Below are 72,089 nucleotides of genomic sequence, written 5' to 3' on the forward strand. Positions count from 1 at the left end.
ATTTGGAGTATACACATATTTTTTTTCTCCAATAATAAGCATCCTCTCAACAGGGATCATATCTTGACTCTTCATCTAGTTTTCACCCGCAGTGTGTAGCAGAGTTAAGGGACACATATTTGAGAGATCAATAGTTAATGGATTTATTAATTGATTAAGAGGTACAAACCTTCACTTGGGTTAATGTTGTAATATGATGTCTTAATTCATTTCCTGTGGCTAATAAAGCAAGATCACACACTGGTTAAGTTATCTAGAAGTGTATTTTGGCTCACAGATCTGGTCTGAGTTGGAGGGGCTGCATCTGGAGACGGCTTTCTTGTTGCGAGTCCTTTGATAGTGAAGAACTCACATGGCAAAAGATGGGAGTGTATGAGAGGCCTGGCCCAAACTGGCTTTTACAGAACAGATCAACTTTCAAGATGATTTATTAATTTATTAATCAAATAAAAAATTCAACTGTGAGGGCAGAACCTTAATCACCTCTTATAGGTCCCATGTCTTAATATACCATAATGGGGATTACATTTCAATCTGAGTTTTGGGAGAGAAAGATGGTATTCAAGTTATAACATATGGATATATGGTGACTGATAATTAGATATCTCAAACAACCCTAAACCATGCTTCTTAATTTTAACATGTACCCAATTCAACTGGGGAACTTGTTAAAATGGAGATTTTAATTTTTTTTAGAGTAAGGCCCGAGAATCTCCATGTCTAACAAGCTTCCGGATGCTGCTAGTCTTGCAAGTGGTGTGGATTTCAAATTTTAAGAGGCAGGAATCTTAAAACTAGGTAACCTTATTTGGGCAAGTTCTGACACTGGGCTTGTTTATGAACTGTGAAACTTCCTACAGGGATTTTAGGAATGGAGTGGCTTCACCACGTGAGACTCCTCCCTAAGATTTCACACGCTGTTTTGGGACTAGTTTTGAAGGCAATAGTATGTCTTTGATGCTCTGTGGGTAGACATTAATATTATTTGTCTTTTAGGGAATTTCTGAGGTTTCTGCCAGTTTCTTCCTTGAGCTGCCAAGTATTGAGTTCCACCAGAAAATCTATTAGTAACAGTGGAGTAGATAATGGAACAGTAAATTGAGTCAGAGGACTCTAAAAACAGCACTCTATCAGCATGTAATTTGTTCGAGCCTATGTAGAATGATGTCTTTTCTTGGGAATTTTCAAGTTTGAAATTTGATTGTGGGACAGTTTGTAATATTTTTTGGTTTGCTTTAATATGTCATTGTCCTGTAATGGAAATTTGGATGTTCCGTGGGTCTCAGGAGCCCATAGGAGGAAAGACAGTTCTATGGGTTAGGCTGAAGTCCACTGGCATGATGCTCTCATTACTTTCAACAGGAGCTGGGTCTTCATTTCAAGATTCTGTGGCTCTCAGAGAAGCTTTAGATCACATTTTCTATCATCCTCCATGTGAATGTAGGTTGTTGTTTACACTTCTTCCATCATTCAGCAAAGGGCTCACAGTGGATTCTCCATCCTTATACAACTCCCCACAATATGGCTGCTCTCCTTGGTGTCCACTGCATGCATTGGGGTGGACATCCACCTCTTGGACTGAAACTGCCACCTTTTTTTTTTTTTTTTGGTACCAGTGATTGAACTCAGGGGCACTTGGCCATTGAGCCACATCCCTAGCCCTATTTTTTACTTTATTTAAAGATAGGGTCTCAATGATTTGCTGAGTGTCTTGTCATTGCTGAGGCTGGCTTTGAACTCACGATCCTCCTGTCTCAGCCTCCTGAGCCACAGGGAGAAATTGCCACCCATTAAGGAGCCTCAACCAGGGGACAGTCTAGTGCAACAGAAAAGGGAACAGTCTCTGGAGGCAGAGTATCTTAGCTATGTGATTTTTGACAACTTATTAGCCACTCTATACCTAGTATTTCTTACCTCTAAAATGAGAATCACCAGAATTCTATAATTTCAAAATTGCTGAAAGAATAAGGTAATCCATGTAAGCTCCTAATGCTTCATCTGGCACACAGAAAGTGCTCAATAAAGGCTCACCATGACTCAGTGCTTTTCTGTTTATCACCATGGGCAAGTTTCATTTGTGTTTTACCACAGCACAGCTGAGGTCAGTAAATACAGATTAAGGTGACATGGCTGATGCTCAAAGATAAGAAGGGTGGATCAAAGTCAGGGGGAAGTACAACTGCTATTTAATAAGGGTACTCTCAGTCACAAGAGCCGTGTGTGTGTGTGTGTGTGTGTGTGTGTGTGTGTGTGTGTGTGTCCTTGGGTCCCCATAGGGGGCCTCTGGCCTCCCTAGAGGCCTTTCTATGTCAGAAGGCTCAGAGATGAGGTCGGCCAGCCTGGGTTCATCTCCATGTATGGCATCAGTTCCTCCTCAGGGTGATTGACACAGGAATCTCCACTCCCTTCAAAGAAGAGCTACTCTGCCTTGTCCTGGAACGAAGGCAATGTTCCTTTCTCTTTTCCAATCTTGCTGCACAGGACAACCAAACTCTTCATCAGTTCATACACAATCTCTTTTCAGTTTCACGTAAGAGATAAACTCTCACAATAATAAAAAGTTATCTGATGTTTTTCTCTTGCCCCAGGACTTCTGCAATGAAATTTCTAGAACACGTTTCTTATTTCACTTCTTGCTTAAGCTACTTGTTGCCCTCTGGCACTTAGGAGTCCGAATTCACAATAGCCCAAGAGGCTCTTCAGGAGTCCATCCCTTTCTTCTTGAGATGGACTCTCCTCCCTGGTTTCCTGTGAAAATGCCCACTCTAACTGTTTGCCAAGCTCCAGTTGGATTTCCTCCAATTGGATTTTTCTCTGAAACCTGACTGGCACCAAGGGAGCCAAGCTCCCTCCTCCAGGCCCCATAACACTGCACATTACCCCAGCAGCCCTGTATCTTGTCATGATTGGCTTCCGGTTCTGCCTCCCCCATGAAAAGGAAGCTCTGTGAGAAAAGATGTTTTATCTTATTACCTATAGTACCCAGTTTCTTAAAAGTGTCTGGTGATAGGAGTGGCCAGTGAATGAACTAATATTTATTTTGCATTGTATGGAGTATGTATTCAGTGACTCTGACCCTTAGCAGAGGTTTGTGAGATAAGTACACTATGTATTACTGGAGTCTCCACTTTATATATGAGAACAAGAAGTTCAGAGAGTTGGGTAAACTCATCCGTAGTCACTCTGTCAGCTAAGAGGGGGAAAGGAAATAAATTCAGACTTAGTTCTTTGGAATTTAATGCCAACACCCCCTATTCCTACTTTTCTTGCTTCCTTTGGACAAGAAACTAAAGGGTAAGAACTCAAGGAAGACAAGACATGGGGTTAAGGAAGACATAGGGAAGATGACTCCCAGGTAAAGCTGTTTGGGTATGATATGCCCCAAGCATGGTGCTGACAGATTTCTAGACTTCAGGGAAGATGTTCTTTGATTAAAACAATGAAGATGGGGATGAAGGTGGGAAGGGAGAAACTCCATGATAAATTGTCATGCTTAGCCCGATGACATTAAAACTCTAGCCCCAAGTAGGCTTCTGAGAGCACCCTTCTTTTTCAGATGTCCTCTGGGTTGCTCCAAGTGATGGTGAATACGTTTATAAAAGTCCTAAACTGTTGTTAAAGAGTCGCTTTTTAAAGCTGAAAAGAAAACAAACATGAATTCCTAACAGAGCCGAGAATAAGCCCTGGAGAGAGCGAGGGCAGTGGAAATAGTCACTGAAACGGAGGAGAAGATCACAATGTACCTTGTTTTAAGCCCCATGAGTGCTGTCACCTCACCCACTTGCAAGTCCTGTGGGCAGTCTGAGCTGGGCTGGGGGGAAACAGGGGAGACGCCAGGACGGGAGGCCTCAGAGCTATTTCAGACTGCAGGCCAATATCCACGGAGACCTTGAGTTATGTCATCGAAACTGTCTGGATTTTGGTCCCTTCATGCCAAATGCGGTTTCCAGAAAAAGGATCCGCTGCGTATTTGGAAGCCCATCAACTGAAAGCCGTCTCGTCACTTTACTGCATGATATCTTTTCATTTGTGAAGGGCATATTATTTTGCTTAATTATGGGCTTTGAGGAGATGGCATAGAACAGTGGAAAGAGCATTGTGCTGGAGTCAGAGAGTCCTGGGTCTGAATCATGGCTCTGCCATCCAACAGCTCTGGGGCACTGGCCTGGTGGCCTCTGTGTCCTTGTCCATGAACTTAGAATAACCTTATAATCATTAACTATGTTGTAGGGAAGTTGTTAGGATTAGGTGGTCAATGCATGTCAAGAATTTCGGATTATTTTATGACTTAGATATTTAATGATTAGTAGCCATTACTAACAAACTATCTTTTAACAATAACATTTGACAAGTAAGATCTCACTTGTACTCTGAGTGTATGTCGCAGCAGGTGTAGTCTCCTTTTGATTTCAAGATATTGATTATACTAAATTTCCATTTCCCTTAGCGGTTTAGATATATGAATGCTAACTCATGCTGATTTTCACCACCATAATAATTTATTATTTTTAAATACTTATTGTTCATTTTGGAATCATCTATGCCACGATGAACTTTACTTTTCTTAAGGAAGAATGCATCCAGAAAAAAGAAAACCAGAAGCTTTTACCTCTACCATTTGGTCACCAACTACCTAAGTATTACCTTCCTCATCTGAGGTATGGGGGAAAATATTTGATCTATATCTTTTACAAGGCCTTTGTTTCATTCTCCCTGATACAAAAATCAGGTAAGAGTTTTGTAAATTAAAAAGGAGTTTTTAAATTAAAAAAGAAATGTAAATATAAGATATGATGACTTGTCTCAGCCCCTCTGTGGTAGACAGGAAATCCTTTGTGCTGTGTCCACCTGCCTGATGCTATTGACTGGCTGGTGTCATCTGCCTAGGAGTCACCTTGAGGTGACTTACAGCCTCTTTCCACCACCGGATGGAAGGAGATTGGGCAACTTTATTGAGCAATTAGCTCTTCTGACTCATATTTCTGCAGTACCCATTTTGACCCATGTGCTACTCAGGATGAGCAAGGAATTTCCTCTCTGGGGATGTTTAAGGAATGTTTTATCTTTTTAAAATCTTCTGGTACTGTCTATATTAGTATTCACAGAACAAGTATTGACTGCTACTAGTTTCAGATCTGCTGAGATATACTCTGGGAAGGGTTCAGAATCCACTTCTTTAATGAGATTCTATTCATGGATTCCCATCCCTCCCTACAGACCTAGTTGGGATGGAGAAGTCCAGTTAACACACAATGTGAGTGGCCACAAGTGGCCAAGAGATAGATACCTTTTAGCTGTGTGTCAGCATGTTTTTTGCTTTGCTTTCTGTCTCTGGTTTCTCCTTCAGCTTCCTTTTTTTCCACTTTCTTCTCTTTTACTGCTTTTTCTTGATCAATAGACCTGTCACGGCATACCTAGGCAGAAGCCGTTAGCCTCATGGGAAGTACTCAGAACATAAACAGTTGTGGCCATTTAGTCCAAGTCTGATATTCTCACCCCTTTCCCTGCATTACAATTACCTGGGGAGCTTAATAGATACATGGTGGGAGAGACCCTAGGGTGGCCTGATGGAGTCATTATCTTCAAGGTTGGAGGGAGTAGACCAGATGTTTTAAAAAAGCTTCAGAATGATTCTAATATGCATCCAGGTTGAAGATACTCAGAAAACAAAGAGAACAAAACTACCCTAAAAATAAAATAAGGTTTCTGGCTCAAAGAGCTGCAATCCTGTGGTTTTGCTATACTTGCTTATTTCCTATCCATCAAATAACAAGTGTTTTTTGAGAACCACAGGAAGAAAAAAAGTTGTTCATGCCCATACACATCATCTTGGTGTGTCTCAAAGATAAGGTGAATGACCATGAAACACTCTAAGGTCATATTGGTTGAGAGCCTTCTCTGAGCCATGTGCTGTGTCAAACACTGACCCCACATTATCTCATTTAATCCTCTTAGCAACTCTCAACAAATGGAGAAACAGAGGCACCAAATGATTGCTCAGCCATGGTGTATGACCCGCCCACCATCAGAAGTGAAGCTGAGAGATTTGAATAGTGGAAATTAGATTGCTTTATTTATTATATATAATATATATATATATATATATAATATTTATTATACATAATGTATATATATAATAAATAAATATAATATATTTATTTATTATATATATACATTACAAATATTATTATATATATTATTTATATATTAGAGATTGAACCCATGATACTCTATAATGGAGCTACATCCCCATCCCTTTTTATTTTTTATCTTGAAATAGGCTCTTGCTAACTGGCCTCAAACTTGTGATCCTCCTGCCTCCTGCTCTTCCAAGTTGCTGAGATGGCAGGCATGTGCCACTGTGCCCTTGATCATCTCCATTTTAATCATTATACTATAGACTTTCTACAGTATCAGATAACACAAAATAACAAACAGTTACCAAAACAGTGTTTTTCAATCTTGGCTGTGTGATAGAATCATTGAGAGGGACTTTAAAAAACTTCTTTGCTCAGCATATAGCCTGGAACATTTTCATTCTATGCCTCAAGAATGAGACCCAGGCATTTGAAAATGCCCTGGTAACTAACTCTAATATACAGTGAAGTACTGGATTAGAGGAATGAAGACAATACAGATGAGAGGCATTAGGAAATCTTAACAGGCAAAAGCTTACCTGAACTTGACCTGTTTAAGCAGAATAAAGCCCTCCCCAGTGGAACTCTGATAACTTTACATGATAAAGGGGAACTAGCCCTGACGATGGAATGAAGTTATTAATTGGGTAAACTTAAAATGGAGAATTTGTTTGGATTTCCCAGGCAAGACCCAATAGAATCACAATGGTCTTTAAGAGTGGAAGAAGGTGAGAGAATCAGATGGCAGCCTGAGGGGCACTTGGTCCAATATTTCAGCTCTGAAGATGATGAATGGTCTCAAGGAATGCAGTCAGTCAAGGAGAAGATTGAGACACAGACTCTCTCCCCAGCATCCAGAATGAGCCTAGCCTTGCCAACATCTTGACTGTACCCAGTGAGACCCATTTAGGGCTTCTTATCTCCAGAACTGTAAGAAAATTAATTTGCATTGTTAAAGCCACTGCTCAGGATAATTGGACTTGACAGAAAATTAGTACAGTATCTTAAGAAAAATATAGAATTTTGAGAAATATATGGTAAGAATAGAAAATACCAGTTAGCTACAGATTCAATTTTCTGTTGGAGCATTGTACATAATAATTTGGAGAAGTACACGAGGACCTGGCTGGCTAAGCCAAAAAATATGGTTTAATAAATAATAGAGGCAAATGTGCTAAAGTTTAAGAAAAATAAACCAAAGTGTATTGTGATTATCTATATGGCACACATTTTCGATATCTGCTACACACAAGGTCTGAACAGGTAGACATTTGTATTTATAGTTGTTCCAGGATTCAAACTTGAGCCTTCCGGACTCCAGAACCAGTGACCCATCACAGTTTCCATACTGTGTTTTATCTCTTTGCTAAGATCCTTTGAAAGTTTAGTGGTTTTTCTGAGATTTCTTGAGTGCAAGGCAAGAAAGTGTAATGTCTTTGAGGACCTTAAGATGCAGAGAAAAAAAGGATTCTCCAAAAGCCTCTTAGAGAAACAAATTGCTGCTAATTCCTGGAATGTTTAAAGATTGATCTGATCTTTGTGTGTGAGAAGGACGAAAGCAGGTAAAGATGGAAGCAGGCAGATCAGTCAGGAAGTTAGAATAACAAGTTCCTGGGGCAGAGCCTAATGGAGGCTCTGCCTGACAGTCACCATGGGAATGGAGAGGAGAAAACAAATCCAGGAAACCTTCAGAAGAAAGTCAACCCAAAGAAATTACTTTATTTAAGAATGACAAAGGAAGGCAGAGTCAGGAGGACTGGAGATTTTCAAGTCTGGCAGGATCAAAGTGGGATTGATGGTGCTCCAGACAGAATCTGAAATGCCACAAAAGATATCAAATTGGAGGGGTGGGATGGGGTAGGATGATGTGGTATAATAAAGAATTTGACAGTGGGCAAAACAGAGTTGTGCAAGACCTCGATCCTGGGGTAGGAAGAAAATGCAGAGAACATTAATATAACTTTTCAACATCCACTTTTGGTTCTTGATTGACCTCTCTGGATTCCCCAGTAACTTTGGGCCAGTGTCATGGAATCAAATATCAGGGCTTTTAAAGACAGAACTGAGTTCAAATTCTGTCTCTATTTCGTACTTGCTATGGAATGCTGGGCATGTAACTTATTCTTTAAGGGTGATAGCCCTTTATCTTAAAATGGGAATATTAATGCCTAATTTGTAAAGCTACTAAGAAGATGAACATAAAAAAGGTAAGATCTTGGCAGAGGAGAGACGCTCAATGAACACAATTTTCTGCTGTCCTTTAAGATTAGTTGCAGTTGAAATGGTTCTTTCTGAGAGAGTTTTTCCTTTTATCCAGATTTATCAAAAGGAAGTCAAAGTGATTGATGTGGCTTCACTGAGCATTCAAGGAACTGTCTGACATTGGGGGATATGCTGACTCATTTTCCCAAATGCCAGTGGCTGTTCCAGTTTTGTCTCAAGGAAAGTCTTGTCACAATTGAAAAATTCACCATCTCTTCTCTGGGGAAGGGAGACATCTAGACAGTACTGCTCTCTGAGTACGGGAGCACTGAGAGGCTCTAAGCAGCACCCTGCAATAGCTTATGTGACTTTTCCAGGGAAACCAAGCAAGTCTGGAGGCCAGAGTGAGAGCCAGGCCGATGGACACCTCCTTAGATCTTCAACCGTCCTCTTCTGATTTGCCTCTCTTCCATTTTGTGATGATATGGTTTCAGCTCTGAACCAAATAACTGGCATCATTAACAAGAGGAATGCCCTGATAATTATTGTCCTAAAAGTGATTGCATGAGATGGCTAGACACTACACCCATGTGAATTCACCCTTGGGAAGGAATACATGCTGTAAACATTTGTTTACTATGTAAAATACTAGCTAAGATAGAAATAGATAGGGACCTCTACGTTGGTTCCATAGCTTGGCTATTGTGAATTGAGCTGCTATGAACTTTGATGTGGCTGTGTCATTGTAGTGTGCTGATTTTAAGTTCTTTGGGTAGAAGCCAAGGAGTGGGATAACTGGTTCAAATGGTGGTTCTATTCCAAGTTTTCTAAGGAAACTCCATACTGCTTTCCATAGTGCTTATACCAATTTGCAGTCCACCAGCAATGTGTGAGTGAACATTTTTCCCTCATCAACGATTATTGTTATTTGTATTCTTGATTGCCATTCTGACTGGAGTGAGATGGAATCTCAGTGTAATTTTAATTTGCATTTCTCTAATTGCTAGAGATGTTGAACATTTTTTCATAGATTTTTTTGACCATTCATATTTCTTTTCCTGTTAAATGCCTGTCTAATTCCTTTGCCCATTTATTGATTGGGTTACTTGGTTTTGTGGTGTTAAGTTTTTTTTTTTTAGTTATTTGTATATTCTGGAGCTTAATGTTCTGACTGAGGTTCAGGAGGTGAAATTTCTCCCATTCTATAAGCTCTCTGTTCACATTCTTGATTGTTTACTTTGCTGTGAAGAAGCATCTTAGTTTGATGCCATCCTATTTATTGATTTGTTATAGTTAAAGCTTTGTCCCAGGGTTTCATAAACTGACTTCCAGACCACTCACGTATAATCGAATCAAGCCTTTATTGAAGCACATTGGTGGCGGCTGACCAGAACATAAAGCTGTTCCCCTGATCAGCCCTGAACAATTGCAAGGGCACTCCTTATAAGCCTGAAAACCGCAAAAGGGATGTTCAGGGGGTCTAGCCAATGCAAGCAAGCCGGGTTACAGAAGCGGGACAGTGCAGGCAATCAGAGGGAAGCCTAACCAATCACAGTTAGCCCAGTCACCCCAGTTACAGAAACAGAGTCCCGGTACCCTAGTTACAGAAACAATACCCCAATAGGTAGTTCCGTGTTCTTAAAGGTTTCTATAGCAAAAGGAAAAGAACATCTTGCTCCAGTCATGACTCTTCTACTTGGCATGGTTGTTTTACAAGATGAAGTCATAAAACAAAATGGAGTCACATTTGCTTCTACTATCACAGATTCACAATTTTACTTCTTTTGCTTTAGAAGTCTTACTGAGGAAATCCTTTCCTGAGCCAACATGAAGGAGAGATGTGGTATATAAACACGATGGAATCTTACTCAGCCTTAAAGAAGAATGAAATTATGGTATTCACCAGTAAATAGATGGAACTGGAGAATATCATTTTAAGTGAAATAAGTCAATCCCAAAAAAACAAAGGCTGAATGTTCTCTCTGATATGTGGATGCTAACCCACAAGGGAGGGGAAATATAGAAGTTCATTGGGGAATGAAGGGAAGGGAGAGGAGAAGGAAATAAGAAAGGAAGTAGAATGAATTGGATATAACTTTCCTTTGCTCGTGTATGAATACATGACCAGTGTAACTCCACATCATGTACAACCACAAAAAAATGGTATGCAAATGGGAATGGGTTGCACTCCATGAATGTCAAAATACTCCATACACTCATGTATATCTAAAACCAATAAGTTAAAAAAAAATAGCATTTAAATGGTTTAACTAGAGAATCATCTCAAATTTTCCACTTAGTCGTCCCTTTTATTATATGAAAGACTTGTTACGTCAAAAATAAATCTTTTAATTTTAGACATGATTATTAAAATTAATATTTAGCAATGTGTGTTTCAAATAAAGATAAAATGCTTGTTATGAAAAAAATAAATGGATAGGGAATGAAGTTTCTGGGATCATATTCCATTCATTATGAACAGAGAGAGGCTGAGCCCTTAAATGATCACGTGACGCACTCAAAGTTACACTATCTAGAAGAGCCAAGATTTCAAACCTGCTATGTCAAATTCCAAAGTCATTTTCCCTTTGCCCAGTTTCTATTAGCCAGTAAACATGGGGCTGCTTTTAAGAAAGACTTGCTTATTTCTAGATTGAACCTGCTCTTATTTTTCTTTTTATTCTCAGACCTTACCAGACCTTATTTTTTCTAGAAAATTTATGACATTCCTTATTCTCTATATGTGGCTTAGTCAACGGTTTATTTACAAATTATTGGGAAATAAAATAACGTCAACTACACCCAAGTGCCAGTCTGCTTCTTTTATATTTTGTTTTATAACCAGTCTCAACTTCATGGTTTGGGTTTTACAGAAATTTATTCTGGAGGCTTTAGCAAAGTTTGCTTCTTTTGCCATCTCCTCTTTAGTAAACAAATCATTTCCTTGCCAAGAGTGCTTCATGGCAGAGTACATCTTGTCACCATCCCAGGTGACATATTCTCCTGACTGGAGAGGAAAATCTGATCCAGAACCCACAAAGAGCAGACGAAGTTTTCCATGAAAGACCATTACCATCGCTGGCTAGCGAATTTCTCATTTCCCAGAAATGTGACTTTTTCTTTCTGATTCTTGATGCCATCCTAATTCAGGGGGTGATGTTTGACTTTTCAAGCTTAAATCTAAAGGTAGAATCAGAATTGCTCCTTGGTTAGATGTGACATACTTGGTATAGTTGGGGCTATGAGATAAAGCACAGTTTGTTCCCAGTCTGGGCAGTAGGTAGGAGTAGAGATCCCAACAGAAAGGTGGTTCACATCAGGGGAAGTAGCTGCTAAAGCTGTTAAGATTTAATAAAGTGATGATGATAAAATAAATGAGTAGTGGAGGTCAGGGGGAGTGAGATAATTGGATCATTGGGATTTAATGAGAGGATGCCTGTAATGGTCTTAAGTACAGGGCTGTGCTCTTTGCAATTTCTCAACAAATGGCTTTTGCTGTAAGCAGCAAGGTCACGGTAGAAGCAGCAGCAAATCAGAGCAAGATGAATTGGGGATCTCCTGGGTTTTGGCTTTGTGAAACTTTGCTTTCTAGGAACATGAATAGATCCAGTGTCTGGAAAGAGGAAGTTCTTTAATAAATAATAGTGATTATTATCTTTAGAATTAAAGAGGACAGGTAAACGGACTATTATGAAGTCAGATGACAAAGTGCATCAATAGTTGCATCCATACAAATAGAAGAATTGTTCTCATCTGCACTAAAAGAAACACAAAGTTAAATAAGAGTCTTAGTAGGACCAAGGAGTACTGAGCTCTACCACAAGCTGAGCAATTTAATTTCTCACATCCTTGTTTAGACGCTTACAGAGAAGCGAAGATTATATTTCCTCAGACTTCCCAATAAGAATTCCAGTACTTTACCCTCTGATCAGCATGGAAGTGTGCTGGTAAAGTACTAGGAAAACTCATTTTGAACAAGTAATCTTAGGATCAGGTAAATTTGAAGTATACTGGGCTACAACAATCCATAAAGCCCCCTTACCATCTGCTCTAAAATTCCAAGAAAGTAGGTGGTACTACTAGTTAAGAAACCATTTTTTTTTCCCACTCCCAATTACAGAACGAGAGTATTAAAATTCTGGAATTCAGTTCACCTGGTTCTGTGTCAGTGTGTATATGTGTGTGTGTAGGGTGAATCATTATAGTGATAAGATATTTTCAAAGTGGTTGATTCCCAAGTCATCGCTCTCCAGGATGGCTAAGGTATAGTTGGACCAGAGCAGGAGCTATGACCAGGTGACCTTGTATTGTCTCTTAGAAACCTATGATTCCTCGAGAATGACACTTATTTTGTACATCATCTGCTGTTTATCTCCACTTGTCTGAAGTCAGTGAGTCATGAAAAGCCAAAATTGCAATAGAGATGTCAAATTGGAAGATGGCTTTGTTTTAGTTAGAAGAATTTTTGTGGAACTATGACTTAAGCTTTTGTGTCTCAAAAGATGAGGTGGATTTCCCTCGGAAAAGACTCAAGAAACCCCAAGGAAATGGAAGATTTTTTTGTACTCAGTACTTGGAAAAAGACAGAAGTCTCAATCCATTAGTCATAACCAAATATCCGTGATAATGTTCCACTTTTTATGACTCTTCTGGAAAGATTAATGGTTCTTTAATCTGACCCATCCTTTCCACATGAGACTCCCTCCACCCCCATCCAAGCTGAGTTGTCTACTTATCTCAAGATGGTTCTGGTATTCAACCAACTGCTTTAACTGTCTCTAGCCCAATTTTGCTCCAATTCATTCAATACTCTTGTGCCAAAATAGTCCTTCTAGTATCCTCTTGGAAAATAATAATACCATTCTTAAGATCCCAATGACTGTCATTGTGCTAATAGAAAATATAAAATTAGGGCTGGGGTTGTGGCTCCATGGTAGAGCACTTGCCTAGCATGTGTGAGGCACTGGGTTTGATTCTCAGCACCACACATAAATATATGAATGAAACAAAGGTCCATCAACATCTAAAAAATTTTAAAAAAGAAAATATAAAATTAAAGATTCTCAATCTCAAGTGGACAGTCAGCTCCTGAAACCCAAATATCTTCATTTGGCATTCAAGACCCTCTTACTTACTTCATATATGAGTCAGGATTCATGTTTATGAATCATAGAAACTGACATAGGAAATTCAGTGATTCACCAAACTAAATAACAAGAAGAAAACAAGAGAATAGAATCAGGGGTTCGAACATCAAAATTCTTTGTTCATCTCTTCTCCTAGTTCTTCTATTCAGTCTCTTTCCCTGGGGCCTCTGGAGGCTTTAGGTTTACACCTATGTGGCTTTAATCAAAGAGAAAAATAGTCCTTTTTAAGTAATTCCAAATGTTCAGATCCTAAGAAAGATATTTGACTAGATGCCTTCATTTGAGGAAGAGGAGAGTTTGGGAGTTATCAGACCCAATTGGAACCACATGGTTGAGTTGAGGTAGGGTGTGTGAAGCAGCTCCTTAAAAGAAAGAGGTATTGTAGATAAAAATGAAGGGTTCTGAGTAGATAAAGCAATTACAGTGTCTTAGTTATCAACTTCTATTAGTGTACTTTATGCTATTCACAATTTATATACAAACCACAGGGGTCTAACCAATGTTTCCTCAACATTTATATATATCCATTTTAATCTTTGAGGATTTTCCAATACAATTCCCTGTGTCTAAAATTTGCCACCTATTTCTCTCTGCCTATAGTCTCCTATAAGACCTATCTAAAGTTTCTGCTTCTTGATCTGTCCTGGAGTTCAGAGATATCATTCCATCAAGGTACCATGTTTACTGGACTCAACTGATACTAGGCACTTACTATATAATATCAGCAATTACTCTTTCATGTTTATACCCTGTTTTCCCAAAGAGAGTAAACTATCTTCAGGAAGATATATATTAAATTTAGTTATAGTCATAATTGCTGCTGGAAAAGCATTGTGGGTAAATTCCTCTTTTATAACTTATTAGATGTAGGAAGAGAAATTTGGAAAACTACAGTAAGAGAGCCATAAAGAATTAGATCATAACTAGATTTGACACTACCAATCATAATTATCCTGATTCAATGGATAGTAGCCACTGGAAATTCTGATCAAGGGAACAGAGTTTATCCCTCAGATTGCATTTAGGTATCAGTTCAGGAAGCAGCTTCAACAGGACTAAGTATGTTAGAAAGGACCCAGTCTAGGGCCAGAGGACCCACTGGAAAGAAAGGGCTTACAGTTCTCTTTTCTTTGTGTTTTTCCTTTTTCTCACACTCATCTCTATACCAAAGCACAAACACCTTGTGTTTGTCAAGGATGGCTTCACAAATAGCAAAGAAAAACAACCAAATACTTGATGCTCTTGAGGGCAATGCTGGTTTACAACTGTGTCCCTTGCTTAAAAATGGTCATTAAGTGCATGGTCTTGAGTCCTCTAAATTTGTTACTTGAAATATTTTTTCAAATAATTGTCAATTAAGATTTTTAACATATAAATAAATATTGAAGGTAGTGTGTTGAATAAGACATTTACAATACATAGAACAGAAAATAGTGATTATATAAACAAAGGCTTCATGGAATGTTTTTGCTGACACATTTAGGAAAAGTCTTTTTCAAAATTAGCTCTTTTTTAATGTTTTTATTAGTGCACTATAGTTATGCATCACAGTAGGGTTTGTTTTGATATATTCACACCTGCATGGAGTGTAATTTGCTCCATTTCAATCCCCAGTATTTCCACTTCCCTCCCTTGCTTCCTCTCCCTGTCCCCTTTCTTCTATTTGACTGGGCTTCCTTCTATTTATTTATTTTTTAATTGGTGCTTTATAGATATACAAAAATGTGGAATTCACTGTGATATAGTCAGATATGCACATGGTATAATTTAATCAATTTAATTTCACAGTTACTCTCTTTTGCCATCTCTCTTCTCCCCTTCAATGTCATTCCTCTGCTCCACCAATCTCCCTTCTATTTTCATGGAATTTCCACATTTTAAAAATTATTTTATTCTAGCTTCCGCACATGAGAGAAAATACTCAACTTTTGACTTTTTGAGTCTGGCTTATTTTACTTAGTGCGATGTTCTCCAGTTCTATATGATTTCCAGCAAAAGACATCATTTGACTCTTTTTTATGGTTGAATCAAACTCCTTTGTGTATATATCCATTTCCTTTGTCCATTTGTCTGTTGATAAGCACATGAGTTCCTTCCATACCTTGGCTATTGTGATGTGCCTGTATCACTACAGTATGCTGCTTTTTAGTTCTTTTGGATAAATACTGAGGAGTGGGATAGCTGGAAGATATGGTGATTCCTAGTCTTTTGAGGAATCTCCTTACTGCTTTCTAGGGTGGTTGTACTAATTTGTAGTCCCACCAACAATGTATAAGCATGCTTCCCCCTCCACATCTTTGGCAGCATTTATTATTACTTGCATTCTTGATGATTGTTAACTGGAGTAAGATAAAACCTCAGTGTAGTTTTGATTTGCATTTTCCTGATTCCTAGGGATGTTGAATTATGTTGAATATTTTCCATTTATTTTTTGGCCATTTGTATTTCTTCTTTTGTGAAGTGTCTGTTTAGTTCTTTTGCCCATTTATTGATTCGGTTGTTTGGGTTTTGGTGTGAAACTTGTGAGTTCTTTGTATATTCTGATTATCAATCTGTTGAAGAAGCAGCTGGCAAATATAGCCTACTATTCTGTAGGCTTCCTCTTTATGTTTTTTAATTGTTTCCTTTGCTTTGAAAAAGCTTTCTAATTTGATGTCATCATGATTACTGATTCTTGGTTTTACTTCTGTGCTTCAGGAATCTTGTTACGGAAGTTGGTGCCTGTAGCAATATGTTGGTTGGCCATGTGTTTTCATCTAGCAGTTGCAAAGTTTATGATCTAATTCTTAGATCTTTGATCTACTTTGAGTTGAAAGTAGTGCAGGGTTAGAAGTAGAGATCGAGTTTCCCTCTTCTACATACAGACATTCAGTTTTCCCAGCAGCATTTGTTAACAAGGCTATCTTTTCTCCAACATGTTTCTGGTACCTTTGTTGAGTAACCGTTGACTGTATGTATGTGGGTTTGTCTCTGTGTCTTATAGCCAATTCAATTTGTCTTCATATCTGTTTTGATGGCAATTCTGTACTGTTTGTTATTATAGCTCTGTAGTATAATTTGATATCAGGTATTGTGATGCCTCCAGTGTCACTCTTCTTCCTCGGTATTGCTTTGGCTATACTGGATCTTTTATTATTCCACAGGAATTTAGGATTCCTTTTTCTAGTTCTGTGAAGAATGTCCACTCTCACCACTCCTATTCAACATAGTTTCTGAAACTCTAGCCAGAGCAATGAGGCAAGGGAAGGAAATTAAAGGAATACAGATAGGAAAAGAAGAAATCAAACTATTTCTGTTTGCTGGTGACATAATCCTCCATGTAGAAAATTCCCCTCTCCACCACAAAACAAATCAAAATAAAACAAAAATTCCACCAGAAGACTTGTAGAGCTAATAAACAAATTCAGCAAAGTAGCAGCCTATGAAATCAATATGAAAAATAGATTTCCTATATGACAATAATGAATCTGCTGAAAAAGTAATCAGGAAAACTATTCCATTCACAATAACCTAAAAGTAAAATAACTTTAGAATAAATCTAACCAAGGAAGTGAAAAATTCTATAATGAAAATTACAAAACACAAAAGAAAAAAATTGAAGATGACCTTAAAAGATGGAAAGACCTCTCATGTTCTTGGATTCACAGGATTAACAAGATCAAAATGTCCAAAAGTGATGTACGATGCAATGCAATCCCCATCAAAATTATTTGTTAACATTTTAGTCCATACTACTAACCCATCGAAATTACAACTTCTAAATGTTTCTGGATGGACAGAAAATGACAGCGAATACAGACTCATGGTGACAGTTTTAACTCCAATTTAATTTAATCTTTTACATCACTTTTTTACGCAAGATTGACTGAAAACTTTGGTTTTCACTTTGGTATGCACAGAACTGGAGGAAGCAGAGAGGAAGCTTTAACGATGCTCCCAAACTTAGGACAAAAAAGAACCAAATTATGTTCAAATTCTTTAAAAAACCTTTAAAAACCCACTGGAGACCTGAGATCACAAAACAAATAATTGGCCCCAAATCTAAGAAGAGACAGTGAGACTCCAAGGAAAGAAAACACACAAATGCATGTTCACCTGGATTGCATGCATCTGGACACTAGGAAGAATTCAGCTGGATGATAAGTCAGTGGAGGATCAGTGTAGGCTAGTGGCAGAGTGAAGACCTCTGGAGGCTATGGAAATTGAGGAAGCCTACTCCTTTATGGAGGTTCTTTCTCCATGAACTCCACTGAGTGGCCAACAGAATAGTGCTCAGAAAGAGCCATAGAACATTAAAGGCAGAAGAGCAATGGCCCTGTCGACAGGCCAAGAAACCTCACTGGAGAAACAGAAGGGCTAGTCTATCAGGGAAAGGGCCAACCTGCTGGCTTTAGGACATCTGGTGACACTCATTGCAGTTTAGGGAAGGAAGCAGGAAGGAGAAAAAGCCTAGTCTTGGGAAGGGAGGCAGGATTCAGTGCTGAGCCCATAAGTGCTGTCAGAAGGAGAATTGAAAAGGCCATGTATGTCCCTAAGACAGCCTTCATCAGACCTCCACCCCCACTGTGAGGCTAAGAAGCTTCAGATAACATCTGCAGCAAGATAGTGCAGAGAGGGATGGTGAACATCAAATATGTGGAAAGAGAAACTCTATGAGGCACAGCTGAAAGGAAAGACCTAAGCTCAGATAGACATTGCTGTAGTAACCATCCATGGGCTTTCTACACCTCTATCTGTGTAGTAACCATCCATGGGCTTTCTACACCTCTATCTGTAGGAGTTTGAAATCAGTGCTGCACTGAGAGTAACTATAGCAACAACAAAAATAAAAAATAAAAAAAATAGTCCAATTACTAATTGGATTAATACACAGTTTCTATTAAGGTTCTTATAGAAGGAAAGAAAGGCATGTTCATTGATTGATCTAAAAAACTTTACTTATATTTACTAAACTTTACAACCTATGTGGATTTTAACAAACAAAATTATGAAGCGCAATAAGAAGTAAGAAAAAATATTATTTCCCCAAGGGACAGAACAATTTTCAGAAATAATCTCAAGACCGATTGTAAAGTGACAGTAATTAATAATGTATGGCATTGGTGAAAGAATAGACTTTAAAAATTAATGGAATAGAATAGAAAGCCCAGAAATGTGGCACACAAATATTATCAGCTAGTTCTTGACAAAGAGGAGAAGACAATTCAATAGAGAAATGCTAGTCTCTTAGTCTTCACAAATTATGCTGGAACAATTGGACATCCATATGCAAAACAAAAACAAAAACAAAAAAAAACTTCAACATATCACACACTGTACAAAAATTAAAGTAGTTCAGGAAACTAAATTTGTAATATAAACCTGTGAAAAAAGACAATCTGTGTGGCTTTGGATCTGGTGATGAATATTTAGATATGACACTGAGAGCACAATTCATTTTTAAAAATGCTAAACTATATTAACACCTAAAACTTTTGCTTTGTGAAACACACAGTATGCCATAGATTGAACAACTGTTTGTAAAGCACATACTGATAGAGGGCTTGCACCCAGAATAGGTAAAGTACTCTTAAAATTCAATAGTTAGAAAGTATGCAATATGATTTTTTAAAATGGACAGAAACTTCCCCAAAGAAGATAGACATGCCAATAAATAAGTGAAAAGATGCTCAACATCATCAGAGTTATGGACTCACTTGTGTCCTCCCTGATTCATATACTAATCACCACCTGCCCCCCTTTGTGTGCACAACCCCCTCTCTGTCCCAGGTATTTGGAGAAAAGGCCAGTAAGAAGATAATTAAGGCTAAGTGAAGTCCTAAGGTGGTCTCCTTATCTGGAGAGGAAGAGACACCAGAGCACTCTCTGCATGTGCACAGAGGAAGAACCTGTGAGGACACAATGGTGAGACAGTCATCTATCTATACATCAGCAAGAGAGGCCACACCAGAAACCAACCCTGACAACACCTTGATCTTTGACTTCCAGCCACCACAACTGTGAGAAATAAATTTCTGTTGTTTAAGCCATCCCAGCCTGTGGCATTTTGTTATGACAACCTTAGCAGACTAATATAATTAGTCATAAATCATTAGTCAAATGCAAATTAAAACACAGTGAGATACCACCATACAATACAGAAATGGATGATATATGAAAAATTAAACCTGACAATGCGAGGCACTAGCCAAGATGTAAAACAGTAAGAACTCTTCCTTAGGTTTGATGTGGTGGTGCATACCTATAATCCCAGCAATTCTAGAGGTTGAGGCAGGAGGATCACAATTGCAAGGCCAGCCTCAACAACTTAAGGAGACCCTATCTCAACATAAATAAATAAATAAATACATAAATAAAAAAGAAAGGAAGGAAGGAAGAATGAACAAAACTAAAAGGTCTGGGAATGTATCACAATGGCAAAGCATGCCTGGGTTCAGGTCCCAGTACCAACAAACAAACAAATATATAAGCAAACAAAAAACACCTCTTGGAGGGAATGCAAAGTGGTACAGCTATCATGGAAGCATTTGGTAGTTTCTTACAAAGTTATACAAACACTACCAAGACCTAACAGTCTCCTACTCCTTGGTATTTGCCTAAGTTAATTGAATAAACAAACATTTATAGCAACTTTATACATAATTACCCCCCAAACAAGACAATTACAGTGTACTTCAACAGGTGAATGAATAACCAAGAGTCTGGAACATCTTTTTTTTTTTTAAAGAGAGAGAGAGAGAGAGAGAGAGAGAGAGAGAGAGAGAGAGAGGGAGAGAGGGAAGGAGTGAGAGATAATTTTTTGATATTTATTTTTTAGTTTTCTGCAGGCACAACATCTTTGTATGTGGTGCTGAGGATCGAACCCGGGCCGCACGCATGCCAGGCGAGCGCGCTACCGCTTGAGCCACATCCCCAGCCCCCTGGAACATCTTTTTGATGAAGTGCTACTGAGAATTATAAAGCAGCAAACTATTGATTCACCCAGGATTATAAATGCATTTTGTTAAGTTTAAAAAGTCACAAAAAAGCAATATATTATGTGAATTGGTTCTCATGAACTTTTGGTAAAGGCAGAATCATAGGGATGGGGAAGAGTTCAATGGTTACCAAGAGTTGGTAGAAGCAGGGAGGGCTGATGATGAAGGAGGCACACAACACTGTCAGGTGATAGAACTGCTAGGTATGACACTAGCTGGTGGATCCCTAGTACTGTGTTCTTGTCAAATGCTTTAGTTTGCCACCAAAAAAAAGTTTAAATGTATGTAAATTCAAAACATCCAAGATGTAGGGGAAATCCCAGGATGGAATTTAGATGGTAACAAATAAGTACAACTGTATTCAATATAATGTCATGTAAGTGGATGAGGACAAAAAGACCTAGCCTAAGTCACTTTGGAAACCAGTGTTTTGAATGGATACTATAGAATTAGAGACAAAGGATCTGTATAATAATACTGCATTCTAATGGGTAAATTTGTTTCTCATATGAGTAAATCTCAGCAATTCTGAAGATATTTGATATGCATCTATGGTGAAAAAACAAGTGTTATATATCATGTCAGGAATGTTTCTCACTCTGAGAAAGAAATTAAAATAATCAGGGGGAAGGAGGAAAAAAGCTAGAATGAACTTAATGAGGTAAGTATGTGTGATTTATACAATACACACACATATATACAAACACATATCCACATGTGTGTATACATATATAGACACACATGCATACACACATGTACATTACACAAATATGCACACACACTGATGCACACCTATTTGCACAATAGACTCACATATGCATATGTGTGCATACAAATACACACATACATGCATGCACACATATACGCACATGTGCATACGCACATGTTGCACACATGCTGTTATGGTTTAGATGTGGTGTCACCCCAAAGCTCACAGTTAATACAAGAAAGTTTAGAGGAGAAATGATTGTGTTATACCTTAGCCTAATCAGTGAATTAATCCCGGATGGGATTAACTCTACTGGAAGGGTGTGGCTGGAGGAGATGGGAATTTGGGCGTGGCTATGGGGTATATATTTTGATTCTGAAAAGTGAAATCTCTCTCTCTGTCTGCTTTCTGATCAACATGTGAGCTGTTTCCCTTTGCCACACTCTTCCAATATGATGTTCTGCCTTACCTGGAGCCCCAAGGAATGGAGCTGGCCTTCTATGGACTAAGACCTCAAATAAGCTCTTCCTGCCCTAAAATTGTTCTGGTCAGATCTTTTAGTTGAAGCACCAAAAAAGCTGACTAAAAACAGATGCATGTGCACACATGTGCACATAGAAATGTATGCATACACAACAGATATGCATGCATGTGTATATATATGCACACACATGTGTATTCATATGCATGCAATACATACATACACATGTATGTACACACATGTATACACACATGCATATGTATCCATATGTGTGTGTTTATGTGTACCTGTATTCACACATAGATATTTGCACACATGCAGTGTATTTACACACTTATATATATATATGTGTGTGTTCATACATATGCATCTATGAATTAATATAGATGCATAAGTTCATAGCTTTTTTGACTAAGAAGACCTAGAAGGAATGATACCTCAGTAGCAAAGATCTTGGATTAGAAAATACCATCTTCTAATGAAATGAAAAATATCTCATTAGGGGGCTGGAGGAAGGAAAATTATTTTATATTAAAAGTTTAAAAAAGTGAGACATGTCTTTCATATATTTTATGTCCCTTGAAGAGAAGTTTGAGATCCCAAATGAGTCTATAGTGAGGCCAGATAAGTAAGAATCTTGAGTAATTTAGCCTTGTTGCTATGAACTTTCACACATTTCTTAAACCTTGCTAACAGGTGTAGGTCATTGCAGTTTCTGAAAAGGGGAACTTTAGTGGACGAACTGGGGCTTCTGCCGGGAATTTGTGAGGAAGCCCCTGACCTCCTGCTTAAACCTTCAGCATTTAATGGACACACCTTCTCCACATCAAGGATGGTAACACTGGAATGCTGGTTCCCAGGTTTGAGCTTTTGACTACACCTTTGCTTTTTATTTCCCCAGCATGATGCCCTTCTATGAAGGTGGCCATAACTGATCTGATTTCATAAACAGGGTTGATCTGCATCACAGCTATATTCTAAGGTCATGGTAAAGTGAGAGAGAAGAAGAGACAGACCAGGAAAGGGCAGGATATAGTGGAATCTGATCACAGGGGAATCTTCTTCTTGGGAATTGAAACTTAAAGACAGACTCTCACTCTCCTTGTCTGTACAACAAACCCAACATAAAATAATCCAAGTCTGTCTCCTAGGAATTTGAAACTTCAAAGTGAAGGATATAGAGATGAGATTAGGAGAAAGAGTGGGAAATTTGGCCTCCAAGGGACCCAGGGTTGTCTTGCGTCTGCGCTTTCTGAAGCTAGGATCTAGCCACCTACATTGGTTTCCTGTGGCTGCTGTAGAAATTTCCCATGAACTGGATGGCTTGAAACACAGTAATTTATGCTCACAGTTGGAGGCCAGAAATTCCAAAATCAAGGGGTCAGCAGGACTCTGCTCCCTATAGAGGTGCTGAGGGTAAACCCATCCCTGGTCCCTTGACTTTGGAAGTCACTTCCAATTCTGTCTCCATCTACATCATCTCTTCCTCTTCTGTCTGTCCACTCTGTGTGTCTCTTATAAAGACAACTGTCATTGGATTCATGGCCCCCTTGGATAATAGAGGATGATCTCTTCATCTCAAAAATGCATATATTAATTCATCTACAAAATCTTTTTTTTTTTTTGATAAAGTAACATTCACAGGTTCTTATGATGACATAAATTTAGGGGACCATTATTCAACCCAAACAACAAACCATCCTTCCGATTAATTTCTTCTTTTTCTCAAATTAAGTAGTGCCAGTTTCTATTATTTTCAACTGGAAGAACTTACTAGTTTGGCCCCTCAAAGTTTGCAGCAGCAATTGTAAGTGGCTTGTACCACCTGTTTACTAAGCCTGACTTCTGAAATTCTCCAATTGTAGTGTTAAAAAAATTAACTTTGAAGCTTATTAAAAACACAGGCTTCTACCCTCATCCCCTGAAATTTTTAGAAGATTGGCCCAGGAATCTCCATTTTTAACAACTCCTAAATATTCTTGTGATGAAAGAGAAATAGAGAAATCAGGAGTTCAGGCCCCTTTATAAGGTCCCATTCAAATACAAACAAGAGGAAAAGCAATGAAAAGTACTTGGAAAACTTTAATGATGTTTATATAGTAAAACCATAAAATCTCTTAAATAAGGTACATTCAATTTCTCAGAGCTTCTAATATTCAGATCATTTATAATTCACACACTTCCCAACATTAAACAATTGACTAAATAATACATTTTCGATAAAATGATATTGCAGCTTATACAGATAAAATTATATCACAAAAACACTCCACACAAGAAAAAATGGCAACACCTATTAGAAAACCCTACGAACTTTCCATTAAAAATATATATTTTATCTCTTTCATCTTTCATAATAATAAACAGAATATAGTTTTTATTTCTAAAATTAAGTCTTATACCATTTCTTTCTAGGACGATAATATGTACAAATCTTATATCTGAATGAATATAAATAGCAATACTGGAATAGTGTTACAGATATATTAGTAACTTTTGCAAATGAAACAAAAAATAAAACAACAACAGTGTGGCTTTCTAATAAAAGCCCATAGCACAGCTGAAATCTCAAAGCTACTTAAGTTAGACATTCCCATATTTAGAAAGACACAGTGGAGTCTAGTTTTTATTATTATTTCCAGTTAAATTACTGCAAGCAGTAACATGGGAACATACAGTCAGTGGACACTGGGCCAGTCCTGACAGTTGGATCAATTATTTGGGGTTTATTGGGGAAGTTTTCAGGAGACATTAGTTCTTTCTTTACATCATAGTTGCTTTTAGTGCCCTGTGGCAAAATTAGCCATTAGTGATGAGAAAGAAATCACTGTACCCCCTCAATGCCTGAGAAACAGTCTACTTATCCATCAGATCTGGCCCATCGTGAGTCTGGTTATAAGCAGCTTATTTTTCCTGACTGGACCTGGTTGCCTATCATTTCTAAAAATAGCTTCTGGTATAATCTGTACATCGTGAAGCTGTGAAGGAACCGGATGGACTTCTTCAGGCTGTGTGTGACAGTTTTGGGGAAGTGGTATGTTTTCAAGTGCTTGAGCGCATGCATCAGGCCCTTCAAGGTGTCCTGGTTGCCATTTTTTATTCTCCATAAGCTGAGCAGCTTCAGGAGCTGCTCACTTGATTTGCATGTCTTTCTTGTTCTTTCGATGTCTTCTATTCCAACTTTCTTCCCCGGTAAGCTTTCCATCAAGCTGCGAAGCTGCTCAAAGGTGAGGTTTGCGTGCCCAATGTGCCGCTGCACACCATTTTCACAGAGGTCAATATCTGCATAAAGCAAAGGCCCAAAGAGATGGTCACATCATTTATATTCATCTAATGCCATCAAAAAAAAAAAAAAAAAACAGACTGAGGCAAAAGGTTCTTGCAGAATTTCATAATTTTTAAACTTTCCTCCCCCCCCCCTTTTTTTTTTCCAGGCGACTTAAGTGACACTAGTTATTTCTGAGAACTAAGATAAATATTATTTCATGCTATAATAAGATGCTATATATTTTAGGCACCCAATAAAACTTTGTGAGGGCCCCTAATTTTGAAAATTAATAGTGGAGAATTAAAGGCACATTGCTCTCAGTTTTCTATGATCAGTTTGAGATCATAAGAGTTCAGAAAATAAAGAAAGTCAAGTTAGCTGTGTTGTAACATAAATTTCTCTAGTCAGTCACTGACATGGGCACTCTTTGAAAAGAGTGTGAGTCCAAAGAACTAGAGTATACACTCCAGAGGATATTTCAGCAGGGAGTTCGGCAGAAACATGAGGCAGTAAGTAATATTCCTATTAATGACATTTGTCATTTATTATCTGTGAGCCTGAAGGCAAGAAAACTCAGTTCATCTTTTGGGAGTTGAAATATACTCATTTATAAAATAGGGAATTTGGTCCCTTCCAATTCTAACAGTTTCTAATTCTCTATTTCCTGTTCTTTCGGCTTCAGGGCTAATTATATGTTCAAAGAACACTTTTGTTTTGCCAAAAACAGAAGAAAAGTTAGCTCTTTGCATAAGCAAAAGCATTCAACTCTCAAATGTGTTAGTCTCCTAAAATCCATTGCTCTGGTTCCAGATGTTTGGGGTTTTCAGGATGGTGTAGGAAAGCTCAGTTATTTAACTATGAGTGAAGAGCAAAATGAATTTCTTATTGGCATTGTCTGCTTTAGGAAAACCACCCTCATTTTTCTGACATGTCCTCCCAATGATAGTTGAAGATGAAACTCTTTCCATTGTACATCCTAAAGCTTACAGTCCACACAAGGTTATAGCCCACAGAGATTTCCTCTCTTTGCATTTTCTATCACATTCTTTGTGTTTTCCATCACATAACAGGTTCTTTCTCTCTCTCTCTCTCCTCCTTTATCTCAATTTCTCTCTCTCTCTCTCTCTCTCTCTCTCTCTCTCTCTCTCTCTCTCTCTTTTCTAACACAGCATTCATTTCTAAAGGAGATTCTTTGGAAATCTCTAAAACATTAGAGTATATGGTCTTAACCATTTTTTCCCCAAGACACTCAAGCACTTTTCACACTATCTTATGAATCCTCTCTATACATGCCATTTAAATGGCGATTTTAATACAGGCCACGTGGTGAGAATGAATGGGAGGGTCCACAGAAGACAGTAGCATCTCTCTGGAGAGAACTGCCAAATACACAGAGCACAGCTTCTTGGTGGAAATGTGAGACAAGATCCAAAGTGGCTAAAGACCTTCTCCTAGGCATGCAGGGAAGCTAAGAAAATAGCTAAAGAATTTGCAAGCAGATTCCCTAAGGTCTAGTCCTTTTGGAGCATCCAATGCACTTTAAAGAGAAATTGGGAGCAGGGGCAAGAACAAAACCTTACACAACTGCTGTAGGAATAACATCTACATTGTCACTTGAAAATCTGTTCAGTCCAACTCTGATTCTTTAAAGGAAACATCATGCACAACTATGCAGGCATGTGGTCTAGCTCCTGTTTTATGACAACTCAGTATCTTTGATTTCTGACTGAGCTCCCATCTCAGGTGTACACACCTTGGATGATCTTCTTGACCATATCTTGGTCTTTGTTTTGATGCTTCCATAATTTCAGCAGCTGGAAAGTTTGTTCTTGTGAGCTGTGCCGCCGCTTTATCCTCTCAACGCTTTCTGCATTTACTTTGGTTCCTGGCAAATTGTCTACTAGGATGCTGAGCCAATTAGGGGTAAATTTCGTAGGAACAGCAAACCTGAAGAATGCCTCTTCACACAGGGTGACATCTAAAGAAGGTAAGGAAACCAAGAAGATTTACTCAAGGATCGGATTTCTGGAAGTATTTTGAATACAAACAAACAAACGAAAAGCAGCAAATGGTGTTTTCCAAGATATAATATGCTAGAATGCAAAGTTTGAGGCTCTTAGAGATAGAGTCTTACTGAACTTAAGTGCTTTCTAATTTTTTTATGGACATTTAGGGTGTGGGGAGGTTTAATAAATGTTAAATAAGAATGTAAATAGCTACAAATAAATTACATATTTTGTCAAAATTCTATAATTTGATATAAATATCAACATTCAAAGATTTATTTCCTTCAAGATCAGTGTCAAAACCAATATAATCACTGACTGTAAGGAGCATGAATATATACATATATAAACACACAGTTTACCTGTGTACTCAAGGCAGGAGATAGATTTCTAAATATGCATTAAGGCATTTGGGTGTGGCTCAGTGGTAAAGCACTTGCCTAGCATGTTCAGGACCCTGAGCTAAAGCCCCAGTCTGACACATATAAAATAGCATGCATTAACTGAAAAAAAAATAAACCTAAAAAAAAAAAGTCACTCAGTAAAGGGTTGTGATGGCCTAAGTATCTGGTTAGGGTCCATATATTACATGGATTGGGAACTTGTTTTTAGATTCATCAGATCTGCATCTGAACTTGACTCTGACATTCACACCTATCATTCACTGTGTTTCTGTAAATCTTAAAGCCTATATAGCAAAGTACTTAGCAAATAGTAAGTGCTCCATGAATGACAAAAAATAAAATTAAAGTGAACTAAATAAATTAAAGAGAATGCTAAAGTTAGGAGTCACTCTTTTTATTATCTCTTGCCTTATTTCAATTATTAGATGAGAAATCAGAAAGGCTAGAGAACTTGTCTAAGAAATCAACAACATAGTGAAGAAATGTGGAAACTTGGTTGGAATGATAAATGTATCAACCCACATTCCTATGTTTCAAATACTTCTATGCATTTCAGAGAGACATTTGGGGAGAGTCAAGCTGGTTCATGCTATTGTTTGATTAGATGCCAAAGACAGATCACCCTTGGTTTGATATATCCTCCAGGGAAGGTCTGATTGTAGTCTAGTGGTGGGGTGACAGGGTGAGACATACTCCAGTCCGATTAATGTCATCAACAATATGGGGCAGGCTCAAAGAGTTAGAACCACCAGAGGAATTTGGAACTTCATGCACTAAACAGTCTAAATCCATTGGTGACAAAGCCAAGTATACGTTCTAATTTGTTGTCAGCTTATGTCATCTTGCTTCTTGGTTGCCAATTATAATTTAGCTAATAAAAAAGTCATTCTAGAACATGATAAAATATCCATCAATTCTACAACTTGAACTCTGCTAATTTGACCTCAAGTAACAAACTTGATACCGCCTATGAATAACACTGAATTTGAATGTGAAAAGAAGGGGAGAAAGTCAGGGTTTGGGGTGTTATCTGTGAGAAGATGAGGACTTTTTCAGAGATTTTGAGTTGTGGCTTTAGCAGATGTTAAGCTGGTTAAGAATCAGGACAGGGAAAATGTGACTAAGAACTTGGCCACAGTCTGTTGTGTTCCATTCAGAAAGAGATGACAGTGAAAATGAGACAAAAGCTGAGTTTGGAATGCCATTACCTATTCCACATTTTTGAGTCGATTCATTGTTTGCAGAACATACATTGTCATGCGTCGCGTTTCCTTTCTGAGTTAGCAAGAGACCAAATATGCTGCAGTTTGTGTGTTTTCTACAGGGAGCTTTAGAGGACGTCTCATTGGAGAAGAACCCATCTGGACATCTTTTGCAAACTGTATTTCGCTCCGGGGTTCCTAGAAAAAACACCAAGCGATTTAGCACCTTCTTCTCAAATACTTTCACAGCAGATACTCTCTTAAAACAGTTCTGGAAAGACTTCTCACTTGGTTTTTACTACTACTATTATGTATTATGTTGCATAAAACTTTAGGCATTTTCATTTTTCACTTCATTAGACAGAGAGAACAAAACTTCTACAGTCAGCCCCTTAGGCAGGCTCCCCTTCTCCTAATACAAATGCAAGTTTGTTTTGCTGTTACCTGCAAAATGATCCTGAAATGTGAGAGGAAAGGAGAGGAAGGGAGGGTGTTCATTAGTCCTGCCTCTGCTGGATGGCAGGAAGGCGGGTTGTCAACTGCATTCTTCACACAATTATTCCTGGAATATCATCAAGGTAACTGCCATGTGTCTGCTGTAACACCATCCTTCGAAATCAGCACCCACTGAAGGTTGCCTCATTAAATTCCAATCAGTTCCTACTGAAGTTCTTTCTTTCCTGAATCCTAATTGCAAAGCAACTCGTAAGCGTACTAACCTTGAGAAGTAAAAATTTACAACGTTACAATAAACTTCTGAAAGTGGCAGTAAAGTTGGCCACTGACTCAAAAACGTAAGCCTGCAGCGAATCACAAGAGTAAATGGAAAGTGATATACCATTTGCTTGAATTGTTGAGCGAAGGAACACATCATTAAGACTTCAGGAAAGGTAACTGCAAGGACATCTGACTTTATTGTGGTGAGGTATTTGATAAATTTGGAGACATGGCTAATCAGAGTATATGAACCAGTCAGCAACCAAAGTAGCTGTGAAAACTAAGTAACTTCAAACCCTTGACTCTATTATGCATGGATAGATCTGACATTATAGTGTATTTGCATATGAAAATATCTCCATCTAGTGTAAGCTAGTTGAACAATTTAGACTTGGGTATTCAAATGTAGATTTTACAGGCCAATTCTGGCTTATGGGAGATAACAAATGCAAAAGAGACAAATGAAAGCTACAGAAAGTTATTAAACTTCATTTATTAAAAATTTCAACCTCTTACTTCATTATATTTTTTTTTACCAAACGAAAGGAAAATAAAAAAGAGGAGCCAAATGGATTGGTTCTAGTTTTATCTCTTGTCCCTTTCTAAAAGATTGATGATTCATTGGCCTATAAAAATGACAAAAGACTGGCAGAAAGGAGAGAGAGAGAGAGAGAGAGAGAGAGAGAGAGAGAGAGAGAGAGAGAGGAAACCACAACAGCCTGAAACCTTCACATATTAATTTTCAGCATTGTAGTGACATTATCATTATCTTAGGAACCAGCTAACAAAGCAAGGAGGTTTTTATTTTTATTTTTTTTAAAGTACTTTCTTACTATATGCTTTTTCTTAAATGGAATCCAATTCTACCCCAAATTCTACAATATTATAAGCAGAGATATTTGAGCAATAATTTCAGGACATTCATTCATTGCTAATTCACTAGGAATAAATGAATTGGGTATATGGACCCAAGTATCCTTTTGCCAACTCCCACAGGTTCTACACAAAGAAGAATCTTGCCATTCTTTGGATACATATTTAGGTCTTTTTGTGCATCTTAATGAGAAGATCATGTGTATGAGATAGTATTTTAGGTAAGTTAGTCTTTAAGTTCTTTAACCAAAGGACTGAAGAATGGTAGAACTAATGCTTTATGTGTAGAGGGATCTCTAATGATCTTTCTAGACAGGACTTCCCTCTTTATAACTGGTAGAGCTTTTTATATATAAAAAGATTTACTCATCTAGTAATGATTCTGCCTTATTAATATATTGGAAATATGAGAATTACAACCTGTAAGGCAAAATATGAAATATTATATGATGAAAAGAGTATGGTTTTACAGTTAATAATTCACCATGCTGTCCACATAGGTAATCTCATAAGAAATCAGAAGGCCAACTAGAAGATAGAAAGGTGTAAATAAAATGGGAGAAAAGAAAATCTGACTTAAAAGCAGCAGCAACAACAAATGGATGGTTATTAAACACTTTAAAGAGTAACAGCACATAATGCTTCTTTGTCCTTGGGCTGGAAACCTTTTATTTTTCATGTGGATTTTTAGGCGGAAGAGATAAGTAAATCCCACAGTGGTGCCACAGAATAAAACATGTACCTTTGTCCTAAGTCTCCTGGTTGCCTATGTACTTCATTCTACATTCAGACTTTCATGCATATGAAGCCTCTTATTTTTCAGAATTTTCCAGTTTCTAAGCTGCATAGACCATGCTTAATTATTTTGCATAAACTACTTACTGCACTGAATGAAATGTATTTGGTTTAGTGGGGTGGGCTTCCCTCACTCCACAATTTGGTTTAGCATTTGAGTCCCAAATATCACTCAGTAAAAAGTAGAAAATGTTACTAGTTCCTCCCTCAGATACTCATACCGGAGGCATCTTAGGGTTCTCCATGCAATTTGATTAATTTTTTTTTAAGTTTCTCTGATAATATTTTTTTAAGTTTCACTACTTAGACTGAATAGATTTCAATTTTGGGATATTCCCTTTGAATGCATTTAGACCTAAAGTATTTGTCATCTAACAATTGACTTTATGTATTATTACTCTATGTGTGTGTGTGCGCGCGTGCATGCAGGATTGAACCAAGGAGTGCGTTATTACTTTCATTTCTCAGTTCTTTTTTATTTTTTATTTTGAGACAAGGTTTCACCAAGTTTCTGAGGCTCTTGCTACATTGCTGAGGCTGATCTTGAACTCATGATTCTCCTGCCTCCCAGGTTGCTTGGATTTCCCTTTTAAAAATTACATATAATTAGCATCCACTAGTCCAGTGGTTCTTGACCAGGGGTGTTTTGCTAGCCAGAGGACTTGTGACAATGTCTAGAGACATTTTTGGTTGGCTCTATGGTGACAATACTGCTATTGACACCCTGTGGTAGAGGTCAGGGTTGCTACTGAATACCCTACAGTACACAGGACCGCTGCCCACCAAGGAAGAATCCCCCAGCCCCAATGTCAATGGTGCTGAAGTTGAGAAACACTATTTCAGTAATCTATGCAGATTACTCCTTCTTCCAGCTGAGTAAGTGAATACTCTTGATTTTTCCAAACCATGAGGAAGTTCTTATCTACATGGAAGGTTTGTGCATGAATAGAAAAAAGAATTTGAGGCTGCAGATTTAACAGAGTTTGCGCACACTGGTCCTAACCTACGCTGCTGGAAATGCAGAAAGGGAAAGCATTTTGTTCATGGTTAAGGCTTCCACTTGGCTTGACATCTGTTTTGTCTAACATAAAGAATAAGCCGTTTAAGGAGGCTGCTAGAGTGCTTATCCTTCCAGATACTCCACTAGGGTGCTAGAGAAAGAACTAGCTTCATTTTTAATAATGAAATGCATTTCCCCTAACCATTTCATTTTTTACATAATTAATTATAACTGCTCATTGTTAGCACTCTAGAGCCTCATTAATATCGGCATAATTACTCTCTTGGTATCAATTAACATTTCTAATGTTTGTCAAAAAGCACTTCAATTTTAAGATGTCCATGCTGAAGTGAAGGTATATAGCCACTATCATTGGTGCGACTTAGAGCATGTTTCTTTAAAAAAGGGCAATCCATCATGCATCTCATTAGGGAGCAATTTGCTGCATTTGAGATCCCTCACTAAATTACCCTGCAGAGGCAAAGTATTCCTCAGAGAAAGGGCCTTCAGAGCAATCCAGATATATAGTATATACCCAGCATGTTCCATTACCTTTGCAATTTGCCATCCTGTAGCTATCACCATGACTAAGGTGTCCCTCAAATATTTCACTACTATCTAGCTTGGCACAATCCTGTTTTTCTGCATGTTGGAAGCAGATACGTACCAGCTTGCACCACTCCAAATCCAGGGGGACAGCTCCTGTGCTTCAAGCAGAACTCTACCTCGAGGTAGCGCCCTTCCTCACACTCGCACACACGGTTGTGGGTGCGATTGCACTCCTGTTTGACATACTGCAGCTCCTTGCACACTGAGCTGCAGTACAGACACTCGTCACTGGTGTGCCAGCTGTCTGTGTAGTAGTGGTCAGGGCAAGGGGTGCACACGGTCTTCCGCCTCGCAGTACAGTGTTGCTTTAGGTAGGTGCCAGGAGGACATTTGTCACACATGAGCTGGTGAGAGGTTTCTGGATCATAATGAAGGTACTTTGGAGGAAAAGTTTCCTGGGTGGTCCATTTAATAGAGATGTCCAGGAACTAGAAGGAGAAAGAGACATAGTGGCAATTTAGCATGGAAATAAGGTTGTTCTATGCAAAGGCAGCATTAGACTCAAAAAGTCCCTTAGTACTTAAGCTTAAGGCCCTTCTTGTCTCTTGAGATGGCCACAAAGTAAGTTTAGAAGCCATAATTTTTGCTTTCAGTGGCTGAAACTCAAAGACCATGAATGTGGATAGCAATAAATATAGTAAATAAATCCAGGCTCATAGATGACTGAAACAGAAAGTTTATCAGAACACAACTTACACTTTGATAACTTGCTATACAACCATGTGACTTGAAAAAACCTGGGATTCAGGATTTTCTCTAGATTAGTGAGTGGATGAACTGGTGGCTCCCAGAATAGCTGAAATCAAATCACCTAGACTCCTTACTAAAAATGTAGGCTCCTGGGATTCAAAGCCTTAAGCCCTTAGCCTTCATCAGTGTGGAGCTGAGCCAGGGGAGCAAAAAAAAAAAAAGAAAGAAAGAAAAGAAAAACTCCCAACAACTTCTAGAGTGATTCTAATGCACAGAGAACATGCTAATGATTATTCTTTCATTTATTGATTGGACAACTAGTTATTGAGTCCTCAATATGTTCCAAACTCTGTTTCTGACTACCTAGAATACAATCCTGACTAAAATAGGCAAGAAGTTCTGCCCTTGAGACATTTACTATCCAAATGGAGGATTAAGAAAATACACTGTAGATAAATAATGTATTAATAGAAGTATTGTAACAAAAAGAAAAGATCAGGTAAAGGAGACAGGAAACCGGGAGGGTAAGGTGGGAAGACCATAATTTCTAAGTGGGGTGGTCACAATAGTCATATTTAAGACTAGATGATATCTCTTTGAGTTTTCCTATTATAAGACTTTATGATGAGCAACAAAGTCAAGAGTCAGTGTTGTGTGAAGATACAGGATCACACCCACAGTCCTCATTCATTCAATGATGATCCACTAGGAGTCAAGCACCAGGAATATGCTGGTGAGTCCAATATGACTATTGTTTCCATAAGCTCACCTTCCACTGGAATTTTGAGGTTGACATTTTCTCCAAAGGTCATTTGGGTCAACACTCATGAATCTCATGGGTGAGTGATATCTACAGAATAAAATTCACTCCCTCTCCTCAAGTTAATTGGGAAAACTTCCAAGGAGCAGGCAAGGTTTCAGAAGTTGCCACACATAATGGCAGGAAGGAGTCTTCATCAGGAAAAAAGTGTTTCACCAGCTTCACGTGGGCATCTATCTTTGTTATTCTACATCTTCAATGCTTCAAGGGAGCATTGGAGAAATTCTTCACACTAATTTCAGGAAATACACACTGAGAAGAAGCAGTGTTGTTTGGGGGGGTGGCTTATTTGGTTTCTATTGTTTGTTTTTGGTGCAGGAATCAACACTGACTATTTTCAGACTCTTGGGAGGTGGCAAACCAAACACAATAATTTTTTCCAAACTCACTTCTTTGCAGAGCTCAGGAAATGTCACAGAAACCCCCTGAACTGGAAAAAGCATTCCAAGCTAAAGAAACAGCAATCAGTTTTGAATTAGAGGTAGTACAGGTAAAGAATGTCCTTTTTCATAAACATTTAGGTATTTTAATGTAAGTAATTTCATTCATTTCATACTGGAACATGGCAGGTGTCTGGGCTGCTTGGACCTAGTAGGAGCTGACAAACCAGAAGAAAATAACAAAACATCACACTCAGGGCCATAGATCTTCTAGCAAGGAGCAATTTTCAAAGAGTGATTTGATGTAAGGGAGTCCCAACTAACAACAACAACAACGAAGCAGAATATAGTGAGAACTCAGGGCTCCTTCAGCAGTCTTTGCAAGACAGCCTCTTGACCTGGGAGTTTCTGGGGACAGCTTGTTCTTGAATTTCCCTGGGGGCTTTTTGTTATCTTGAAGGAAAGAAAGCAAGATGAAATGACAGACTTTCTGGTTGGTCATTTGAATGTATTACAAGGCATCTTTTAAGGCCCTATGCATGGATTTAGTTCAAATAGTTCTAGAATACTCAATGCAATCAAATGAGGTTTTCCTTACACAACTTGTAAATACATATGAAAGCAGTAAGAAAGAAAAATCCTCTTGCTGTTTATTTTAAATTTCCTGGAAAGCCACTTTTGGAGTTCTGTCTGCTTTCAAGAGGCGTGACTCAGAGACCCAGAGAGACCCTTTATCTCAAGGGCTACAGTTAAGTGAGCCACATCCTGGTGTATTGCAACCCCAAGATTTCCCCCAGCCTGACTTCTCATTGTTGCGCTGTTCCCATTACAACATGGCCTGTGTTTCCATCTGATCATCAGTATTGACTCTCCCTTACTTAAAAGTGATGGGGATGGGATGAGAAATCCCAACCAATGATGTTTATGTTCCCAATCTGGAAGTCCAAAATCTGAAATGCTCCAAAATTCCAATCTTTCTAAGCATCATATTGGTGCTCAAAAAAACTTCAGATTTGAAATTTTAAATTAGGTATTCTCATCAGGTAAAGTCTATGCAAATATTCCCAAACTTAAAAAAAAAAATCTAAAATCTAAAATACTTCTTGTTTCTAGCTTCCCAGATTAGGGTAACTCAACCTTTGTGACTAAGAATGCTAATAAAATGTATATTTTTCTAAGTAATTGGACATGACATTGTTGGTTTCCTGAAACCATGCTTTGGAAATTAGTAGCCATTTCTTTCGCATACAGGGAAGTTGGGAAGAAAGAAATGCTCAGAGAAGAATAAATAAAGAAGCTTGACTTAAGGATTAGAGTGTAAGCAGCGAAGGCATTTCTCCAAGGCAACCATATGGACACATCATCTACATTTTTAAAAATTAGAAAGTCTTGAGGAATTACAGGCTTGTTTTCAGGGAGTTCAATAGGATCTCTGTGTTTTATTTTAAAAATTTCCACTTTGGTAAAAAGACAGAACTCTGTGTGGCCAGAATTGGATGTTTAGGTCTCAATCTTCGGTTAGCCCCAATTCCCACACAGAATTTCTGGAACTGGATACTGGACAGAGGATGGGCAAGATTAATAGAGCTCTTTGTCTCAGTCCTTTCTGTCACTTTCTTCTGAGTTTCCTGAAAACTCAAGGAAAATGAAGATATAGAACAGACCACCATATCACTGGCTAGAGCTCCTTTTGCCAGCTGATATTTAAAACCTAATAAGAGTTTTAAAATGAATTTTTATGCAATGCAGTCTCCAAATGACCACTGATGAACACCCATAACAGCATGTACAAGGGTGTCTACAAAAGCATAAAGTGCTTTCTATAGAAGAGCCCCTTCTTTCTTGTGTTTTGCCCTTGATTTATAAAGAATAAAGTAGAATTTTCTGTTTTTTTCTTTTATCCTCCTCCCTTACCCTGTCTATTCATTCTTTAGTATAAACCACTCATTCTTGAAGAAAATTTGAAAGTCCTCCAATATTCTACTTAAAAAAAAAAAAAAATATATATATATATATATATGTGCGTGTGTGTGTATATATATATATATATATATATATATATATATATATATATATATATATATATATATATCAATGGACCTTTATTTTATGTATCTATCTATCCATATATTTATTTATTTATGTGGTGCTGAGACTAGTCCCAGGACTTCTTTCCCAAGCTTCCACATCTCAAAGACAGTTTTGGCTGCCTCTCTGATAGCCTCATGCTCCCCCTCGTCTTCCATTTTTAATGTTGGGAACTGAAGAACTTTCTATTTCAAGCCTATCTGTCTTCCCTCATCCATCAAATTTTAGCAGATGACTGTAGAGAGTGAAGATTGTGGCTGGGCTGAATCAGTTGTTCTCTAAAGTCTTTGCTAGTTCTATCATGTTCTTGTTTTTGGTCTGGCAATTTAATTAGCCAATGAACTTGGGAGCAAATGCTTTAGTCTCATCGCCTTCATTCTTCTTCCTCCACTCTATTTACAAAACTCCTCTGTACAGATGAAGTATTTTTGCCACTATTCACTTTTCAGATTCACTCCTGCCTTCCCTGTCCTCTGTATAACCACCTGATGTCCCAGCATGCTGGTAGGTATGCCTGCTCTCTAGCATGCATCTTGTGCTTGATCTTCCTGGAGGAGTCTCATGTTTAATAAAAGCCAGTTGTACATTTGTTGCTGATCTAGTGGGTGCTAGTTATAACTGCAATAAAGTAATTCAATTAAATATGTAAAGTATCAAACATTGATGAAAAAATAATTATATTTCTATGAAAAGTAAATTGAATGTTTTGGGATGAGTTGAACAATACTGCTCCCTCCCACAAACAATCAAACAAAAACCCTGCAAAAATAATAATAAAATCAACCCACCATAGAATTTAAAGTAAGCAACACAATTCTAGAAAAAACAATAAGGAAAGCATAAAGAAGTATTATATGCAATCAATTAGTTTTATGAGTATCTTCAAGTTTTAAACTGAATAGATGGGCCATACTCACAGAGAAGGGTTTTGTAGGTAATACAGCATAAGACTCTAGTTAGCAAACAGAGACTCCAATAAAAGAGTTGATCATATCTCAAAATACAGATGAATATTTATTTAAATGTTTTAAATCAAAATGAAATATTTCAGATATATGTTTATAATCTTTATTATTAAATGCTCTGACCTTACAATTGATGGTCCAACTATTGGTCCCAAACGCATATAAATTTCTGACAATAGTGCCTCATATTTAGTAAGTAGAGCAGTATGGTAATGGTATGTGTAAGCAGGAAAAAAAAAACTAAGTAAATAGTTTATTCATTAATTCATTAATATGAAGATGGAATTCCATTTTGTCTATTCCATTTAAACATACGTGTTTTAAATCTACTCTGTGCAAGGCAATGGGCTAATAAGCAGCACATAAAATATTTTGGTTAGTACTCACTTTAGAATTCTTTTTACCATTATTATCACTAAGTCTCCACCAGCTACAAACACAAGTCTTAGGAAGGTTAATTAACATGTCCTAGGTCATAGTAATCACTGCCAGCCAAATTCAAACCCACAGCATATGCCTCATAAAACTATTTTGGTGGAGGGTCAAATTCCAACATTTAACTAATGCTTTCACTTATACTGTTGCCTTTACACATAGTGCAGTAGTAAACCCCAAAGTACTTAGTGCTCATTCAAACTCAAGGGCAGAGACTTAGGAGACCACTAGCATTAGAAGAACAACCAAAGCCTTTCTAAAGTCCAAATGAACGAACGGATAATGACGATAATGACGTTTCTCTCTTTGTACTAAGACTAGGTCTTGTTCAAAGCTTCTGAGCTGGAAATTTCGCAGATGACAAGTGATTTGATTAGAGCACTAAAATGCTTTATGCATCTGAATGACAAAAGGATACACTTCCTCTAGCAAGCTTATTTTTGCATTACGCAATGCAGCCCATCCCATAGCCAGGGCTTGCTCTCTGGTATGCAGAACCATGAATGACCCAGTGGGTTTCCATTTATGGAAGATTCATTAAAAGGAGCCCACGCAAAGCCTGAAATAACCATTTGGTTTGGGAGTTCCTTTTGTGATCCCTCGTCATGATCTTTGCCGCAGAGAACTATTTGAGGACTATCCAGAGTTAGCTAAACTTTTGGTCAGTTTGGAAACCATGCCATTTTCTAGTTCATCTTAACCATGAAAGAAAACATCCAGAATATATATCATGCTGAATTTCCTAAATATTTCTTGTAATATAAATTATAGTGATTATTAGAAACAAACTATTTTCCCATAAGGGTCAGTTTATTTAATTTTTAAAAATAGTTGTACAGTGCAGGTTCTCTTCTCTGCCCTCCCTCCATCCCTTAAGTAAATAGTTTATTCATTAATTCAGCAAATATTTATTGAAACAATGGCTGTGCCCTGGAAATGCAGTTAAGAAGAACATTTATATAAAAGCCCAGGCTGGTGTAAAATATTCATAAACTTCTCACTGGCAAAGCAACTGGAGGCAGAAGAGAGGAGAATAAAGACTAAGAAAAGACTCAACAGAGAAAGAAGTCAGGAATTACGAGGAGCACTGTAATGGAGAAGGAGAGGAAGGGATAGATCTGGTAAGTCAGCTGATTACTTTAAAAGGGGGTGGTGCTAGAATAAGCAGTTGAAGAACAGGCCTTTGAATTCCAAGGATTAGGCATTAGATGTTGCCATTGATTACTATCAGCAGGAGAAGCAGAAAGTTATGGAGAGAGAGAATGGATTTAGTTGGGAACAATTTCCATCTTTGAGACTCAAGTGATAATACTTAGCAAATGAATGGATGTATGCAATGAGAATTTGGGGGCAGAAATACAACAGAAGACACATCTTTCAGGATTAAAAGCACATAAATCTCTTTAGGAGCAGAAAAAGTGGATAGCATCACCCAAGGAAATAGCATACAAGCAAAAAGGACAAAATCATTAACCTTTGGGACTTAACAAACATTTGAGAGATTGGATGAAAAAGAGCAGGTAAAAATGTAGGAACATCATGGAGAATTTCAGGAAGGACACTAAATGAGTAATGAATAATGGCTTTTGAAAAGTGTGAATTAGTAAAAGCATTTTCAGCTGGGAAGCTGGCATTTGCAATTCTACCACTAGCTTAGTAATCCCAGGTCACTCACTAACTCACTGATGAGAAGGATCCTTGTGTTACTCAGCCCCAGACAATTGGCATATTTCAATCCAGTAAGAAGACAAATGAAATTGATGATAAGGAAGGAAGTTCCAAACAAGCAGGAGAGGGGAAGGGAGGGGAGGGGAGGAGAGGGGAGGGGAGGGGAGAGGAGAGGAGAGGAAAGCATTTGTCTCCCTATTCCTTAAATGCTTAGCATGAGGTTGCATACATAGAAAGTATTCAATATAAACAGATTAACTGTATTTAACTCAACAGCTATATTAAAAACCTACTATGTGTAATTAGGATCATTGGGGATCATACAGATGCAGATAAATATCTGAGATGTAAAGGACGCATTTGCAAGGGCAAGAGCAAAGTCTGCAATTTCCTCATCTAAAATGATAGACATGACAGAATCAGCCTAAAGGAAGCTATTTTTTAAAGCATCTTTCATTTTTCATGGCATTTTGCATGGACTGTTCCATTTCTATGTGGCTGCAATATTAAAGGTGGCTGTGGAAGAAAGGCAGTTCATTTGAGAGGTTTATCTAGCGCTGCCAGCTCCCCACCCGAAGGTCTACTCCTGCTTAATAACGTTCACAATAGCCAGCTGTTTGGCTGAGGATTGTCTCTAGGTAAAAAAAAAATAAGAGCAAGTGAATTAAATCTGTTCATCTCTACAGGACTTATTTGCTGCCAACAGCTTTCCTAGGCAAACGGGGACAAGAAACACAAATAATTATGATTTATTAGATGAATCACTGGGCCCAATTCTACACTGTTTTGCTTCCCATGGGGATGGAGAACTGTCTCCAGGTAAAATTCAACTTTGAGTGTAATTTTTGTTCCCTTCAGAAGTTTCCTGCAGTTGTCTGAAGGCTTTAAAATTAATTAGCAGTAACTTGTTTGGGGTGGGAATCCATCAGAATTGTCAGAATGGATTTGCTTATGACGCTTTTGCTGCTTCAGAGAATTTTTATAGACAATTAACATTTGATAGATTAATGATTAAAGGCAAAAAAAAAAAACACCCTAAGAAGAAAGAACTTGTAATACAGGTAAACATGATGTAGATAAACAGAAATCTCACATAATTTGACTCCCTGGATCTTAACATTTCTTTTCTTTGGCTTCTGTTTATTACTAGATTTGAGACATGACATCAGACCTGGACACCATGATGTCCTGTGCCTTTATCTCCTTCAGGTCCCTTCACAAGCACAAGGCAGCAACACTTCCTCAAGATTCCCCAGACAGTTTCTATCCCCTGGGGCTCACCACTGGCAATACATTTTAGTATGCTGGTACCTCTGAATGTGTTTTGAAGTTCCATTTTATTTCTTTAGTGTTTCTCTTTTTTTAATATTTATTTTATTTTATTTTTTTAGTTGTAGATGGACACAATACTCTATTTCGTTATGTGGTGCTGAGATTGAACCCAGTGCCTCACACATGCAAGGCAGGCGTTCTACCGCTGAGCCCCAGCCCCAACCCCAAGTGCATCTCTTTAAAAAAGATAACTTTAGTCCACCACACCTTTTGATTGCTAATGAAACCTGTTAAAGTCCAATCAACATATGGCTAAGGGTGAGAGAAGTAAGGAAAGCCATGAAGGCAATGACATGGAATAGAAACCAGGAGTAAAATTAAACACGTGACTATTTCCTCTGTGTCTGCCATGTGGGAAATATCCAATTGTTGTCCTGGATAATTTGGTGAACGACAGTAAGTGAGTCTACTATGATCTTGTTAGACAGCAGACTCTGGACTAAGCCCACTCTTCACATCCTTTTATCTTCCATCCCTCCACCTATCTCTACGAGGATGTGGCTAGCCCCACTTCATAGAGGAAGAAACTGAGTCGCAGAGAAGTTGGGTGAGTCAAAGGTCACAGAAGTAGCACATAGTCAAGGTGGGATTCAAATCAATTGACTTTTCTCTGTGGGGATCTTCAGTCTTATGAAAGAGACAGACAGGTACATGATCCACTGTAACATAGAATTCAGAGTGATCTGTCATTTGTCTATCTTCTTTTATCCTATCTTTATCAGTTTGTCTGTCCATCCACCCTTCCTGATGAACAATAATTCTTTCTTCTCCTGTTCCGTGAAGCAGTAGTTCACACATCCTGTCTGCAGGTGGTCCTGTGGGGCTGGGCAAGCAGCTCTCAGTAGTGTGCTCCCATGAGTTGGCTCTTCCTCCTTTCCTACCTTACTCATCATAGGCTCACTCTTGCTTCTCCAGGGTTGCACTCTCTCATAAGCTACTAAAGCTTTTGGCTTCATGCCATGTTACCTAGGGAGTCTGGGTGCAGACTCATATCCTGTAAGGAAACCAAGACATTTAGTTGTCAAAGAAAAAAAAAAAAGTATGGTGGCTCCCTAGAGCTGAAGGAATTGAAAAAGAGATTAAAACACACTGGAATCACTTTGTCTGAGGAGTTGGCCCTCATGAACCCCATGCAGAGAACTAGGAGTTGAAGGTACCCAGAGACATGGCTCTGATTTATGAGTAGTTTTCTCTGGTCTTAGCTACTAGACATTAGCATACTCTATGACGAAGTAGGAAAGAACATGTCATCTCAGTAATCTTAGGGGAAAGTTGCCTAACTTCTCTATTTCCTTATCTGCAAAACAGAGATACTAATCTCTGCACCAAGGATTTTTATAAAAATTAAGTGAAAAATTACCTGTGATATCCAAATCCGATGTCTATTATCAACATGGTTAATATCTTTCTATTTTGTGGTCTCCTCCTTATGGCTGGTCTTACTTGGGTAGAAGTTGTAGATGAAAATGAGTCAACATTTACAAAGAAATGCTCAGAAACCATGAAGAAATAAAATATGACTTCTGTTTGTAAGGGTAAAAGAAATTGAAGTTAAAGTGTAAAAGACCGGGCATTGTAAAGTTTCTAAGCTGCAAGGCCTGAGTTAAAATGTAAAGGACCAGGTATTGTTAAGTTCCTATGCTACACGCAAAACCTGAAGTTCCTGTAGCTGTTAAGACAATACTCGAACTGCCCAGTAAATATTCCCCCTCACCGCCTGGCTGTTTAATAACTTAGGGCCTTGTGTGATCTTGCACGTAGGCATCGCAGGGCCTAAACCAATCAGTTTGAATGTGTATCCCGCTTTAGAACTGACCTAACACTCCTGCCCAACCTGTTCCCGCCAATGAATGAACTAATCATGTTTAGGAATTGTTGTTTGATTTTCCCGCAGTGTATGATGATTTGTTAAAGGAGACTGTGACGTATGTAAAGTCCCCGCCCTCCCCAAAAGTGTACTTAAGCATTGCACAACCCCTGCTCTGGGCTCTGGGCTGCTCTCCCTTCTTGAGTGAGCACGGAGCCCCAGCGCGCTGGATTGGATCCTCAGTAAACCCCACTTGCTTTTGCATGAGCCGGTCTCTTGGTGGTCTCTTCCTCAGACGTTCGCTGGACCCTTACAATATGATTTCTGTTTGGTCACCCTTACATAATAGATATTTGATTTAGTCTCCTACTAAGTACCTGTTGGGCTTCCTCATTTGCAGCCCAGATAAGCCTGTATGTAATTTCGGTTGCCTAAAATTTTGAAATTTTAGCAATAAAAGAAAGAAGAGTTTCTTTTTCAAGAATTTTCTAGTACTGGTTTTGATGAAAAAGGAATTTTAACTGGTAATCTAGAATTATGGATTTAGGTCATTTGTGGTTTTTAAATTGTCTTTGTAATTAATGCCCCTCAATGAGCAGACAGAGCTGGGGTTTTGCTTGAATCAGTCATATCTGGTTAGGTTTTATGTTGTTCTAATAAACAACATTGAAATATCTGTGGCTTAAAAACAACAATAAAGGTTTATTTCTCACTCATGATACTGTCTCTGCTGATGGCGTTAAGCAAAGTCCCCTGTCCAGGACCTAGGGCCACCAATATCTGAAAAATTGCCAGTTTGCTTTGGAAAAAGAAAAGAACAACAAAACAAAACAAAACAAAGAAAAACCCCAACCCTTGGAGGGCATAGATGGGTAATTAAGTGTTCTAATTTGGAAATGACATATCTTTTTTTAAGTTGCAAGTTTGGCCAGAACTATTCATATCCTCCCTCACTGCATCTTCATAGGGAGAAGACTGGGAATTACAGTCCTGCCAAGTTTCTGGAAGGAAGAAGAATTGAGAACAATTGGCAGAAAATAATATCACACCATCCCCTCCAAAACATCACTCAATACTTTCTAGTTCACACTTATTCAGCCCAACCTACTTGATTTTTTTCTTTCTTTTTACTGGACAGTAAAAGAGGAGGCAAGGAACAGAGTGTGGGTGGCAGAGGTCCTCTGTCTATCAGCCTGGTGTATTATTCAAATGTAGTTTTTAATGGTCTTGCCAAGCTACCTATTATCATGCTTATTATGCCTGAAGGTTTGACATTTATTCCAAAGAGCAGTGTGCAATTGTCAAGTACTTCTTTGTGAATACAAATTCAAAGAAAATTCTGCTCAATGAGTCTAAGGAGACTGCTAGTGACCATAATTATACCTCTTCAGTAAGTCCTGAAGGAATGTCTTGGACCTGACTTTTCACTAAATGAAATATGAAAAAAAAATACCCATATTAACAAATTCTATGCACACCTGCTAAAGACAGGAAGAGCTTGTTTCACAATGAGAAAATAGTTTTTTGGCTTAAAAGAACAATTTGTGATCCTAAAATATGTAAGTCATGCTACCTAAAAGTAGGTAATATTTCAAAAGCCGATTCCTCTTGTGATCTCATTGACCTCCACAGAATTTCCTATACATGAACTAATGGGGCAGAAGAAATTTTGACAAAATAGATTATTTTTAAAACATTTCTATAGAGTAATGTTTTTATACAAAAAATGGTATTTATTTGCATGATTGTGGTGGGAAATAGTAATAACCAATCTTTTATTTTTCAATTCAGATGTAAAATATTTAAATCTAAAGTATACCTTTCATATATGACCTGTTACATCACCTCTATGTTGGAAGACGCAGAGAAGTGGAGTCACTGATTGCCCCTCAAAGTCTAAGGCAGGACTAAGAAATTCAAATCTTTGTCTCTCCTCTGCTCTTGCTGTTGCAGAGTATTGTCACAATGCTTACAACTGAACTCCTAAGTTACACTTTGTTGTTTCTGGTGGTGATGATGCAAAGTGATGGTGAGAGGAATCACAATGAATAGGGTCCTGAATGCATATTTTTAAGGAAAAAAATGTACACTTTTTAAATAAGAAAGTAATAAAAAGTTTTTGCTTCTCATCAATAAAACACATGGCCAAGAGCAAGACCAAGAACAAGGCCAAGGCCAAGGCCAAGAATAAAACCAGGATAAGATAAGTCCAAAACATTTCTGGGCAGATGGATACATTAATTAGATGGTAGTAATCACTTTACAATGTTTAGCAAACCCTTTATATTATATACTTTAAATATATACAGTTTTTATAAAAATACAAATTTAAAACAAGATGATTCAAGGAGATTAAGAGTATTTTCATGGTAAGACTATAAAATTCTAAGGAATTGCATTTTTTGAAAAACTTATAAGAAAGTGATAAATCAAGGCCATGAATAACTCATCACTATTTTAGAAGGACTTCATTTCTCTAGCGTCTTATATCCATTTATGATATGGCTAGTTCAGGTGCTTCTGAGAAATTGGAGTTAAAAACCTACCCAAGCACCTGGGAAATTATGTCACCTTGCAGCTGGAAGAAACCATTTTGGTATGTCTGTAAAGTGTTCTGGCTGTGAAACATTAATTTAGAGAGGCCAGGTAAGTGTGAGAGTGGGTACCACACAGCTTCTCACCTATCATGTTGCAACACTATTCTTATCCCTTACAACTGTCTAAAAAAATTCTTTTTTTAGACTTTCTATGCTAGTTACCCCAAAATATTTTGTGGTACTGAGTTCCAAAAACTAATTACATGTCACATAAAAATACTGTCCTTGTATCTATTTCAAGTTGGCCGTACCTCACTCATTCTTCTTGCATAGATAGTTTACAGATGTTGCTAGGATTTCCTATTCACTAGTTCCTGCTATTGTGGGTTGCTAAGTTTTATTTTGATTTTTGTTTTCTTTTCTAAACATGGCTGCTAGTGCTGTTCTTATTTGCATTTTGTTTACCAGACTATCGATATCAGAAATGTGGTCTGGGAACAGCTCTACCCTCTCCTTTTTTTGCCATGAAAGGTCATTTTTCTCTATGACTCTCTAGGACAGTGACCCAATTTTTTTATTTCCAGTTCAAGTTTCTCCTATGGCCTAAAATTTCTTTATTCTAAATACTTAGTTGGAAGCTCTATTGGATTATTTTACAAACATAGAACATTTCTCAAATCCGAAATGAATACTTAATGGCCAACATTAATACCATGAACCCCATAATCACCGAAGATGGCACACAATCCAACCAGATGGGAAAGTAAGAAAGCTAGTTCAGTTGAGCTTATGTTGCACTTTTGAGGACCAATATATGAATGTGGCTTATTTTTGTTGCTTGCTTAAGTGCGAGATTTCACACAGTATTGACATGCACCTTTTCTTTTTTTCTTTCTTTTTTAGTAGTGCTGAAGATCAAATCCAGGGCCTCATGCATGCTATCTAAAAGCTCTACCACTGAGTTACATCCAAGCTCCTGATATAAATCTTCATAATAGAAATGCACAAAAGAATATTTAAGGGGTTGGGGTTGTGGCTCAGCAGTAGAGCACTTGCCTCGCACGTGTGAGGCACTGGGTTTCATCCTCAGCAACACAAAAAAGTAAATAAACAAAATAAAGGTATTTTGAAAAAAAAATTTGAAATATTGGTCAGCTAGAAAGAGTTTTATATTAGTATGAGATCAAAGCCAATATTAGATTGTTGTTTACTGGGAATAAGCTAAATTCTATTGGAACATTCATGGAAACTGACAGTGGATTAACCAATACTTTAGAAAATCTCACCATAGCTCCTTTGTGTCAGGCACTATGGAGACCACAGGGCTGTGATGAGTAAGATAAAAATCTTTGCATTTAAAGAGCTCATATTTGGTTGACCTCAGAGAAGTTCTGGGAATATGAACATGAAGGGCGTCCCTAAGGGCACTATGACTGCTGCTGGTGTCCTGAACAATCCCATGTACCACATGCATACAAATGTCCTATTGACAACTGACATACATAATCTAAGTGAAAAACCTACTTGAGCCTAGATCGGAGCTCCATTTTATCTATACACAGAGTAGTTTTTACATAATTATTCTACATATGGTACTTTCCAGGAATTTGTCTACATAAAATTTGAGAGATGATGGAACTTTGTGATGTTTAAAACTCTAACAAGATTTGTCCACCATTTTAGAAAAAATCACAGCACCAAAGCCAACCCTGGTCACACTGTTGAGCCACAGTATGACACACAAGCCCAGCCTCCCTTCGTTGCGGTGTATCTGGTGGCAATTCCACATAAAGATGACAGCAGATCATAACTTCTTTATGACTTCTAGAGAAGCTATTTTATTATAAATTACTTTTCTTTCATTACTCTTTTATAGTATAGTTATGCCAGGATATTGATTTTATAACAATTATATGTGGAAGCAAAATATATGTACTCTGAATTTCATTTCAGGAGACAAGGAGGTTGTTACAAAAGATTCATTATACAAGCGCAGGGAAGGAGTCTGATATAATTGAGAACTACTGCCCTGCAGGGTAAAGCAGACAAACACACTGATAATTTTGTCATCTTTGCTCCATCACAGTGACCTATGGGGCAGCCAGGCGTCATCAGGCAAGACCTTGAAAAATGCATACATAAATTTTTGTAAGATTACTCTTTCTCCTCAGTCTACTCCTCAGTTCTTTTTAATTTTGCTAGTTATTCATTTTTGATTACAAAAAAAAAGAGAGTGCAGGCTAAAGAGAATGCTGTTGGTTAATAAGATGCTCAAGAAAAAAATGCTTTTCACAGAAAACTCTCCTGCAAAGGGAGCACAGTCAGGGAGCTGAGGGTTCTTGAGAGAAAAACCCAGGAGGTGAGTTAGTGGATGGAAGAGCAAGAACCTTGGAGGGTGTTCACTGTCCTTTTGGTGAACGTTGCCAGAGTTCTCCCTCTAGAACAAACTGGATAAAACATTTGACACAGAATGTTTTCTTTCTCCACCAATGATATCTGACAGCTGAGATTTTAGCCTAAAAAGTAAAATGAACAACCAGATTGAAATTAGGAACTGCCTGAAGGTTGCTAGGTGACCGAGGCCAGGAAGGTTGCAGTAGAGGGGGATCAGCACTGTTTGGAGTGGAGTATGTCAGATTCTCCTAGAAACTGCACAGTACTCATTTTCTTAAAAAAAAAAAAAAATGGCTAGGCAAATACACATACTCAGCCACTGGAAGAAGGGGAGGGAAACCAAAATAAACACAAACAAAAAGTCAAAAGCCCCAAAGGGCTTTATTCTAAAGTTAGATGGTCAGACCATCTTTATCCTTTAGGATAAAGGAAGATGGCCTGAAGAAAAATCATCTCTACACCTCCCACCCCTCCATCCAAACTTCTAGTGTCCTTGGATTAATTCTGAGCTTAGCTTTAAATTCAGTGGGTGGTTCTGGCAGTACATGGTAGGAAGTTCCAGCCACCAGTTAAAACACAGGCCTAGACCAGTGTGTTCCTAGGACACCAAGTAATTCATGGGCAACCATAAAAGAAATACCATCGTGTTATTACTATCTCATCCTTCAGAGCAAGTCTCTCCCAACTACACTCAAGCATTCAAGGAAAGCCCAGGATGATACCCCCTCCTTCCTTTCACTGCTTGCCAAACTGAAATGTCCTCTGCTCTCACAAAAAGAATCTAGAATTCTGCTTTAACATAGAATTTTGCTTCTTCTACGTGCTGGGTTCAGGATGCCCTGACTTCATCTCCAACAGTGAAAATGTCCTACCCCTCCTTCCAGGTGATTCTCCCTCCTCTGAGTATCACCTGCATTATTTTTTTTCTTTTTGTTTTACATATTCACTTGGTTCTAGATCATCTTATAGTTAGCTGTGAACATAAAGTTAGAAGTTACTGTTAATATGGAGCAGGAACTCTGTGTGTTTTTTTGAATGTATGCATATCATTTTAACCCGTTTATATCTGCCTTCTCCACTAGGCGCTGAGTTCTATGGGGGCAGCAGGGTGTCCATCCTGGTTTTCAATCTGTCCTGACCCGCTGGTGGCATGTTGCTACAAGACCAAGTAGCTGTATTGCTTCTGATTCCTAGAATTGCCTCTCTGTGTTTTCTTATAAAAGGGGATTCAGACTCTGTATGTGTAAATACAAAGTGTCCACTTCTAATTATTCATGAATTAAGACAATCTCAGACACTAAAGAAAGGCAAAGTGAAATCCTTCCTATTTGAAGTATTTGCTGTGTTCAAAACACAAATTTTGTCTTCAGATAATGCTGTAGCACCTAAAATTGTGTTACCTTCATACATCTCTATCTCCCTATATAGACTACATACAAATATTTCTGCTTGCTATTAAGAACATGTAGTTTAGAAGAAATCTCCAAATTTAGAAGTTATTAACAATCTGTTTATTGTTAATAAATTCTATGACACAATAAAAAGGGTTAGAGAGAATAAAAATGCTCCCTCATTTACAGAAGGGTTATATATCCTATCCAGAACCTGGAATGATTAGTTGTGTATCCATACAATGGAACACTATACAGTGATGAAAATGGACAAACTACTGTACTCCCAACACTTATGATGAACTTCACTACAGAACTTTGAGTAAAAGGAGCCAAATGCAAAAACCACACAAAGATTTTTTTAAATATAAAGTTCAAGAATAAGCACAATATACATATGTTGTTCCATTCAGAATATTGATTCTTGTGGCCCCGAACATAGCAGTGACAGGGATGGGGACAGGAAACTTTTCAGGTAGTATTGGTAATGTAGTTCTTGATCTGTGTGTCAGCTCACAACTGCTCAATTTGAAAATTTCATTAGCACTTAACAACTTGTACAATTTTTTTGTTATATATTTATAAAGCTTCATTTTCTAAAAAGTTCTCCAGGGTATCTGTATTAGCATACATATATAATTTATATATAATATGTATGTATATATATTATATGTATAGATGATATATATAATTGACATACATGAATTCCTGTCCAACTTTTCTTGGATGACTTTGTTATATGTACTTATTTGGGCCTGTCTAGCACAGGAACTAAGTGGAACACTACCTAGACTTCCATTCACACTTTGTGGGTTAGAGGCTGAAGTTTAAACATTTACTCTAACACATCCAAAACACAAATGTGGCTTATATACGAATTTTCCTACCCTTGCATGAATGTCTGATTAGTAAATTAATATATTCAACACTCTTACTGACATAAAGGAAATAGCTATTTGGTTATAAAATAACCTACATACAGATCTTAACAATGATCCATCAAAAACCCAACCTAAAATAAATTACAGAGAATCCTTTATTTTCCAAACAGCATTTAACATCGTTCTTAGCCTTATTTAGTAGTGCTGAACTTCAATTACTTAAATGTATTCTTGCATACACTTAATAACATTTTACCACATTATATTGAAGTTGAGAACTGGAATAATCTTTTTTAACAATAAAGGTATTAAAATATTAAATGTCACAGTGAATGGTGTGTGTGTGTGTGTGTGTTTGGAGAGAGAGAGAGAGAGAGAGAGAGAGAGAGAGAGAGAGAGAGAGAATATCTTTTCCCTGTTGCTAATGATTCCGAATTGACCACAACTCTTATAAAAGTGAGCCTATTGATGTATCGTGTTATGTTATGTTCATGGCATCCAAATTGTGTTCTATATAATAGTTTTTAAAACCGTTGGTAGAGAGCTTGCCTCACATTCACAAGGTCCTGGGTTCAATCCCCAGCACTACAACAAACAAACAAAAAATACTCTCAGGAGCCACAGCATTGCTAAATGATAAAAAGACCAAGATAATTAAGCAAAAATACAATGAACAACATGAGAGCAGAGATGAAGAAAATAAATCAAATGGATCTCTGGTCTCCTTTCCCCATTAAGGAACTTTGCAGGGTGAAGAGGAGCCCCAGGGGAAGCACGAAATAGCTAGAAAGAGGTTTCCTGTTCCAACCTGACCCCAGATCCCTCCTGGGAGAGAAAGTTAAGCTGGGTCCCCATCAGTGGGCTGGGAGGTCCGGAGACCAGGTGGCAGGTAGCCGCCCCAGGCGTCCAGGCCCGGCGCCCGCTTCCCCTGGCCCAGGGACTCACCACGAGCGCGCAGCACAGCAACTTGTTCATTGTGGTCCCCGGGAAACCTCAGGCGCTGGGAGGCGGCGGCGGCGGTGGCAGCGGCTGGGCCAGCAACGCTAGGTGCTTCTCCGCAGCCACTGCGTTGGTGACGTTTTATATAACGTTCCAGCAACAGGAAGTATCTCTGGCTTTGATCAGTCATTTCTTTGTCCTGGACCAAACTTTGCACCTTCCCTTTTTAGGAACCTTGGGCGGGAGCGGGCGGTGGGGAGTGGGGGGTGGGGTGCGGGGCCGCGGAAAGCTCCAGGGTTAACGCTTTCAGAGCCGGGTGGAAAGAATCCCCCTGAGAGGTGGGGCAGGGGTGGGGGAGGGCGGGGATGTCTGGTCTCTGCAGAGGGGGTGGGGGTGGGGGCGGGGGAGAAAGCAAAGCCACCAGGCTGCGGAACAAGGCGGCAGCTGTCTCCGCGGCTGGCCCTGAGGTTTCCCAGCCTCTTCCCGCCAGCGGCCGGCCTCCTGGCAGCCAGGACCAGCGGTGGGAGGGTTGGGCACACGCTGGGTAGCCGCTGTGCTGGTGGCTCCTCCACCCAGAGTGTCCAACTAAGCCAAGATCCGGACACAGCTGGAGTGTCCCAGACTTTGTCCCCTCTGGGAGAGCTGTGAGTTTCCGCTTTGCCCGGTTGTCTGACCCCTTTTCTGCCAGGTTCAGAGAGCTGGGATAACAAGGCCTCTCATTTATGCGTTCCTGGGAGCACTGTTTGGGAAGTTTGCAACAATTAATCTTCAAGGTTGCATAGAACCTAAGAAGAAGGAACTTCCGTAAGTGATGTCCAAGTCTAAAGCCCGTGCTTGCCACAGTTCACTTCTTGTTGTCTGGGCTATTCAGAGCCAGAAAGAATCAGAAGAATGAATTTTATTGCCTAACTCATGGACAACCTTGCAACCTACTATTTACATCATCCTTAAAGTGCTGCTGGTACCTTAGTATACCATACATTGAACCTCCAGATCCATTCTTCAGGGTCATTCCACTGCCCCAGACTTTAAATAGAAGTTTGGTGCTTTTCATAAAGGGATCTTGTCTTCCTCATCAATCTCACCAGCTGCTTGTCTGGAACCAATCACTTCCTTTGTCTGGAAGTAAGACTTGATCACCACCAACACCACCACTACTACTACTACTACTACTAGTAATAATAATAATAATAATAATAATAATTCCTTCTCCTCTTCTTCTCTTCCTCTCCCTCACCTTCCTCCTTCTCCTTCTCCTCCTCCTTTTTCATTTTTTATGGTACTGGGGATGAAACCCAGGGGTACTTTACCACTGAGCTACATATCCAGCACCCCCCCACACACACACCTCTTTTGAGACAGGGTCTCACTAAATTGTCCAGGCTGGCCTTAAACTTGTGATCCTCCTACCTCAGCCTCCCTAATAACTAGGATTTACAGGTGTACACTACCACACACACAGCTTGACTTGATCATTTTTCAACTGAATTTCCATGCCAGTATCCTGTGTGCAGTTCAGGGATCACAGCTTTCAGGTTGTGACACAAACTCTGTTTATACATAACTGAAAAAGTTCCTGCAGAACTGGCTTCCCCATTAGGGCCAAGGGTTCCGTGATATGTCACTTGAGAAAGGCACATTCTACTTTTCACCAAAGTTCAGGGAGATGAAGGTGAGAAATCAGGAAAGAGGTCTGTTGGAGGGCAATTTTGTCAACAAGGATCAGAATGCCCACCCCTTCAAATGGACACCATTCCACCACCAGCTCATCCATAGACTAAGCAGAAAATTCTTGGAAAAAAATGAATTTCAGGAAAAATGAATTTCCACTCTGATTTCTGGGACAGAGGGAGTCACATTCAACTTTGTCTCTCTGAAGGTGGCACATACCAACATGCTAGCTTGTTAAGTGAATTATTGATAATGTAGGTCAACTAATTAGTAAGTGGAGGACTCCCTAGGAGCCCCTTATATTTTGAACTTCAGTTTTGACAGTTACAACCTAACCTACTACACTTAGACTTACATGAAACTCAGGTGCTAATCATAAAGGCCTACATAAATGGCAGTGCTATTGTTTCTGTTAGAGTAATATTTGTCTAGGATATTATTTGAAGTCACTTTTTTTCTTGAAGCAATAACACAATACCAATATGTGAGATTTAGGCCTTGGAGAAAACTGATCAAAGATTAAGTCTTTTTCTTAAACCTGGAAAACGTTCATGCCTCTCTAAGCCTCGGTTTCTTTCTTCATAGGGCTAAAAAACCAAAACCCAAACCCAAACAAAACAAACTAACAAACAAACAAAATCTGGTATTGCAGAAAAAGCAAATAGAAACATTTTTAAAAGCATTACAAGATCATAATCACTGTCATGAGCATTAAATAAAACGATGTATTGAAACTAACTTAGCACAGTACCCGTAGGAAATATTTACTGAATTCTAGCTGTGATTATTCTAGGGAAATAACTAATACTGGTCTTTAGATTCAGACACGTAGTTTTGAGCTCTAGCCCCACGTCTTCCTAGCTCTGTGACCTCAGCAATTGCCTAACTTAGTTGTTTCCTTTTGATTTCTCTATCTGGGTAAAAACAATAATAACCACATCTACCCATATTATTAAGGGATTTATGAGGATTACATTAGATAAAACATGTAAAACACTAAAAATAATATCTAGCACCTAGTGTTAGTTATTATTTTTAGCATTTTTATCATATGAGGTTCTTGAGATACTTACATGAGCACAAGATGAATCAAAGCCCCTGAGAGCAGGAACCCTGTATTTTCCTATGGTATTCCCTGAAGATTTTAGTTCAGCTTTAGCTCTTTCCAACTTCAATAAATAATGGAGTGATGTTGGTGGCTTGTAGGGGCCCTGGGAGGACTGATAATTAGCTGAAATCTTGAGACAGATTGGTATACCATTTATCTAGAATCACAAAATAGACTCAGTATTGACTAAGTATCTCAGAACCTGACTATAGGCTGTTCATTAATCACTCCCTGGAAGGAAACTGACAGAGACCATGAGTTATTGGTCATTTAATTTATTATACTCCTGGACCAATCTGGCCAATCCCCCGGGATATTCCCAAGTGATCCACTATTGTGGGTAGCAGGCTCCCAACACTGAAGCTAGAGTTCATCTCAAGATTTAATTGGAAAGACCCTGTGATTCCTGACTGCACCCAATGAGGGGTATTTGAATAGGAATTTGGCAGACTACATTCTTCTTCCTGTGACAGAGAGATCCCTTGTAGGCACAGGCCTTTGTGATATTAAGCAGGGTTCCACAAATTTAACCTTTTTTTTTCTGGGCACCAAGAATGTGTGAGACTAGCTTTCTAGAAGAGACCTCACCTGATACCCCTTATCTTCTCTTCCCTAAACTTCTCTGAATCAAGTTCTTCACTTAAAACATTCTCATTGCTGGTATTTCTGATTGTCCTTGAAAACACACTGTCATCTCCCCCAATCCCCTACTCCGCCCACTCCCAGTTCTTAGATAAATGGTACCTGAATACTGGGAGCTCCCATGGGGAATGTAGTCCATCTCTTCTGCACAGCAGTTCAGCACCTGGTACAGAAGGTCATTCGTTATCATCAGCATCATGGGAAGGGCTGTAGCTCAGACAGCAATTGATTTAGATGATTTGGGAGACAAGGCTTGCTCTGAGGTGACAAGGACTCTGAGGTGACTGATCAAGTGTCTAAAACATCTTGTGCTTCTGTTCTTCACCTGAAAAAAAATGAAAAGAAAAGAAATACTCATTCTGAGGTTATGCATACAAAAGGATATTAACTTGAAGAGCAAAACTAAATTCCTTGTTATTTCACTGTTATCAAAAGAAGCTTTATTCTGATCTCCTAGAAGGAACAGAGGGAAAGAAAGAAAGTATTGTGCAAATAAGTCAATGATCTGATTTTATTAATGTTTGCCAGTTTCTTCATTGACAAATTTAACTGAATTAACCTTCTAAACATTAATATTCTGACTGTAAAGGTATTGTAGACTATGTTCAGGGTTGCGTGTGTACTTGTTTTATAAAAATCATAGCTAAAAAGGCAAGGCTGTCCAGCAAAGGCATTTTTCTGGTGAAGGGAGTCACCAGTTGCTTAAGGATCTGATTGAAAATGTTGAGCCACTGTCAGCAGGCACTAGTTAGGGCTCCCTACTCAATGGTAAATACTGTGTGACTCATTCAGTAAAGTGACACTTTCTTTCAAAATTAGCCTTTATCAGACAACCCCATAAATATAACCAAATTGTGTGTTCATTCATGATTTTATGGTTTGGATGTAAGGTGTCCCCCAAAAGCTCATTTGTGAAATGAATTGGGTTATGAGAGGTTTAACCCAATCAGCGAATTATTCCCCCATGGGCTTAATTGAGTGGTAACTGAAGGTGGATAGGATGTGGCTGGAGGAGGTGGGTCATTGTGAGTCTCTCTCTGCTTTCTGATCATCATCATGTAGGCCACTTCCCTCCATTTCCGCCATAATGTTCTGCCTCACCTCCAGCCCGGGGAATGGAGCTGACCTTTTATGGACTGAGACCTCTGAAACCATGAGCCCTCCAAATAAACCTTTCCTCTTCTAAAGTTGTTCTTGTCAGGTCTTTTAGTCACAGTAGCAAAAAAGATAACTCAAACACATGGAAAGAAAAGAAGTTGCCATAGGAAACCCTGAATCTGTGGATTGAATATCTAACCTCTGAAAAATGAGCGTGTTAACAATTAGTGAGATGCAGAGAAGGAATGGAGCAGTTAGATCTTTTGGTTAGCAGGCCCCAAGATGGGAGGAAGCAAGCTGTGATTTTAAAGAATTAGGAGAGGGCTGGTGTGTCTGGTGCATGGAGAGCAAGGCAGTGAATGGGATGGGAAAGGCTGGGGAGCTGAGTGTTCAGGATGGGAAGTGTAATGGAGTCCAGTCTTTCTCCAAAGAACCATATAAAGCCCTAGAGTCTCCTTGTTCTTTATTAGTTTAATTTATTTTTGTTATTTAGGGTGAAAAACTTGATAACATTAGACATTGAAACTCTTCTGGTCAAATCATACCTGTGAGTGCAAAGTGATCAGTAATTTTTGGTATATTTTATTCATTTATTTTTAAGTATGGGAGGGTATCTTAGTCAGTTTGGGTTGCTATAACAAAACACCACAAACTAGGTGGCTTAAAAACAACAGAAATGTATTTGTCAGGTTCTAGAAGCTGGAAGTCTGAGACAGGGAGCAACCCTGGTTAGAGTCTGATGAAAGCCTCATTCTGGGATGTACAATTCTGACTTCTATTTGTGTGCTTACATGACAGAAAGAGAGTTATTCAGCTCTCTGTGTCTCTTTTGTAAGGGCACTAATTCCACTGATGAGGGCTCCATCCTCATAACCTAGTAACCTCCAAAGACCCCTCTTCCTAATGCCATCATATTGAGGTTTAGGAATTTAACATGAATTTTTGTGAGGATATAACATTCATTCCATTGCAATGTGATGTGACCATTATAACTGACGTGGGGTGTAATTCTCTGAACCTCACCCTGCTGACCTCTGAAGGTCATAGATCCAAACATACAGGAGGAAGCCAAGTTTATGATACCTCTGGACACAGAAGTTGGAAATAAGGAATAAAAATTTCAGTAAACCATTACAGAGGGTCTGTTTCGATCAGATGGAGGAAGAGGCATAATCCCTTGATGATAAAAATCACTACAGTCACTTCAACTGGAGTTTCTTGAAACTCAGATAACCATCTGGTACCTAGACAGTCCCAAGAAGTTGGTTCCTTAATTAAATAAAGGTGCATATCCCAAATAAGCAATTGCCCAAAGGCTTCTGAGCAAACAAATGTTTATATCCACAGAATGGTAAGAACACTGGATGCTTACTCAGGTTCTTCCTCAAAAATTCCAGATGGAATTTAGTCATCTCTAGTATTAATTCAAAAATTCTCATCATCCCCCAATATTCATACAATTAGTCAGCACCTAACATGGTAAAGATATTATGGATGGGAATTCCTAGAAGTATTCTCTTAATAGTCAGTCAGTGCTTCTATTTGGGAAAGTTCCCTCCTTTAACTAAAACAAAGCTTTAGAAACAGAGGTTTTGTAGCCTTCAGAGAAATGAGCCTACAAGAAGGAGTCACCTTCTAAACTAAGATTTTGACTGCAAAAGTTGAGCCTAAAGGAATATCTTTATATGAAAACATTCTAAAGGAATATCTTTATGCTAAAGAGAGGAGCAAAACTATTTAATGCACAGGGAAGGGAAACTTCACTTCAGATGAAGGAGTGAAAATAATCAAGTAAGCCTAAAGGTGAACTCTAGGTTCAGTCTAGGTAGCACTCTTGGGCAAGGTCAGTGAGGTGAAGTCCAACACAGAAGTCAGTGTGGTGTGAGTGGCTAAAAAGGGCTACTTTAGCTGGCTTCTTAGGAACTAGCTCCCTTAATAAGGAAGCAATTTTTAATTTGTTCTTTTTAGATACATATGATAGTAAAGTGTATTTTGATGTATTATACATACATGGATTGTAGCTTATTTTAATTAGGATCCCAGTCTTGTGGTTGTACACGATGGGTAGTTACACTGGTTGTGTATTCCTAAATGAACATAGGAATGTTATGTCCAATTCCTTCTACTGTCTTCCCTCTTCCTATCCCTCCTCTCCTCCCTTCCTTCCATTGTGACCAGACGATGGAGATGAGGGAAGAGCACGTGAGATTGCCTACGTGAGAAATGTCAGGAGGCAATGGGAGAAAGAGGGAGAGTTAAACCGTAGTGGTCAGAGAGCTGGTCAGGGCCAGTCTGTGGAGAGTCTTCAGGGCCAGGGCAAGAATTTGTCACCACAGTCTACAGAGTCTGAAGCCACTGGGATGCCTTGAATGTGAATGATATGATATGACTCATATACCAAAGGATACTTCTGGGAGATGGAAACGTGGCCAGAGTAAAGCAGGAGACCACTGAGTTATCACCAGGACAAGCGTCATGGCACCTTCAGGTCCTGAGAGGCGAAAAAGGAGTCAGCTCCAGCACAGTTTGGTTAAGTCACTCTGAGCCTCTGAGAGTCTCTAGCTTCGGAGTTTTCTAGCTATAAAATGGACATTCTAGTTACCTAATGTGGCTATGCATGCCTCCTAAGGATTCTAGGAGAATCAGATAAAGTATGTGAAGGACTTTATAAGTTATGAAGAGCTATGTAAATTGCCATCACTACTAGTTAAAGATATGTCCCTGGGGCTTCTTTTTTGTTAGCATTCAACATGAACAGAAAGGCACAAGACAATTGAATAGTAGAAAAGGCAGGTAATGTGCTATGTATTTCAGGAGAAAACACTAGAAATATTTTAATACAACAAAATCTATTTAAGGAGACAGACAAATCTTACCCTAATTTGACTATTATGCAACGTATGCATGTATTGAAACATTACATGGTACCCCATAAATATGTACAATTTTTATATGTCAAATTTAAAAAAATACCACATAAAACAATAAGTAGAGATACAATAAGAAACATTTCTTCTAAGTGCAAATATAAACCTTTTATATTTCTTGAAGTTTCTATATATTTTTTTCTAAATATTTGGTATTTAATGTCCTCTAAATAATGATAACAGTTTTGAGTGATTACAATTTATAAAATATCACACTCAGTATTTTGCATTCCTTCTTTACTAAAAAGAGGACTCAGGCTTAGAGAGGTTAAGTCTCAGAGAGGTTAAGTAACATGCATAATGTCAACAGTTAGTGGAAAGATTTGAACCTAGGTGGTCTAATTTCAGCATTTATCTCTTCACTAGCTCTGCTGCTGGTCTAAATTTGAGGGTTTTTAAAAGCTAGAAGTCAGTCTGATCACACAGAGCTATAGGTATTTGGTGTATCTTCAGAGCAGTGGGGAATTACAAGAAGATAAAGGTTAGCTTCTCTTCTTAGACCAAAATCTGCCACAGATGCACATACCTATCAGTAAGCAGTCCCCAAGTAGTGACACAGTGTGAACTAGAATCTTTTTTTTTTTAATTTTTTTTTAATATTTATTTTTTGGCAGACACAACATCTTTGTTTGTATGTGGTGCTGAGGATAGAACCTGGGCCGCACGCATGCCAGGCAAGGGCACTACCGCCTGAGCCACATCCCCAGCCCTGAACTAGAATCTTGATAAAGTCTCAGCTTTCTTGGGTTCTGGGAGCTCTGAACTTAATTTGCATAAAAGGTCAGGCTGAATCAAGGGTGCAACTGACCAGTGGCAGAATGAACTCCAGTGCTCCCATCAAACAAGTATCTCTAGAACTAGAGGTAGAGTACAGACAGTTCAAGAATCAAACCTAGGACATCAAGCCTGAAAACAAAGGGTGAAGACCCAACATTTCTACAAGGCATAGAGGTTGTTAGAGTGCTTTAAACTAGTGTTTCTCTACCTCTTTGGTACTGCTATTATTTTTCCACAGGAGAAGTTTTAAATTTAATTTAATGAGATAAGTGCAAAGGAATGCATTTTTATCAGGTTAGAATTAGCAGGCCACCAAACCCTAGTAGAAGGTCAGACTTTTTTTTTTTTTTCCGTAGTGGGCACTCAACCCTTGAACCACATCCCCAGCCCTATTTTGTATTTTATTTAGAGACAAAACTTTGTGCTTCGCTTTGGCTGAGGCTGGCTTTGAACTCACAATCCTCTTCTCTCAGCCTCTGGAGCCGCTGGGATTACAGGTGTGCACCATTAGGCCTGGCTCAGACTTTTTAAAAATACCTTTCCAACCTCTAAGAACCAAGTTTTGCCCATTTGTAGACAACATTGCCCCCAGTCATTGAGAATGCATGTTTTAAGCTAACCCAGCACCTTGAATACCCATAATTTCACCAATGAGAACAAAATTACCACCATTATGCTGAGTAACAAAGCTTTAGTTGTTTCAGGGTTGAAACACTGGCATGTAGACCTTATGATAAAATGACTTTGGGAATCCTGGTTAAGTCAACTGTCTACTTTTAGGGAAGAGCTCAACCTAACTAAGGTGTCCACAAGATCACAATGCCCATGCTAAAGTAGTTTAAAATGAGTTATAGACATAATAATAGGGATCATGAACAAGTGAGTAGGTTGAGATTTGTGTGTAGGGAATAGCCCAGATTCGATTCTGGGAAGGAGAGACAGGATGGGGCTTGGCTCTGCAGGAGTATTAACAATACATAAAGACCAGCAGCCCAACTTTGTGTAGCTAACGCTCCTCCTTGGGCACATGAAATGGCCTTTGAAGGTTCATTTTTCTGTAAGCACCATAAGGCATTGGTTGAGAGGAATATGAAATCAGTAGATCTTGAAAAGAGTCAAGGTCACCTTTGGCTTCTGGTGGGAAGGACAGTATCTATGCTTTGGTTTCTTCTCTGAAAAGACATGCCAGTCCTGCTAGAAGGAGTTCCAGTAAAGGCAAAGGTACACTTGAACTTCTAAACCAGACCAGGTGGGAGTGTTTTGCACTGTGGAACTGAAGACCAGATCTACAGAGGATGTCTTAGCAGTTGGACTCCAGTCCGTATGTGGCAGGAATGTTTTCTTGGCAGGAGAAAACCTCATGGCTGGAACTTTGGGCCTTTTGCCCAGAAAAATGGTACATAGGCTCACACACAGATGTCTCATTCAATTTCAGAAGGTTCATGGCCTATGGCTTCAGTGGGGGAAATGATTTGGAGTATGATGAAACATTTGCTGCTCATTTTTTAAAAGTGATGTTTGTACCTTGGTTAATAATAATATTGTTGTATCATCACTTGTCATATTTCAGTATTTATCCTCTGGAGTTCTTGTCCAGGATACTGATCCTGAATTTTCGATGTTACATAAAGGAAGGTTGTTTTCTTCTCTCCAGTGCATCCTTGTACCGAGCACTTCTATAAATGGGCTCGCCCTTTGAAATTGTGTACTCTCAGGACAGCTCAGATCTTTGGCGGCTGAGTCTGCTTGGCAGGTGTGGGACGTGTAATTGAGTCATTCCAGAATCTCAAAGAGATATTTGTTAGAGGGAGCAGCAAACAGTGACTGATTCAGGAGCTCCCTGGGTTCCAAACAACCTGGTACTTACCACAGTTTACATTTGAAGGAAGCTCTACCCCTTCTTTAGTGGCTGTTAGATATAAGGGAGATGAAAGGGAGAGAAAAGCAGAAGTGCCAACAGCAGGCACAGTAGGAAGTGCAAAGAGGGGACTTTTGGTGGCCTTTTCTTTTCTTTTTCTTTTTTTAACCGGCAGAAGATAAGGCTTGGATAGCATAGGAAGAAGATCTGGCAGTTTATTAGCAAGTATGGTCAAGTCATTTGAGGCCTTTATAGACTAAAAACAACAGAATGGGGTGGTTAAGAGCTCAAGTTCAAGCTAAATTGCTGGCGTTTGGATTCTTGCTCTCTTGAACATTAGTTGTGTCCTTTCATTTCTCTGTGCCTCAGTTTCACCATCCAGACACTGGAGATGCTAGCAACAGTCTAATAATAATATCCATGTTTAATTTTTTTTCTCTGTGCAGTACTGGAAATTGAATCCAGGGCCTGGTACATACAATGCTAGCAGTGAACTATATCTCCAGCTCTTCTTATTTTTTTGAAACAGGGTCTCACTAACTTGCTAGGATTGGCCTTGAGCTTGCCATCCTCCTGTCACAGCCTGTAATCCCAAGCAGCTGGGATCACAGGCATGTACCACCATGCCTGGTTTAGGATTTTTCTGAGTATTTGATGAGAAAATATATGCAAGCTTCTTAAAACAATGTCTGGCAAGCCGTAGCTCTCCACAAACATTAGCTCCTATCTGCAATCAAATTCATTGCTAAATTACCTTAGAGTGATTGAACTTTGTGCTGCGTCAACGTGGCCGTCAAGGTCATTGCACAGGAAGATTTTATAATTTTACAGAATGTTCATGCTACAGTTAGTACTTATTTGATAGTATGAGCTAGATGTCCAAAGCACAAAATCTCCCAATGACCCTGGCAGTCAAGTGAGCTAGAACATAAGTATCTCAAGTACCTGCAATATTCCATGCCAGACACTGTGGGACATACTGATATTGATGTACATAAGCACATGGATGTGTCTTCCTTCTCGCCTGTCTGATCTCTTAATCCAAGCTTGTCCTATCCTGTTACGTGCTTTTCAAAAAGTTTGAGAAATGTAGTGGTGAAGAGGGTTAGAAGGCATAATTATAAATATTTTGTTTAAAGTTTTAGGAGTTTAGGGGTCAGGATGCAATGCATTGAAGTTGGATGAAGATTGTGTCTGCAAATTCTTCTTGAAAAAGGAGTTTTGAGAAACTAGCAGGGCTTTGACAAACAGATATGAGAAGGAGAAACAAGATTTCTTTCAGACAGGAGAAGCAAGGATACTGAAGGCCCTGTAGTAGACAGAAGAGGTGGGTATTGTTAGTGGTGATAGAAGAACAAAATGCTGCAGATTCTGTGGTTCCAACAGAGAAGATGTGCAAAGCTGAGAGAGGACCTAGTCACTAGAGCTAAAGCTACAGAGAGAGAAGGGGTTAAGGGAACATGTGGATGAATCTGAATGCTAAATGCTGGATTGTTCTCTAGGAGGCAGAGGCTCAAAATGTTTTCAAGCACAGTCAGACCTAAGCTTAAAGCACCATTTATAAATGACTATTCTTTCTAAAGTATTTTTTTCATACTTCATCTTGTCCTGCTAGCAATGCTGTGCATTGCATAGGGAGCCAGAATGTGCCTCATTTACCTAGTTATGCCCATTGCTCTTAAAGCAAGAAGAGGAAGAAAGTGTCCTGTTCATGTCCTAGAAAGAATGAGGATGAAGGGGAACAGACCATATGGATGACTTGTGGACAAGAGCTTATTCCACCCTGCTGTGCCATTTGTTTGGAAACAAACTTTGCTTGTCTTTGAGACTGTGTCAAATGTTTTAATAAGAAGCAATGTCCTTATTCATAAGCTATATCTATGTTGACATCATATATTTAAATATATACTATCAATTTATAATATAAGCCACAAGGCAAAATCTAACATTTGCATAGTCCTTTCAAATTTACACAAAATTATTTGGTCATTTAATCATTTGATCTTCCAAGTAAACTGACAGGTAGGTTAAAAATATGATTAATATTTCTGGTATAGAAATGAGGAAATAAAGACTGATGGAGGACCAGTCCCAAGTGATATGTTTAAAAAGAAAGGGACCCAAGATTAAAGCAAAAGCTTGGACTCCAGATTCTTTCAAAACTTCTGTGGTCCATCATATTTTGATAGGTGGTTCTGTTTAAATCCATTGCAACTATTATCCATCATGTGCAAGTAAGCTATCAATGATTTATAGGCTAAAGGGTATTTTGATTGTGATTAGGATCTTTATTTGCTTGTGACTGATGGATTCGAAGTCCGTGGATGGGTGCCAAGATGGAAAACTACAAGTTGTTTGATTCAGGAGCTAGCCCTCTGCATGGTACAGAAAGTGGTCAGCAGCACGGAGGGACTCTGCCATGCTACTTGGCTGTGACCTGTTGCACTTCGTTGATTTCCTGGCTGCCTCCTGCTCCTCTCCTCTTCTTTTTTTCACTCCCAGGACAGAGGCCCAGGGGAAGTCTGACCCTGGAGCCCTACCTTTTCTGATGGGTTACCCATCTGCGTCAAAGTGGTGTTGGCTTTGGCTCCTGGGTAGCTGGACCTGAGACCATCCTTGAGCAGTCTTTCTTTCTTTCTTTCTCTTTCTTTCTTTCTTTCTTTCTTTCTTTCTTTCTTTCTTTCTTTCTTTCTTTCTTTCTTTCTTTCTTTCTTTCTTTCTTTTTCTTAAAGAGAGAGAGAGAGAAAGAGAGAGAGAGAGAAAATTTTTAAAAATATTTATTTATTTATTTTTTTAGTTCTTGGCGGACATAACATCTTTGTTTGTATGTGGTGCTGAGGATGGAACCTGGGCCGCACGCATGCCAAGCGAACGCGCTACCGCTTGAGCCACATCCCCAGCCCTCATTATTTCTTTCTAATAGTTTTTTGACCTTTGAAGCCAGGAGGTTTTTATTGCTTAGAGAGACCTCAAGATTTCAATGGGAATTTGGTTCTGGATATTTTTTAATACTCTACTCAGTTCCTAAGAAATGAAAAGTCACTTTTGGAGAAGTGCTTTGCAAGTTGGCACGTCAGCTAGTGGGCCTACGTAGGCTCTCCAAGGATTATTAGTCTAAATAAGGCCAGGAAACTTGTCATGGCCCACCTCTTGCACTACCTAAAAGCCCACATGGTCTCTGGCACAGCAGTGGTGAATATCAATTCTGGCACCCATGCAAAAATGCAGAAGATCATTTGCAGTGTCTTTAGAACCTTGTAAGGTAACATTTGACTGTGGTCTGCTAGGGAGCATACCCAGGTCCCACTGAGAGGAGTCACTATCTGTGGTGATGTGACAAGGAAGCCCAGGATGAGTGCTGACTTTAACATTCCACCAGAGGTTCCTGGGTATTCCAGGGAACAAATTAACTTCTCTTCTGAAGCTCTGGCCAGTCAGTGCTCAAATGAAGTTTTGGTGAGTGAATGGATGGAGGCCTCATAATTTGGTCACAAAGGCTATAATGAAAATATCCCTGTTACCTGCAAGATCCTTTATCCAACAAATTAGATTTCAAACATTTTTATTGAGGCATAATTGGTACACAAAGAATTGCAAATATCTGATGTGCAGTTTGAGGAGTTTGGCCATATACACACCTGTGATACTGTCCCTTGGTAAAAGGTAATAGATATACAACATCTCGCAAGGGACCTGTGTCTCCTTAATATTGTTCTTGTAGTATGAACACTGGATATGTGATCTACCCTCTTAACAAATTCTCTTTTTAATTTTAAGTACTATGCTGTACAGATTTCTAGAACTTATTCATCTAGTCTGAAACTTTATACCAGTTGAATAGCTCCATACTTCCCTACCTTTCAGTCCTCAGAAAGCACTCCTGTATTCTCTGCTCATGTGAGTTTGACTATTATAGATGCCTCATATAAGTGGAATCAGCAGTATTTATTCTTCTGTAACTAGCTCACCCAAATTCATTCTTTCACCCAGTCAACAAATATTACAAGAACCTTCTAACTGCCAAGTATTGGCTATAAATATGTCAGGGTTCATATGCTCACGGGATTAATTATCTAGTGAGGAGATGGATTAGTTACAAGTGGAAACAGAAGATACAAAAGAGAACACAGAGTGCTATTGGGGTTCACGAAGGGGACAGAAGCCCAGGCCTGGTAGCACAGAGCCCAGGGTCCAAAAAACAAGCAGGAAAGTCACTGCCGCTCAGTGAGGAGTCACTGAATAAAATGATGAAGTGAATTAAAACAACCATTTATAGCATATCATTAAGTTCAGGGTCTTTTGTACACATTGCCCATTTTCTAATTAGGAAACAAATATTCAAACACTTGTTCAAGTCCCCAGAACAAAGGACAGCCAGAGCTGGAGTCAGGATATATCTGCCACTAAAGCTGCTTCATACCCTGTGAATACAAGTTGGTTCTTGACCAATATGTCTATTCTTTATGACTACCCACTTCTACCCACACCTAATTCCAACTGAACTTATTCATTGGCTCCAGGAATTATCTCTTGACACATCCTGTCTACCTTTATATTTCACTTTACCACTTGTCATCATTTAACATCCGATATACTGTATTTCAACAACTTTAAGGAGTACTTTTATTCACATTTTTACATCTCTTAGAGTTAGGATGCATGAAAATACCAGCAGCATGGCAGAATTCATTATGCCCTCTCCATCGTTTGTACACAAAAATAGCACTGCATCTTTGGAACACTGGCTTTTGTGATTCCTGAAATACGTACCATTTTACTTACACTCTATTGTTTATTTTCTCTCTTTCCCTAGTAGAATATAAGTTCTGAGAGGGCATGGATTTTTTTCTGCCCTTTTCTTTTTTGTATCCACCATCACTTGGAAAGTTGTTGACCAAATGAAGGACAAATAGATACTGAGCACCTATTATGTGTTGCAAGCTGAATGAATTGCTGGATATAGAGTGAGAAATATCACAGACATGGTTCCTGCCCTCCTGGAGGGGATGCAAATAAAACAGACATGCAAATAAATTAATGCATGAACAAATACGAGATTTTGTGGGCAGCTGGGAGGACTGAAAATATTGAAAGTGCTGTGGAGCAAATAAATGGGGCTGGAGTGTTTTCCAAATTTAGATTGGCAAGTCAGGGAGGACCTCTCTAAGGAAATGCATCCCAAGCTGATACCAGAAGGGAGAAGGCAGTGAATCCTAGAATCTGACTATCAACCCCCCTTGCACATATAATAGCCAAAAATCATTATCCTAGTCCAAACCACATTCTTTGCAGCTGTATACAGCACTTGTATCTGCATGTGCTGATCCTTTCTGGTAGAACAGTAGGCCTGATGGTCATTCTGACTTTTCCCTATTTTACAGGGAGGAAGTTACTCCAGTCTTCAGTATCTTTACCTTCCCATTAGGAAGTAATATTAGAGAATCTCTAAGGCATCATTGAGCTTTAACATTTAAATGCAATAATAAGGCTGGACATGGTGGCACATGACTGTAATCTCAGTGGCTTGGGAGGCTGAGGAAGGGAGATCATGATTTCAAAGGCAGCCTCAGCAACGGTGAGGCACTAAGCCACTCAGTGAGACCCTGTTACTAAATAAAATATAAAATAGGACTTGGGATGTAGCTCAGTAGTTGAGGGCACATGAGTTCAATCTCCCTTACCTAAATAAATAAATACAATAATAATTAGTCCATTTTAACAGTTGAAGAGCTACTATGTCCTAAGCTGCTAAATTTTCTGCAGGGCACAGAAGAAATTAAGATGAAAGAAAAGTAGGATACAGTCCATTTATTTGAATGCTTATGATATTGAGAAGAAGACTTATAGTTTGATGACTTCAATATAATGCAACCTAGAATCCTCCTTGCCTCTAAATCTCCAAACACAATCAGTATTTCTCTTAGTGTGAACAGAGTCAGTCCCATCACCCTCTCCCTCTTAATAAAGACACTCAAATATACCTGGAATCAATAGGTAGAACAAAGGGTGACATCAGCTAGATGGGATTGCATTGGATTTTAGAGCTAATGGATGAGATACTAGTCTGAAAACTTATTTGCAGGAAAATAATTACTTATAATGCAGAGTACCATGGGAATTGAAAGTGACGGTTATTTTGTTCTATCTGGGTAGGTGTCAGAGGCAGGGAGTAGTGTGGAGTAGATCAAGTAGTTTATTGAAAGAGACTTTGTAGGGCATTGATATCTTGAATACATTTTGAAAAAAGGGAAGGATTAGGTAGGGATAATACATGGGATACTTTCCACTACAAATGTCAAACCACCCAACTAAAAGTGGATCCAATAAGTGAAATTGTAATTCCACCTAATATGAAGGAGAGAAGCATGGGAATTTCATGCTCAAATGGCATTTCAGTGGCTCACAGTATCATTGAGGACAGGCTCATTCTTTCGGCTGTCACCCTTAGAATGTTAGGTTCTGTTCTTAAGCTTTTCCCTCATGGTGGCATGATGGCTACCAAATGTTTTGACATGGTGCTTTTATACAACTCTATTAAAATGAAGTCCAAGAAGAGGCAACTTTTCCCAAAATTCTCTTTACCAAAGTGAAAAACAATACTCTTGCCCCATTTCCCCCATATCTCACCCCAGTCTCAGCTGATTTTTCTTGAGGTTCCAGTGGTGGTGGCTGGGCCACATGCCCAGGCTCTACATGCAGGGAAGGCTGGGAATGTACACTTGGCATTTCTGTCTCTGCATTAGATGGAAGACTCTGTTTATTTTATTTTAATTTTTATTGATTTTTTAAAAATAAATGACAGCAGAATGCATTACAATTCTTATTACACTTATACAGCACAATTTTTCATCTCTCTGGTTGTATATAAAGTATGTTGACACCAATTCGTGTCTTCATACATGTACTTTGGATAATGATGTCTATTACATTCCCATCATCCTTGCTAATCCTCAGCCTCCTCCTTTTCCCTCCCACCCCTCTTCCATAGCTAGAATTCATCTATTTCTCCCATGCTCCCCCTCACAATCCCACTATGAGTCAGCCTCCTTATATCAGAGAAAACATTCAGCATTTGTTTTTTTGGGGATTGGCTAACTTCACTTAGCATTATCTTCTCCAATTCCATCCATTTACCTGCAAATGCTATGATTTTATTTTCTTTTATTGCTGAGTAAAATTCCATTGTGTATATATGTCACAATTTTTTTTTTATCCATTCATCCACTGAAGGGCACCTAGGTTGGCTCCATAGGTTAGCTATTGTGAATTGTACTGCTATAAACATTGATGTGGCTGTGTCCCTGTAGTATGCCGGTTTTAAGTCTTTTGGGTCTAGACCCAGGAGAGGGATAGCTGGGTCAAATGGTGGTTCCATTCCCAGTTTTCCAAGAAATCTCCAGACTGCTTTCCATATTGGCTGCACCAATTTGCGGTTCCACCAGCAATGTATGAGTGTACGTTTTTGCCCACATCCTCACCAACACTTATTGTTTGTCTTCATAATAGCTGCTCTTAGATAGGCATGATTAATATTATCAAAATGACCATACTATCAAAAACACTATATGGATTTAATGCAATTCCGATCAAAATCCCAATGGCATTCCTCATAGAAAAAGAAAAAAACAATCATGAAATTTGTCTGGAAAAATAAGAGACCCAGAATAGCTAAAGCAATCCTTAGCAGGAAGAGTGAAGCACTATACCAGACCTTAAACTATACTATAGAGCAATAGTAACAAAAACAGGATGGTATTGGCACCCAAACAGACTGGTAGACCAATGGTACAGAGACATAGAGATTAACCCACAAAATTACAATTATCTTATATTAGACAAAGGTGCCAAAAACATGCATTGGAGAAAAAATAGCATCTTCAACAAATGGTGCTGGAAAAACTGGAAATCCATATGCAACAAAATTAGATTAAACCTCTTCTCTCACCATGCACAAAACTCAACTCAAAGTGGATCAAGGACCTAGGAATTAAACCAGAGACTCTTCATCTACTAGAAGAAAAAGTAGGCCCTAATCTTCATCATGTGAGATTAGGCCCCAATTTCCTTAATAAGACTCCTGTAGCGCAAGAATTAAAACCAAGAATCAATAAATGGGATGTAATCAAACTAAAAAGTTTCTTCTCAGCAAAAGAAACAATCTGTGAGGTGAACAGAGAGCCCACATCCTGGGAGCAAAGTTTTACTCCTCACACATCAGATAGAGCACTAATCCCCAGGGTATATGAAGAACTCAAAAAGCTAAGTGCCCCAAATCAAATAACCCAATCAACAAATGGGCCAAGGACCTGAACAGACACTACTCAGAAGAGAATATACAATCAATCAACAAATATATGAAAAAATGCTCATCATCTCTAGCAATTAGAGAAATGCAAATCAAAACTGCTCTAATAATCTGTTTACTAGAAAGAAGTGTTAGAGTGAAAGGGAAGAAGGGGGAGATGGAGACATTGCTGTGTAGGCCTCTGACTTACTCTTTCAATACCAGAAAATAAGGGAGTGAGAGTTTCTCCTGGGTCTCATGCTCAAAGTCTGGCATGGTTTTACTCTCTGCACAATAAGCATTCAATTGATATTTGTTGATTGTTAAATCGTTATCATGAAGACAGAAAATCAACAGCAGGTCAGGCAAGTAGGTGGTCAAACCAGCTATTCTTTTCAGCCCCATGACCAGATGAAAAAGAATTTTAATTTTGTCACTTAAATGAGTGGGCTATTGATATTTCTAGTGGGTGGTTCAATTGAAATACTAATTCAACATCAGAGGGCTAGTGGTGGTATCACTTTAAAATTGTGTCTAATCTGGAAATAGTTATATAATCTAAAAGCAAATTGGGAAGAAAATGGAGTTAAATGGGGAAAGATCAGATCTTAGGAAATGAAAGTTTACTGAGGAGACCGTGCGTGGGGTTTTAATGAAAACAACAGAATGTAAGATGATCCCTGGGATGTGGAAAAAAATTGGTGGGTCCTAATAAAGTACTTACTGTTTGTTGATTACACATGGAAATGTACAGCAGGAAGGCTGAAGAGGACACCAAATTAGTCCATTTAAAAAAATCAACCATGTACACAAGCGGACATTAACATTTTTCTAAGAGAAAAACTTCTTTTTGCCTTTTCCACAACTACAATCAAAATAAAAAGCTCAATAGTTGTTTTCAGACTATAACAACAACAACAAAAAGAAAATCACCCAGACTAAACGAAGAAATGGGTCATTTCATTGAAGGGGTGAATTATTTTACATAATTTGTATGAAGTAACTCAGGGAGATTTCAAAATTAGTAGGAACTTGTCATAGCATACTGATCCTTTGAAATGATTTTCTCCATATCTTTCTGAGCCTTGTCACATCCTTTGGCAGAATTGGGAGAGCTTTCCTGGAGAATGGGAATTATCAGAGATGAACATGGGGTTATTTCCTGCTATTCTTTTTTGAATGAGATTGCTCTTTATTTTATCTTATTTTATTTATGACTAACACTTATTTAACTTCCATGTATTTTCAGTGGTTTCTTCATCTGGAGTTTTATTTTTTCAACTCCACTCCATTCTGGCTTTCTTCTCCTGAATGCAAAGGCAAATCATAACACAGGACAAGGAACCACAAAGGGCCAGAGGAGGTTGATTCGTCTCTAAGTGTCTCCAAATCATAGTGTCTGTTATGATGTCTCAAGCCAAAGTACCATGTTTCCACTGTAAATTTTTTTCCATCTGAACTAAATTCATATTTTTGGAGACTTTCTCTGCCTTTATTGATCAACTTCCTAATGCTACATGTAGTCCCTAGATTCCTCCAAGTTTTTGAGGGTTGTGATGTACTTTCAATATCCAATAAGATCTAATAAAGCAGTTCTTCCCCAGGCGTTCATTCTGGAGTTCCAGAGGGTCTACTGGGGTTGGCATGCCAAATCGGAATCTCCCAGATGGGGAGAGGGATAGCTTGGGTCAAATGGTGGTTCCATTCCCAGTTTTACAAGAAATCTCCCAAACACTAGAAGTTCTTATTGGAAGTATTTTGATGATGAACCAGTCTGGCTCAGAACAATTGGTCTACTTGCCATCAAAAGAGAAGAAAGAAAAAAGAAATGGAAGAAAACTAATGCTTCTTGCATCTGACTAACATGATAACTTGCCAGTATGGTAATGTTGAAAATTGCCATAGTGTATTAGTTAAGAGATCAGCTCCCTGGATTCAAATTTCTGCTCTGTTGTAGCTTCTCCAGGCCTCAGTTTACTCACCTAGAAAATGAGTATAATAATAAAACCTGCAGTAGTTTTGGGATTAAATTATGTATTACATTTAAGATTAAATTATTATAAAATACTTGATGATAAACGAGCACACACCAAAAAAATGGCTCAAATAATGTCAGTTGCTATTATCCCTGACTGTGGAGAGGCTCAGAATGTAGGTTAAATAGTGTATTTGATTAAAAGCACATAAAATCACGAATGATTATAAACAAAGACATTTGGTTTTGTAGATAGAAAGTTTAAAAACCTAAGATCTATGTGGAATTTTGTTTTAGGTTCTTCTTATTACAAATGTTGGGCCCATATTTTAATTTAAGTAATTATGTTAGCATCAAAAATGCCACAATCCCAGGTCTGGGGATGTGGCTCAAGTGGTAGTGTACTCTCCTAGCATGCTTGAGGTACTGGGTTCGATCCTCAGCACCACATAAAAAAAAAGATATTTTGTCCACCTAAAACTAAAAAATAAATATTAAAAAAATGCCACAGCCCCCTTTAATGGCATTAGCAAGACCCTAAGGTACCATCAGATGACATCTAGAAGTTACTGATTTGGGTAATTAAGGATGGTGTTATTTCTTATAGGCTAGAAATACGGGGGGCTGTATTATCCAATTATGATTAAGAATCTATTTATTGCAATAAGAAGATATAAAAAATGACAAGTTTTAAGCTAAAAATGAAATTATTAAATGTAGGCATTTCCAAACAAAACATCTAATTAGTCATGGATAAGTTACATATTTGTTTTAGCTCTGTATGTTTATTTTGTGCTTTAGAGTAGTTTTTACTTTTAATTCTTAATTATAAGTGAGAGAGGGACACAATAATATTTTCAGGGCTTGGTGCTCCCTGATGGTTTTCAGTCTGATC

At 38.5% G+C, this 72,089-nt stretch overlaps 1 protein-coding gene across 1 annotated transcript; it reads right to left on the reverse strand.

Moving 5' to 3' along the window:
* Positions 1–23,715: 23,715 nt before the first annotated feature.
* Tnfrsf11b (TNF receptor superfamily member 11b) lies at positions 23,716–51,089 on the reverse strand. Its single transcript, XM_046464985.2, has 5 exons — positions 50,861–51,089; positions 32,586–32,955; positions 28,540–28,731; positions 26,675–26,899; positions 23,716–24,935 (listed from the first exon to the last, which is right to left on the reverse strand). Exons 1-5 carry the CDS (start codon positions 50,888–50,890, stop codon positions 24,547–24,549), a joined length of 1,206 nt encoding a protein of 401 aa, XP_046320941.1. The 5' UTR covers positions 50,891–51,089; the 3' UTR covers positions 23,716–24,546.
* Positions 51,090–72,089: the final 21,000 nt, after the last annotated feature.

The sequence above is a fragment of the Marmota monax genome, unplaced genomic scaffold (assembly GCF_021218885.2).
Source record: "Marmota monax isolate L192 unplaced genomic scaffold, Marmota_monax_Labrador192_F-V1.1 WCK01_AAM20220418_F8-fsc00003, whole genome shotgun sequence".
Classification (NCBI taxonomy): Eukaryota; Metazoa; Chordata; class Mammalia; order Rodentia; family Sciuridae; genus Marmota; species Marmota monax.

Coding starts and splice junctions, on each gene's coding strand:
- Tnfrsf11b (XM_046464985.2), bottom strand. CDS start 50,890: ATGAACAAGTTGCTGTGCTGCGCGCTCGTG. Junction 28,732..32,585: donor ATTTGGAGTGGTGCAAGCTG/GTACGTATCTGC, acceptor TGTTTTTTCTAG/GAACCCCGGAGCGAAATACA. Junction 26,900..28,539: donor GACTCAAAAATGTGGAATAG/GTAATGGCATTC, acceptor TACCTTCTTTAG/ATGTCACCCTGTGTGAAGAG.